The sequence below is a fragment of the Eublepharis macularius genome, chromosome 6 (genome assembly GCF_028583425.1).
Source record: "Eublepharis macularius isolate TG4126 chromosome 6, MPM_Emac_v1.0, whole genome shotgun sequence".
NCBI lineage: Eukaryota > Metazoa > Chordata > Lepidosauria > Squamata > Eublepharidae > Eublepharis > Eublepharis macularius.
In genome coordinates this window covers 8443429-8515517 of record NC_072795.1, presented here as the reverse complement: position 1 = coordinate 8515517, position 72089 = coordinate 8443429, and the positions used below count along the sequence as shown (strand labels likewise).

The 72089-nt window shown below is 44.1% G+C and overlaps 1 protein-coding gene across 1 annotated transcript; it reads right to left on the bottom strand.

Moving 5' to 3' along the window:
- Window positions 1-26861: 26861 nt before the first annotated feature.
- LOC129331986 (cytochrome P450 2J4-like) lies at window positions 26862-68378 on the bottom strand. The gene is made up of 9 exons (XM_054982713.1): window positions 68226-68378; window positions 50402-50564; window positions 45618-45761; window positions 40984-41144; window positions 40158-40334; window positions 38003-38144; window positions 34807-34991; window positions 30447-30588; window positions 26862-27317 (listed from the first exon to the last, which is right to left on the bottom strand). The coding sequence occupies exons 1-9, from the start codon at window positions 68376-68378 to the stop codon at window positions 27139-27141; spliced, it is 1446 nt and encodes a 481-aa protein (XP_054838688.1). The 3' UTR covers window positions 26862-27138.
- Between the last annotated feature and the right edge of the window lie 3711 nt (window positions 68379-72089).

Genomic DNA, 72089 nt, shown 5'->3' with positions numbered 1-72089 from the left:
GCTGGCTAAGCCCGTCAGGCTCTTTCCAGCAGCATTCTAACATTGACATGACCATCTAGATTGATATTGAAGAATCAACTTCTTTCAGCAAAGGTTCCACCTAAAGAGCTACAAAAAGAAATTACAAGAATTTAATTATTCATCTTGTGGATTCTTGTTACATCTCTTCACCAGTTGAACTTACGGACATTGTGCCTGTTATGTTGATCACTGTATATTTTCTGTATATACATTCATTGATGGAAAGGATTTTGGACAGAGTTTAGATGTGTATTCATATTTATTGTATTTATTATATTGTATTTATTACCTTGAGCACTTTTCAGCACATTGCACTTCCTTAAAAATTATAAAAAATACTCTAAAGTATTTAATAATATTGTGTATGTAATTTTTTTTTCAAATTGATAGATATTCTTGTTAGACCTCTGTTGGTTTTCCCTACTTGTTGTTAACCTCCAAGTGGGGCCTGGTGATCTCCCAGAATTACAACTGTTTATGTCTGATGAAGCCTATATCAAGAATGGTGTTAAGCAGCGTCTACTAGATTGGGAGCAAACGAAGTTATTTCCAGCCCAACCTTTTGTTTGCTCCTCAGATGTATTAGGATTGACTACGTATGTTGGCAGAATTTCGCTGTACTTTTATGATCTTGATACCCCAGGCTGTCGTAGGGCCTTTAAGTTGGCCAGACTAACAGTGCAATCCTATGCAGAGTTACACCAGTCTAAGCCCATTGAAGTCAATGGCCTTAGACTGGAGTAACTCTCCATAGGATTGCACTGTAAATGCCTTTCCCTCCAATGTCCTTCAGGGGAGATACCAGCGAGGCCCCTTTTCAGAAAGACATTGTTTGTGTGGAGCCAACTGCCCAGATACCATCCAGCATATAATTTTGGAATGCCATTTCTATGATAAGTTGCGGAGAATGCTATTTGAGAGGTTGCCAAAACGTATTGAACACCAGGACAATTTATCCTTTTGTCGTTTTCCGTTAAAGGATAATGATACAGTGATTTCTAAAGTGGTTGCAGAGTTTTTAGTGGGTGTGCTTAAGATTCATACAAGTTTTGTATAAATATATTGACTTCTGATATTTTATGTTATTTTATAGTGACTTGCTTGCTGTCTTAGATCTTTGTATGCCATTAAAGGTATTTGAATTGAATTGAATTGAATTGAATTGAATTGAATTGAATTGAATTGAATTGAATTGAATTGAATTGAATTGAATTGAATTGAATTGAATGACAACTGATTTCCAGACTACAAAAATCAGTTCCCGTGAAGAAAATGGCTGCTATGGAGGGTGGGCTATATGGCATTATACTCTGCTGAGGTCCCTCCCCCACAAACCCTGCCCTTGTGAGGGTCTGCCTGCAAATCTTCAGGAATTACTCAATCCAGAGTTGGCAATCCTATTACAGGAACAAATCCGGTTGGAGATATTATGAAGAGATTTCCAATGCTTGAAAAATTAATCACCAACATAATCTCATAACCACCAATTTGTTTTGTAGCATGATACAGATAAGGAGACAACGCAAGGCAGGCTTTCAAACACGTTTCTATTCTTGCGTCCTTCTTAGACCATTTCCCAATGGTCTAAAAATAGCACGATACTCACGGAAGGCTGCCTGCTTCCTCACGTGATTTTTGATGCCATCCGTTTACAAAACCACAAACGTAATTTGTGGCATTTTGTAAACGGATGGTGTCAAGAATCGCGCGAGGAAGCCAGCAGCCTTCTGTGAGTATCTCGCTATTTTTAGACCATGAGGAAACGGCCTTAGAATCCTTTGTCTATTTTCTCCTCTGTCATTTTTTTCTTCTGTATACTCCTGATTTCTCTTTCAAAGGTCTACTCAGCAACAAACTACGGACTCCTTCATGGGACAAATGTCTGAACACCCAACTCTAGCTATTAAAATACAACAAATATTTAACAGAGAGAGCAAGTATTTAACAGAGAGAAATGTTCAACAGAGGCATCTGTTTAAGAGAGACATTGGCTCGATGCCTTGGCTCTACAATTAACTCCATATCTGTTCAGGAAACATTACACCATCTAACCTATCATTAATAATGCCATGCGTACCATCACATGCATATTTACCCACTCATTCTATTTATCTATCTATTGATTTGCCACATTTTTATCCACCCTTTCTTCAAGGAAATCAATACAGTGTACACATTTCTCCTCTCCACCCCTTTTTCCTAACAACTCTGTGAAGTAGGTAGGCTTAGAATGACTGGCCCAGGGTTGCCCAACAATCTTCCATAGCTGAGTGGAGATTCAAACCTGGGTCTCCCAGAGTAGACCTGGGTATTACACCAAGCTGGGCTTAGAAAGACTATTATGGGCCAAACTACAAGTAACGCCTGACATAGGTTGGACACTTGTCAGCTTCCCTCAAGTTTTGATGGGAAATGTAGGCGTCCTGGTCTTGCAACTTGGCTCGTCTCCAACTGTTGTCCAATGGACTTTTCAACTGTCACTTGTCCAACATTCCGCCAAGCTGCCTACATTCCCCATCAAAACTTGAGGGATGCTGACAAGGGTCCAACCTGTGTCATTCGTCACTTGTAGTTTGGCCCTTAGGATTGCACTGAGCACTTCTAAACAGGTCTACTCAGAAATGTTCTGTTTTGTTCAGTGTGTCTTACTCCCAGGAAAGAGTTCTTAGTATTGCAGCCTTACAGCAAAATCCTAAGCAGAGTTACTCCAGTCTAAGCCCATTGAAATTGATCTTAAGGCACTCTTCTACTAATTTAAAAGTAAATAAACATGTTGATCACTTTCTTGGAACTTCAGGATACTCTGCAGTTGTTGGTTAAATTCACATAGAAAGATTGTGTTCTGACAATAATTTTTGTCCTGAATGGATTATTCCAAACTTGTGTATATTTGGACTCTTCATAGAAACCTCACAAACCTATTCCTACCTATTGTTTTTCTTAGCTAGAGATTGGCATGAACAGAAAAAAAACAAACATATGTTTGTTGTTCATTGCCACCCATGAACAGGGACTCACAAACAACCACAAACATGGCCCTGTTCATGAACATGTTCGTGGTTGGCTGTTCTTGGGGGCCAGCAGGCTCTCCTCCAGCCATCATCCAAGTCAAGATCCCTACTGCATCACTCCCAGAAACCTGACCTGAGCAGGCACCAGGAAAGGTACCAATAATAAATAATAGCTTGGCCCTGGAGCCTGGCAGCAGCCCTGGAACTTGAAGGGGTAGATCCCTATCCCATCACACACAAAGAAAATTCTAGCTCCAATGCACTCTCCCTGTCTCTCTATCAAAATGCCAACAGCTGCTGTCTCTCTCCCTCTCCACTGTCAGCAAAGACTAGCCAGAGCTGGGCGACCCCCTCTTCCCCCAGATCTTTGCTTTCTTGTAACAAATTTGGAGCGCCACACTTGAAAGGAAGACCTGCCTATCAAGAAAATTGGGCTTAGATTGGGATTTCCAGGGCAACAGTAGGAGTTCAGACAGAGTTCAGACAATCCCTTCCTAAGTTGCCAAGGGAATTGATTGCAGGTGCAGGTGATTGCAGGTGCCAAACTGTTTGGCTTAACGAACAGCAATGAACGAGGCTTGCAACGACCACCTGTTTGTTTAGAACAGCTTGTTCGCTAACAGCAGATTGGGCTGTTCGTGGAATTTTTTGGTTCGTATTGCTGTTCGTGCCCATCTCTATTCATGGCTCTTTGCCAAATGTTTCCAAAGTGCCAACTGAAGGGAACGCTTGCTAACCAAGTGAACTCTAGTCCACGAAAACTGGTGCCACAAAAAAATTCTCTTTGAGTTGCCACAGGACTCTAATTGCATCCATTAATCAATAGATATTATGATATCATTGCATTAGAAAAATAATTTGCAGATGGATGCTCCTCTAGCTGCAAATAGCCACAACAGCATAATATGGTAAGTGTCTCTCAGAAGGGTCCATCTACACTGGCTTTTAGTTTGGTTTCTAAGCCTAATTTAAGGCATTCAAGGAATGGGATTTGACTTTTAAAGCTGTACATGGTTCGGGAACATCATACCTTAAGGACTGCCTACTACCATCCACAGTGCATATGGGCAACATCAACAGATGCCCGTACTCGTGCACTCTCTGTAGTGGGATCTATTTAATGAGACAACCTATTTGAAGAGGTCAGGAAAGTTGCAACTCTCCCGGCTTTTCGCAAACGATGCAAAAGTGAATTATTCAAGGGGCCTTTTTAATCAGATGGGAGAGCTTTACTGTAAGGTAGTAGCCTCAAAGAGATGCATCAGTAAAGAGATAGAGAAAACAGACTTTACTGCTATACATTGCTATGTGGTTGGGGCTGAGAGAACTCTGGAAGAGCTGTGACTGACCCAAAGTCACCAGCTGGCTTCTAGTGGTGGAGTGGGGAATCGAACCCAGTTCTCCAGATGAGAGTTCTGCCTCTCCGAGCCCTAATCACACCAAACTGGTGTATGATCCTACTGGGAAGGATCCTACTGTTGTTTAATATGTTATTTAATATATCACTGTCTTAGAATTGCTGGTTTTTAAATCACTGCAAACATGCATTTATTGTGTATTGCAATGTCCTTGGAACTGAGAGCCAAGCTACAAGTGACGAATGACACTTGCCTGGCAAGTGAACAGACTGACGTGTATTCCTCCCTGTTCACTTGCCATTCACTTGTGCTCCACTTAATCAACTGGAGCGCAAGTGAATGGAAAGTGAACAGGGAGGAATACACTTGAATCTGTTCAGTTGCCAGGCAAGTGTCATTCGTCACTTGTAGCTTGGCTCTGACTGTACTAACTGACATTGTGTAATCTGCCTTGAGTCTCAGCAAGAAAGGCAGACTATAAATGATATAAATAAATAATAAATAAATAAACTGCTACTATCATCTTCTGAGGCCCTGCTTTGGGTGCCCACCATCTGAGACTAGACAGGTGGCAAAAAGTTGGACAAGGCACAATCTTTCCTGATGATAGTGTTATATCTTTCAGCAACCTTTGACACAGTTGACCACTCCATTCTTATCCTCTGGTTGAATATGGAATTGGTGGATCATCTGGTGGTTTGGGGTTGAGTGCCCTCAATACGCAGGTAACGCCCAGCTCTATATTCCATTATCCCAACCTCTAGATGATTCTGTCTTGGTTCTGAACAAAAAGCTTTGAGGCTGTGCTCAGGTGGTTTCGGAAAACAAGCTGAAGTGGGCAAAACAGAGGTAATGCTGGTTGGGAAGGCTGATATTCTAGTGGGACTGAATCCTCTAGTCCTAGATGGAGTTAAGTTGTTTTTTTCAGAGCAGGCTAAGAACTTGGAGGTGCTCACAGATACTGCCTTTCTCTTTGAAAAAACAGGTTGGTATGGTGGCCCTGAGTGCCTTTTATCAGACACATCTGGCTTCACTGATCCATATTTCTGTAAGCCCATAATCGGTTGCTGTGTTATTGAAACAAAAATGAGATGATGGTTGTTGTGGGTTTTCCGGGCTGTATTGCCATGGTCTTGGCATTGTAGTTCCTGATGTTTCGCCAGCAGCTGTGGCTTGCATCTTCAGAGGTGTAGCACCAAAAGACAGAGATCTCTCAGTGTCACAGTGTCTTTTGGTGCTACACCTCTGAAGATGCCAGCCACAGCTGCTGGTGAAACGTCAGGAACTACAATGCCAAGACCACGGCAATACAGCCTGGAAAACCCACAACAACCATCGTTCTCCAGCCGTGAAAGCCTTCGACAATACAAAAATGAGATGGCTTTGGAGAAACCAAAAGAGAAAAAGCTGTGCAAAGCACCAGAGGTTATTAAAAGGTTATAAAGCAATAATTAATTGCTACACATACGCGTGAAAGCAGAGTGTTGTACAATGCACAAAAAACTGCAAAAGCAGTGCACAAAAAACAGTGAACAAAGTACAAGAATGTATTGTCGAAGGCTTTCACGGCCGGAGAACGATGGTTGTTGGGGGTTTTCCGGGCTGTATTGCCGTGGTCTTGGCATTGTAGTTCCTGACGTTTCGCCAGCAGCTGTGGCTGGCATCTTCAGAGGTGTAGCACCAAAAGACAAAGTACAAGAATATTGACAGTAATGCTCAGAAAACACAGTAATCTATGCACAAAAACTACAGCAATAACGTTTACAGTGATGCATAAACAGCTTGAGTGGGCCACAGGGTGGTAGACAGGAATACAGTAGAGGATTGCCAGGCCAGGCCTGGTAGGGGATCAGTGGGCAGGTACATGGAGAGCGCCATCAGCAAAGGTGTGACATCCCTTCAGCAGAAAATCTGGACACGGTGTCACACCTCCCTATGAATCACTACATTCGTAAACTATAGAGCTTCCGGCAATTCATAAAAAAGACTGACATCACTTCTGGGTCTTCCCTAGAAGTAATGTTATGCCATCGGCCTAACAGCCATTTTTTGTTTGTTTAGTTTTTCTCCTCCTGCTGCTCCAAGAGGTGGTGGGAACCAGGAGCCAGGGTTGGGGAATGCCCATTCCTAGTGGGGGTTGCTCTGGTCCTAGCTAGTGCTCGGCTGCTCTATACCACACAGTCCCCTTAGCCACTCAAGCCTTCTCCCTTCAGAAAAGATAACAGCGAAACAGCCATTATTTACCATTTAAGTGATGCAAACATGCTGTCAAAAGGTTTTTGCTAGCTTTTTAAAAAGACAGTTATGACGGGAAATGCCCCCCCCCCCTTCACTTCCCCACACTGAGGCGGATTATCCTGCCAAAATCCAAGTTGGCTTACTTTGGCTATGCAGCCCCAAGTAGTGTGTCTCTGTTTACAGTTGTAAAGTTCTTTTTGTTCCACCCTGATAAGCAGTTATATTTTTGGCCTTTTAGCCCAGCCCAGAAGAAGAAGAAGAAGAAGAAGAAGAAGAAGAAGAAGAAGAACAACAACAACAACAACAACAACAACAACAACAACAACAACAACAACATTCGATTTATATACTGCCCTTCAGGACAACTTAATGCCCACTCCATATGTGCCCCTTTGCTCAGCCAGTGCGAAGCTTTGGTCTTGGGTGTAACCAGCATGCCGATGACACTCAATTATATCTGTTGATGTACTACCAGCCTGGCTCAGCCCCAGATGTCCTGGAGTGGGCTTTTGAATCCGTGGCTGGATGGTTGAGGCAGAGTTGGCTGAAATTAAACCCCACGAAGTCGGAAATCCTGTACTTGAGTTGCAACGAGTGGATTTAGGACCCCAGCTTCCTGCCCTTGATGGGTCGGTACTTGTACTGGCCCTGAGAGTCAGGAGCCTGGGAGTGATCCTGGATGCCTCCTTGAATATAGAGGCTCAGGTCGCTGCAGTTGCCAGGCCTTCCTTTTCCCATCTACGATAGACTAGGCAGCTTGCCCCCTATCTCTCAACCTACAACTTAACTCCAGGCAATGGTCACCTCGAGGCTAGACTACTGTAACATGCTCTACACAGGGCTTCCCTTGAATCTGGTCCAGTGGTTGCAACTGATCCAAAATGCAGCGGCGCATGTCATCACTGGAGTCCCGAGAAGTGCACATATTACACCGGTACTGCACCAGCTGCGCTGGTTACCAGTGGAGCACCGAATCAAATTCAAGGTTTTGGTATTATCCTATAAAACCCTATGCAGATTGGGACCTGTGTATCTTCAGGTCCGCCTCTCCCCGTATGTGCCCCAGAGGATGCTTCAATCAAGTGAAAACCAACTATTAATGGTCCCTGGCCCCAGGGAGGCCCACCTGGCTTCGACCAGAGCCAGAGTCTTTTCAGTCCTGGCTCCAACCTGGTGGAACGCTCTGTCTAATGAGACCAGGGGCCCAGCAGGATTTGTTATTCTTCTGCCAGGCCTGTGAGATGGAGCTATTCCACCAGGCATATGGTTGATGCTGGGTTAGGCCCCTGCCAGCCGAATAGGGTAGAACGGAGCTCTCCCTCAGAACATCTACCTCCAAAGACATTTTTAAACACTTAATTATCTTTAGTGATGGTGAAAGTGGTTCAACTGAATTAATTTAGTGCTGCGCTGTATTTGTATTTTTGAATATTTATATTGTATTTATTGTGTTTTAACTGTAAATTTTAATGTGCATAAATGTAATCTGCCCTGAGCCTGCTGATGTGGGGAGGGCAGAATAGAAATTGAAATAAATAAATAAACAAACAGTATTTAGATTTCTATCGCAATTATAATAGCAATTACCATCTTTGTTTTGTTTTTTAAAAGACGGCAAAAATTCCTATGGTGGCATGACTGAGGAAATGGTGGGTGTATGGGGATGGTGATAAAATGGCACTAATTTGAGCAGGCATTTTGAAAATGCACATGACTTCCATCCCCAAAGCATGCACACTCCCTTGGACTGTAATTTTTCAAGAAATCAGGTTTGAGGGGAAACTGGAGCAAAGCAGGGGGAAATGTTGGATAGTAGATATTTGGAGGAAAATGCTATGCCGATCCACTTTGAGATCCAAAGCAGAGTAAAACTTCTGTGTGGATGCAACGGTAGAGAACTCTTCTACTACATATTTCACATATGACAGCAAAGGAGAAGAAAATATTTTAAGTGTGTGGAGAGTTTTATCTGCTGCCGAGGTTAACTTGTCTTGTAGGCCTTAAGCTACTCATCTGGAGAAAGTCAGACTATTGGGGTACATAACTATAACTTTCTTTCTGGTTATTGAGAGTCTTGGCCTTGCCTTGAGAGGCACTAAATATCCAACTATGACCATAGGTCCTCATTGGTAACTTTCAGTGTTTTTACCAAGACAATACCACGGTATTATGTCCTGCAATGTATTTTGAGACAATGTAGGTAAAACTAATGTTACATCAATAATGGACTCCTGCTGCAGGGAAATAATGTTTTCAACAATAGTATATGATGTCCCCTATTGCTTAGATGCCAATTTTGAGCTTTGGCTGTTTGCTGCTTGATTGTTTGACTGTTTGACACGATGTCTTTATGAATAGCACTTTATGAATGATGGGTAGAATGTGCATCCACCCCTGAGGAGATTTCTTAGGAAACATCAGGTATTCAAGCTGGCCCTGATTGTCGGGCAGGTGGTCACCCTTTGGGTGACCCAGCTTCCTCAAAACCACCTGTTAAAAAGAAAAGGAAATATTAGCTTTTCATCCAACAACTTGACTTTACTTATATTCTAACCTACTGGCAGGGCTCATTTTGAGAGGGAACGCACAGGAACGCAGTTCTGGTGGTTCTCCCAAGAGGTCATGTTTCAGGTGGTCCCATCCACCTGATTTTCAGCCATTTTGGGCCCATTTCCACCTGAATTGGGGCCGAAACGGCCATAATCGGGTTGGTGCCAGGTGAGGGAACCCTCCCCTGCCTGGTATCAACCTGGTCTGTGCTGTTTTGGCCCTGATACGGGCCCAAATGGGCCCCAAATGGCCATTTTTGGCCTTTTGGGGCCCATTTTGGCCGGGATCAGGGCCAAAACCAACAGGATTGAGTCGGTGCCTGGTGGGGGACCCCTCCCCTGCCTGGCACTGACCTGATCTGGGCCATTTTGGGCCCGATCCAGGCCAAAACTTGCCCCAAATGGCCATTTTGGTCCCATTTCAGACTGGATTGGGGGGTTTCATCCTGAATTGGGGCCAAAACAGCCCAGATTGGGCCACTGTCAGGTGGGGGAACACTCCCCCATCTGTCAGCAGCTGAACCTCAGCCATTTCAGGCCCAAGCAAATCAATTACGCTAATGACAAACTTCCAGTGATGTCAAGGGGTGTGGCATATGCTAATGAGTTATGCTAATGAGTTCCTGCAACTCTTTTTCTAAGAAATGACCCCTGCCTACTGGACATTTACTTACCTGGATTGTTCATTGGACTGCACCTGTTGAACAATACAACCATAAGGACTGAAAATATTGCAACAGTGACTTTGACTTATAAATTAAAGGACTGAAAATATTGTAGCAGTGGCTTGGACTTATTACTTAGGATACATTTGCTTATTGGATTTCTTATATAACTATAATATATAATTGATATTTTACTTTGGATTATATATCAGTGTTTCATTGGATATTAGTCAATTGCAGTACATTTATATCCTTCACATGCAGATAATACTGCTAATAATATTAGTATCCAATTTCAGACTTTGGGACTGAACACATCTGTCCAAGGGCACAGCTGGAGGTCCCTATTCAACATACTGTAATGTGTACTGAGTCAGTCAGTCAAGCAAGCCTTTATTGGCATATATATAACATAAAATTTTTAAATACAGAGACTCAATACAAAATGAGATTAAAATACAGATAGGAGCAGGGCAACAGTGCAGGATGTGTATCGAATAATATGCAGTTAATGATAGGAACTCATTCTTATGAAAGTGTCCTCTACTTAAGTCCCTGCCCTCTCTCAGAACACAATGCACCTCAGCAGCCTTCCTTAGCAGCAACACCTCATTGTTTTCTTTTTTTAATCTTGGATTGTGTTATCTCAAGCTTTGCAATGCAAAAGAAAATGACAGTACACCAATGTAGGCTTCTCGATGGACAATGTTGAAGAAAAAATTCTATTTGTATCTTCATATGTGGAGGTCTAGGCTATGCAAAAGTCAAAAGAAGCATGCTTGGACTGTAAACCTAGGACTGCCAGCTTCCCGGTGGTGGCTGGAGATCTCCCAGAATTACAACCGACGTCCAGGCCAAAGAGTTCAGTTCCCCCAGAGAAAATGGCTGTTTTGGAGGGTGGACTCTATGGCATTATACCCTGCTGAGGACCCTCCCCTCTCTAAACACCACCCTCTCCAGGCTCCAACTTCCAAATATCCAGGAATTCCTCAGTCCGGCACTGGCAACTCTATGTATACCTGATATGTCAACTGAATTCTTCAAAATGAATTTATTCAGCAGCTGGATTTCTTAAATGAACTCTTCCATATTTAGCATGATTATTTAGCATCACGGTATGTTGAACGAGACATTAATCGAGCCAACAATGTTTTTGAAGATTGTATTGTCGAAGGCTGACAGACACTGAGAGATCTCTGTCTTTTGGTGCTACACCTCTGAAGATGCCAGTCACAGCTGCTGGTGAAACGTCAGGAACTACAATGCAAAGACCATGGCGATACAGCCCGGAAAAATCCACAACAACCATCATTTTGAAGATTGTTCTTGGACTTACTGAGAGGATTTTCAAAGTTAAATTCCCTGTTCAGTGACAGTGCACCGCATGTTCTGGATGCAGGGTGATAGGTGTGGTGAGCTGCATATTGTAGACCTTTTCCGATGTTACACTGTAGACCTTTTCCAATGTTACAGTCCCTGCTGTAATAATATCCTCCAGATATGCCTGATCGCCTGCTATGCGAAGAGTGATAATTTACATACTTACTGTGGGTCTTGTGTTCAGTATTGGGCACCACCATGGCTTTTTTTCTGGTGAAAGAGGTGGCGGAACTCAGTGGGTTGCCCTCAGAGAAAATGGTCACATGGCCGGTGGCCCCGCCCCCTGATCTCCAGACAGAGGGGAGTTGAGATTGCCCTCCGCGCCGCTCGGCGGCATGGAGGGCAATCTCAACTCCCCTCTGTCTGGAGATCAAGGGGTGGGGCCACCAGCCATGTGACCATTTTCAAGAGGTTCTGGAACTCTGTTCCCCAGCGTTCCCCCTGAAAAAAAGCCCTGGGCACCACAATTTAATAAGGATATAGAAAAGCTGGAATGTGTCCAGAGGAGGGTAACGAAGATGGTGAGGGGTCTGGAGACCAAGTCTTATGAAGAGAGGTTGAAGGAGCTCGGTAAGTTTAGCCTGCAGAGGAGATGACTGAGAGGTGATATGATAACCATCTTCAAGTTCTTGGAGGGCTGCCATATAGAGGATGGTGTGGAGTTGTTTTCCACTGACCCGGAAGGTCGGACCGGAACCAACGGGTTGAAATTTATATCAGCTATTTCAGATAAACATTAGGAAGAACTTCCTAATAGTTAGAGCGGTCCCTCAGTGGGACAGGCTTCCTCGGGAGGTGGTGGGCTCTCCTTCTTTGGAGGTTTTTAAGCAGAGGCTAGATGGCCATCTGACAGCAATGTTGATTCTATGAACCTAGGCAGATCATGAGAGGGAGAGCAGGAAGGGTTACATCAGTGCTTAAGTCTTGTGGCCAATCGTCACCTTGGAGTCAGGTAGCAATTTCCCCCAGGACAGTTTGGATAGGGATCCTGACAGTGTTTTGCCATCTTCTGGCCATGGAGCAAGGGTCACTGGGTGTGGGGGGAGAGGTAGTTGTGAATTTCCTGCACTGTACAGGGGGTTGGACTAAATTACCTTGGTGGTCCCTTCCAACCTTATGATTTTAAGATTCTATGAAACTGATATCTGGACTTTTCAAGGTTCACTAGCTGTCTGCATGGTAAATATATGTGTTTTGCCCATGTTCACACAATATGGCAATTGTATGTACTGGTTAGAGACGGTTGATCAATAACATCTTAAAGTCTGCTGAGCATGGAAAATGGTGAGGAGATGTAAAGCATGGTCGTTGTCACACGGGCCCTTATTTCGTCAGTTTTGGACTAGAAATCGTTTCTTCTGTTATCATTATTAGAATGGATTCTCCCATATTTTGATGACTGCTTGCGCTTCCAGTCAGTCACATTAAAAGGGAAAAATGCAATTCGACAGTCAGTCAAAGTGCATCCAGAAATGGGGCCCTAAAAATCACGCCCCTTTTAAAAAAAATTTTTTTTGCATATTTGCGCTATATCACTCTTCTATTATACCAATGTTGTGCTGGGCCAACCCAAAAGCCAACCATGATAGGTAGCAGAGGTATCCCGCCCATGGCAGAATAGTGCTATCGTGCTATAAGGCTGACATTTTTTTAAAAAAAATTACTTTGAGACTTAATTGCAGGATGCACTGGGGCTTGTGGGAGTGTAGGGCAAGAGAATCAGTGTTAGGTTAGACAGATGATCAGGGAGAGTGAGCGTTTTGGTGTTGGAAAGCGTTCATAGTCGATCCAGGACATTCACATTGAAGTGGATAAAGATGACAAAGAGTCACAAAGAGTGAATTGGGGAGAATGGCGAAATCGCAAGAGAGACGGAATAAGGTGAGCATTCAGTGGGAGATGGCGCTAGTTTGGCGCTAAATTTATGGCCGTGTGATGACGGCTCATGTGTCCGTTAAAAAGTACAAATAAACATTGTCTACATTTGTACATCCAACTGTCACACACACAGAATCCCATTTTTCCTGTTGATTTGCCATTTGTCTATGATGCGCCTTTCCTTTTATAAACAAATCTTCCTGGTTTTTTTTCTTGAAAGAAAAAAAGTTGGACTATAGAACTGCACATTTTACTTACATTAAAAAGCAGGAAACTCCATTTATTCATATAAGCTACTTATTGAATGTGTGTTATATGTTGTCGCTTCTAACTTACGGTGACCCTATGAATTAACAACTTCCAAAACATCCTATCATTGACAGCCTGGCTCAGATAGTACAAACTGAAGGCCATGGCTTCCTTTTTTGAGTCAATCCATCTCATGTTGGCACTTCCTCTTTTTCTACTGCCTTCCAGTTTTCGTAGCATTATTGTTCTTTTGAGTGAGTCTTATCTTCTCATGATGTGACCAAAGTACAATAGCCTCAGTTGTCGTTATTTTCACTTCTAGGGAGAATTCTAGCTTGATTTAATCTAGAACCCATTTGTTTGTCTTTTGTCCATCCATGGTATCCACAAAACTCTCCTCCAGCACCACACTTCAAATGATCAAAAGAGATCATGTTAGATTTCCTTATTTAGTGGATATCACATCCCAAAATCTCAGAAAATCATTTACCTCCCTGCGCTTCCAAACAATGCCGACAGCTTTACTTACAGGAAGATACCATCAAACCCCAATGGCTCTCCGTCTCTGCATATGCGGTGCCTCAGTTCCTGAGGATCTTCTACATCACACCTTATTTTGTCCCATGTATACAGAGGTTAGAGCTAAATTTCTTGCTAACTTGTTAGCGGGGTATAACTTTACTTCTGATATTGATAAATTAGTTTTTTTTGTTATCTGATACTGATTCATTTGTCACTAGCAGAGTATCCCTGTTTGCCTTAGCTGCAAAAAAGATTAGGGCCAAGATGGTTTCCTCAGAAGCCTAACTTTTTCATAACTATCTGGTATTTATTAAGGTCCCATTTTAATTGTATTTTATTTTTATTGTTTTAATAACTTTATTTTATGCTTGTAAGATAGATTTCTATTTTTACTGTGCTTAACATTGTATTGTGATGGCCTTTGCCCATATACATTTAAACCTACTACTACTATAACATGGGATATGTATGCTTTATTCAAAAGATGCCTAACAAATAACAAAGGGAGGTGCCTACTCACAACTGACAGCTAGAAAGTGAAACACACAAGTAGAAAGCAATAGCCAATTAACAAATTTAAGAAGTCAAAGGCATATATTAAATATAAAATGTACCTTCATATATAGTCAAAATTTCTTACACGGTCAACATAATATTGCAAGGTAAATGTCAAACAATTACAGTATCATGATGGTGCAATACAAATACAGATTATAGGGTAAGTAGTTAAAAAGCCCTTTTTATAATAAAGTGCAATGTTTATTTTCAGGTGGAGCTGGTGAAAGCCAAAGGCATGTCAGATCGCCCTATACTCAACACCGGCTTGACTCAAAAGATGTACACATCCTACAAAAAAGCTTCCATGCGGTGGTGATACTTTCAGGCAAATGTTTCGTGTAGTTTTGCTCTGCTAAATAATAACAACAACAACATTCATTTATATACCGCCCATCAGGATGACTGCAAGATGATTCTGTCAAACAATCAATCAAGACCTTTAATAGCATAAAAGATAGGCTAGTACAAATTGCAGGATGGTTACAATAAGAAGATAAAAAATGGTATGGATAAAATTTAAATATAGCATCAGATCATCATCGAGTCTTATCTTGATGAATTTTAATGGCATATAGGAGAAACAATTCAACCTTCTTGGTTGTACCAGGAAAGACGTCCTTCAAGATATATTGGGCTTTAATGTAATCAGACAGACCAATCTTATTTCCAAGAATAGGGTCAAGATACTTAAAACGAATCTTTGCATAAAAGGGGCAATAAAAGAGAATGTGTGGGACCGTTTCAGTACATTTTAACTTACACAGACAGTCTAGCAGAGTTGGCTACCTTTTGGAATCTGCCATATAAGACTGCTGATGGCATGACATTGAATTGAGCCAGAGAAAAGGCTCTACGCAGTGGGGGGGGGGGTGGTTTAGCAAAGAGTAAAAGTAAGGAGCCACGTGTCCTATTTCAAATGAAATCCCTAACCTGAAGGGACAGCAGGTTTTGTTAACAGCGCTATAAAGGTTTTGCTGTCAATCATATAAAAAAATTCAGCAAGATACAAAGCTGGATTCCTACACACAGGGCTTTTTTCTGGGAAAAGAGGTGGCGGAACTCAGTGGGTTGCTCTGGGAGAAAATGGTCACATGACCAGTGGCCCCGCCCCCGATCTCCAGAGAGAGGGGAGTTTAGATTGCCCTCCGTGCCACATGGCACGGAGGGCAATCTAAACTCCCCTCTGTCTGGAGATCAGGGGGCGGGGCCACCAGCCATATGACCATTTTCAAGAGGTGCCGGAACTCCGTTCCACCATGTTCCAGCTGAAAAAAAGCCCTGCCTACACATATTGTATTGCAGGGGTCAGCAACCTTTTATAATTAAAGAGCCAAACTACATCAAAATTGAGGTCAAGAGATCAACAAAGAACCAGTATAAGAAAACCCATCTGCATAACTAAAAACATGAAATGTAACATTACTGACAATGCGCTGATTAATAATCTGTGAATTTCCCACAGGATGACACTGGTTGTTGCAAATCTTTTATTAGAAAGTGGCACAATCAGGTTTCATAATACGTAACATGTATACACATGAGCACCCTGTGTGATTGCATTAATGCACTGTCATAAATCTTTGCACAATTTGCACTTGGATTCCCAGCAGCTGTTCTCCTCTATTTTTATCTTTCCCTAAAGCATCTTTAAGAAGATCCATTCCTGTCATTCACTTCACAAACTGATTATTCTAGCCTTCCACCTACCCTTCCAATATAGCTTAATGCAAAGATTTCACTTAAAAAAAGAGAGAGAGTGGCTAGATACTGAATCATATTTGCCTCTAGAGCCATAGGTTGCAGACCCTTGTATTCTGTAACAAATGCACTAGTAAGTTTAAGTTAAATTTATTTGATTTTTAACCCGCCCTCCTTGCAAGCAGGCTCAGGGTGGATTACAACAGCAATAAAATACAAAAACAAGATAATAAAATCACAATCTCAAGATAACATAAGTTATACATAACTTTAAAGAGAACACAGAAAAACTAGCAGATACAGAAGAACAACAAATTCAGCATCACCAGCTACATACCTGGCTATGTTCAAACAATGGACACACTTTCCCACATCCATTTTACTCCAATAAGCAAGCATTGTACATTTTACAAATATATATGAATCTACCTGACCATTATCCTGACCTGGATAGCCCAGGCAAACCTGATCTCATCAGATCTCAGAAGCTAAGCAGGGTTGTCCTTGGTTAGTAATTGGATGGGAGATCTCCAAAGAAGACCAGGGTTGCAGAGGCAGGCAATGGCAAATCACCTCTGTTAGTCTTTTGCCTTGGCAACCCCTCCAGGAGTTGCCATAAGTCAGCTATGATTTGACAGCACTCCCCCACCAACACCTGACCGCTTCGGTCTTCTTTGGAGGCCCTGCATCAGGTGCCCCCACTTTCTGAGATTAGGCAGGTGGTGACACAGGAAACGTCTTTCTTGGTCATGGTGCCAAAATTCTGGAACTCTGTCCCCAGGGAAAGTTGCCTATTCCCTGTTGCCATCTTCAACCAGCAGGTAAAGACTCCTTTGTTTCATTTGGTGTTCCCTCAGTCCAATGTTTTAATTGCTTTAAATGTTTTAATTGTTGTTTTTATGTCTGTAGGTTTTAACTCTAATTTAACTCTTTTAATGATGTGTTGATGTTCTTACTGGTTTTAACCATTTTAAAATGTGATTTTACTACATCTATTTTGCCAATTCGGTGGTCGTTATGAGGGCAGAAAGACAAGATATAAATTTGTATTCCATAAATAAATAAAAATAAAAAAACCCACAAAACAAACAAAACCAGCAGCAAACAATGGAGAACCACAACTATTATTTGTCATTATTTTTATTTAGTTTATTTATTATTGTAGTTAATAATAATGATAATAATTTATTTTGTGGTTTTGGCAACCATAGCCATAGTCAGAAAAAGAACAAATACAGAAAAAAAACAACATAGGGAGCTTTCGTGCACCCCTAAAGTACAATACCTTCTTTACTGAGTTAAGATTTTGCCTTCTCTAGTGAGCTGCCAATCTGTGAGCGTGCGTAAGATTCTCAGTGGTGGCAGAAAGTGCCCTCAAGTCATAGCTGACTTACGGTGACCCCTGGCGGGGTTTTCATGGCAAGAGACTAACAGAGGTGGTTTGCCATTGCCTGCCTCTGCAGCCCTGGTCTTCGTTGGAGGTCTCCCATCCAATTACTAACCAAGGCTGACCCTGCTTAGCTTCTGAGATCTGATGAGATCAGGTTCTCCTGGGCTATCCTGGTCAGGGCACATAGGATTCTTACTGAATCCCATTTCCATCTATGGCACAACTGTGAGGCCACCAATTTGTGGTCTTTGGGTTGGCTGTTTTCTTCCTGCGCAAGAGTTTCATGGTGATTACATACCACCCACTCAATAATGGCATGGTACCCGACATACATTCTCTGTGATGGTACGTTTGCAATATTGGTCAGGGCAGGGGGACTAAGGGGGACTTTCCAGTGCCAAGTAAAGGTAAACTGAGGTTAGGTTCATTCCATTTCCTATCAAGGAGCAGCTCATTATTCTCCGCAATTAATGAATCATATCCTTTGCCCATAAATTTATAAAAACCAGCCACTTAGTAGTGATTATCTGCTCAACCAAAATAAAAATCTGCTCATTAAATAGTCACGTTTTAAAAAAAATGAACTCACCCATTCATCCCAATCGATTTATCAATATCTGATGATGACTCAAGCTTCAGCTATAAAACAGAGTTCTCCAATGTGGAGATCCAACCGAGGCTAGTTCTTAATAGTTCAGGATGACTCCATTCCCGCTTCCGTAACTTGAAGCAAAGTTGGCAGAAGGTCAGACAGAATTCCACACACATACAGTGCTAAATTACTGTATGTCACTCTTTCGAACCTACGTGACCCCCATTTCCAAAGCAATTGCACCTTCCATGGCTAGCAGTCATTCCAGCCACACCCATGGCATATCTGTTTAATAGACATAAACAGAGATAGCTGATGCAAACCTGAAGCACATAGCACAGGTCTCGTTGCAGTCTTTGTTACTTGCAACATTCTAGAGCATTGTGGCCTAGATATTTCTGCACCCCAAACAAAAAATCATCCCAATGTTACGTGTCTCCTTGCAGCAGAAGACAGAAGAGGAAAACTCACCATGCAGGTAACTGAAGCAACTGTTGTGTAAAGGTAAATAGGTGGGGCAGCAAGAGGCAATCACCACAGACCTTGGGCCATTCATTCCCCCTCCCTCTCTGCTTAATTGCCAGCTCTTTGGGGAGATTTACCCCCAGATTTGCATAAAATCAGAAATAGGGGGCAGTCCTTCTTCACAAAGAGCCTTCCTAATAAACCTGGCGATTCTCTTTAGCACTTCCACAAACACACATTTTTGTACCCTTTATACTTTTTCGTTGTTTAAAGACCCACTCATACCTTCATCCATTTAAAAGTTCATCAGAAAGTGTATCTGTTTTTTAAAAGAGACATTTTTAAAGTAGGAAAATACTTTAGGGCTGTTGGGGTAACCCAACCATGATACCCCAGGAGCAACCTGGGCATGTACTTCTGTTGCCAGAGCAGTGTCAAACACAGAAGAGCAAACTGGCCATTAAGGTCCCTGGGGAAAGCGATAGCTTGGGGGCAGGTGCCTCCTGTCTGCCAGGGCAACCATGGCCCCAAACAAGAGGCAGCCTGTCAGGTGTCAGAACAGGGCAGCACAGGCCGTGTTCCCAGAGCGTGGAGGGCTCAGGCAAGGGATTAATTCCAGCATCATAGTCAAGATCCATACCTAGGTGAAAAGGACAGAATCCAAAGGCCAGTGGTAGCCTGGTCCAAAATGCAAAGTCAGGAGTTCCAAGAGTCGTCCATAGGCAAGTTCCAGGGCTAGGCAAAGACAGTCAGGGCCAGTCCAAGGCATTGCAAGGAACAAGGCAGGCTCCAATGCAAGAGTCAGAGGGGTAGCAACTTGTTGCTTCCATACCTCATGGTCTTCCTTGGCTGGGTTTTATAGTTAGGTACTGGAGGGCTGGGCTTGCAGCCAGCTGCTTGGGAGTTATCCTGTGGCTACTCCTCATCGCTATCCACAAGCAGTTGGTGTCGGGCCAGGAGGCGCGCGCTTTGCCGTCTCTCCTGCAGTCTTGTCCTTAGCCGACATCTGCGGCGCTCCAAGGGCGTGGGCAATGCTGGAGGACTGGGAACGATCAACCGAGTTTCACCTGTTGTTGCTTCTGGGCTGGATGGCATTGGTGGTTCTGCTTCACCTGTTGGCTCTTGTTTCTGACAAGCCTACAGCTCATCAATCTTCTTGCTGGTTCCTGGTTCAGAATAATACAATAATTGTGAAATCCGAACAAAATAAAGACTTTAAACAATTGCAAAATTATTCTTGCTATTATTCTTTTTTAAAAAATTATTCTTGCCATTCCATACGTATCAGTGCACACAGTCTTCATACACAGGCCTATACATAAAGTGCTAGTGACAATTAACGGTGGTATCTCCTATGAACAAGTGCTACATCTCAAATAAGTCAGTATTCCTGAGGTTTACTCAAAAAGTTCATAGATTCAAATTTCAAGTATAGGTCCAGGTACATGCGGGTTAGAGTAGACCATCTGACGGGCAGACCGGTTCATTTTAAGAGGGGGTGGTCCCGTTTCCGAGTCTTTTTCAAAGATGGGCTTTTTTTCAGCAGGAACGCGGGGGAACAGAGTTCCGGAACCTCTTGAAAATGGTCACGTGGCTGGTGGCCCCGCCCCCTGATCTCCAGACAGAGGGAAGTTTAGATTTCCCTCCTCAGAAGCTCGGAGGGCAATCTAAACTCCCCTGTCTGGAGATCAGGGGGCGGGGCCACCAGCCATGTGACCATTTACTCCGAGGGCAACCCACTGAGTTCCACCACCTTTTCCCAGAAAAAAAGCCCTGTCTCTCCGACGTAATGTTCAGTATTCAAAAGCTCCCATTCAGACTTCACTCAAGACAACGTCGGATACTGCTCCTGACGAAGGCTGTGTGTCATCAAAGCCTCAAACCAACTCTTATCTTATGGGTACTTATCTTATGGGTAGTTGGCGTTCAAAGGGAGAGTAGTTTGCCGCAGCATCTGGCAGCTTCCATGACCAGAAGCTTAAAGGCACATGCTTCCCTCCTTGCCCTTTCTGCCACAAACTCCATACAGCCACCTCTTGGTTGGCAGACACCTGTAGCTCAAATGGGATCCCTTTTACTAAAGGACCTAGGGGCATTGCAGTTTCTACTGCAGCCTTTGCCTCTTCCAGAGCCACCTGCTGGCGCTCCCCCCCCCCCCCTTCAAACTGAGCTTTTTTCCTCGTTACCAGGTAAATGGGGTGCAGAATCTGGGCAAGATGGTGTATGTGCTGCCTCCAAAATCCCGTAAGGCCCACAATACATTGGGCCTCCCTCTTAGAGGTCAGGGCTGGCAAGGCTGCTATTCCGTGTAGCACCTTTTCCAGTATATGTCTGACCGGTCCAGCCCATACCACCCCTAGGAACTGTACCTGTTGAGCTGGGCCCTGTATTTTCTTTGGGTTGATTTCCCATCCTCGAGATCGCATATGATCCACTACAGTGGTCAGTCCTTGCTGTACCTCCTGCTCTGTGGAGCCTGAAATCATAATCAAAAAGAGTCCAGTAGCACCTTTAAGACTAACCAACTTTATTGTAGCATAAGCTTTCAAGAATCACAGTTCTCTTCGTCAGATGCATTCTCTTCGTCATGCATCTGACGAAGAGAACTGTGATTCTCAAAAGCTTATGCTACAATAAAGTCGGTTAGTCTTAAAGGTGCTACTGAACTCTTTTTAATTTTGCTACTACCGACTAACACGGCTAACTCCTCTGGATCTGAAATCATAATATCATGAATAAAATGTGCCATAAACAAGGCAGGACTTAAAGGTACCTGAATCAGATCCCTTGCCAACAGTCCATGGCATAGGGTGCGGCTATGCAAGTACTCTTGTGGTAGGACTTGAAATGTGTATTGCTGCCCCTCCCATGTGAAAGCAAATTGATCCTGAGAGGCCTTGTCAATCCCACTATTAAGAATGCGTTAGCCAAGTCAATCACAGCATGCCATACCCCAGCATCCTTTTTTATGCTCTCTAGTAAGGTCACCATATCTGGTACGGCTATTGCCAAAGGTGGAGCCTTCTTGTCTAGCTGATGATAATCCACAGTCATTCTCCAGCTTCCATCAGGCTTTTTCACTGGCCAAACAGGAGAATTAAAGGGAGACACTGCTGGTCTCCAAATTCCCACTTCCAACAGTCCCTTTATGGTCTCTGAAATTTCCTTATGCCCACCTGGCAAACGATATTGCTTCACATTTACTGGCTGCTTTGGCGGGGGAATATGCAAAGGGGTCCACTTCGCTCTTCCCACTATGATGGAGCACATTCCAAATGCAAATCTACCCACAGGGGTCTGAAACTCTTTTCCCCTTAGTAAATCAATGCCGATAATATATTGTGGAACTTGAGAAACCAATACAGTAGCCCAAAAAGGTGCAGACTTTCCCAGAGCTAAACATACTCGCACCTGCCTTGTGCGCTCTTGCCCATCCCCATAAGCATTAATATATACTATGGGCCCTTTGTGCTTATCTGGGTTCCCATGAATGAGGGTAGCCTCTGCTCCTGTGTCCATAAAGACCATTACACGTTGTGAGTTGCCCTTAGACCAATATATAGTCAAAGGTAGATGTGGGCATGGGTCTCCAGGAATAGGTGTCTTTATTAGCCTTCTCACTGGAGCCTTACCACACCCCTAATCTAAAGGTATAGGCATTTCCCATCCCTTGGATGGCTTGGATAAGTGTGGATACCATGAGTCCTCTCCCTCCTCAGGAGGAGCAGTCGGAGTTATTCCTCTCACCTGAGCACCTTTGGCCTCTGTTACCTTCCCCTCCTGTTTTCCGGTAGCACATGTCTGTTTCCACATCCGGAACAAATCAGGCGTTGGGAAGCCGTCTATCCTTTCTCTTGACACTCCTTTCCTGAGAAGCTCAAAAAACATCTGCCTTCAGGTTACTTTCGGTTTCTTCACCCTACTCTCCTGCCACTCCTTTTCTTCTTTAGCCACCCGTGTTCTGGGTTTGTTCCCCCCCGGAACATCTCTCAGCTGTCCCAGAAGGATCACCCCATCCCCCACAACCTGTCCTTGGGCAGGTCCCAGCACAGCGAATAGAGCACCACACAGGCTAGGCGGGGCTCCTCTCATTAACCGTGCTCTCATGCCAGCTGTGAGGGGCATTTGGTCAGGACCTGGAAAAGCAGGGATGTAAATCCCAGTCTGCATTGCCATCCCCCTGAGCTGTACTGCTGCCTCAGAAATGGCGTTCCAGGGTGGCAAGTGCTCTTCCCAATCCATGGGGGCAGGGTCTTACCCCCATACAGAACCAGTCAAAAGGGGGTTGTGCTTGACCATTAGCTCCCCTCAAGTAACCATTAATTAGTATGTCGTTGGACAGGGCACCCCATTTCAACCATTCCTGGGGGCTCATATGCACACCTGTGCAGCCTTGGTCCCAGAGTCGTACTAGCCACTGGCTCAAGAAGAGCTCTGCAGGCTGCTGCTTAACACTTTTGGAGATTTCAGATAGCTCCTGCTGACTAAAAGTAACTTGTGCTTGCCCTCCAGGTGGACCTTTTGCCTTGTTAGTAACCAAAGGTCTCACCTGCACTTCATTATCTCTACCTCCTTCCCCCTCAGTCCACTCTTCCTCACTGGAATCCCATGAATCTGCAGAATCCCAGTCTCTAGAAGCCTTGAGTGCTCTGTCTATGTGGGGGTGTTTCTTCTCCTTTCTGTTTCATTTAACTCGGGCAATGCGAACAACTATGATCCCAGCCTGTTCCTCTGCCTCGTTCCTGCCCTCTCTTGCCTTCTTTGGAGCCTCTTGCAAAATCATCTGCTCCTTTAAGGCACTTATTTCCTCTGCCTGCTCTTGCGCTTGCTTCCAGGCAGATTCTAACATCTCCCACACCCCTTTAAGTGCAGTTAAAAGGAGCCAGCCTATTTTACCACATTCTTCTGTATCTCCTTCATCATCTCCTCTCCCCACGCCTATTTTCTTCAAGCACTTGGCTATAGCCCTAGGAGTGGGGCCTCCTGCCTTCTCGAACTCAGAGTCCCATTTTGTTGGTGGGGCTACCTCTGCATTCCTCTGTCCCCATATTGCTTCTGGAATCCTGCCAAATGTTGCCCCATCCAAGTACTGATTTACTTAGCTTCCAAGGTCTGGCAGACTATATCATACTATTATCCCATTTATATTCTATTAAAGGCATGGGACAATTTTTGTCTCCAGGCAGGTGGAAATAACAGTGCTAACCTCTACGTTTTCTCGTCTAGGCACTTCTAGGCACCTAGTCTAGGCATCCCATCTCTGACTGCTGCAATAATCTGAACAGGGAAAGGTGAAATAGAGTAAGAGGAATACACATCACTGTACCTCCATATCAAGAAAACTAGAAACACACGTGTGGAAACTCTGGTGACATGAACTTTGGTGATACAACACTTAGCACATAAAGAATAAAGGGTAAATAGTGAGGAGAACAAAGCAGAATGATAATTAGTGTGAAGGTTAGAAGGGGACTCGAACTAACTGGTATCACTGGGTCTTCCACCACCACCCCTTGCCCAGGGAGTCTACTGTCATTATAAGTAGAGATGGGCATGAACAGCAATATGAACCAAAAAAAGCCATGAACAGCCCAATCTGCTGATTGCGAACAAGCTGTTCGTGAGGCCCCATTCTAAACGAACAGGTGGTCGTTGCAAGCCTTGTTCGTTGCTGTTCGTCAAGCCAGACAGTCTGGCACCTGCAATCAATTCCCTTGGCAACTTAGGCAGGGACTGCCTGAACTCTGTCTGAACTCCTGCTGTTGCCCTGGAAACCCCAATCTAAGTCCAATTTAGCTTGATAGGCAGGTCTTCCTTCCAAGTGTGGAGCTCCAAATTTGTTACAAGGAAGCAAAGAGCAGGGGGGAGGGCGGCTCCCAGCTCTGCTTTTGCAGACAGTGAGGGAGAGACGGTTGTTGCTGGCATTTTGAGAGAGAGACAGAGAGAGTGCATTGGAGCTTGAATTTTCTTTGTGTGTGGTCAGATACGGATCTACTTCAAGTTCCAGGGCTGCTGCCAGGCTCTGGGGCCAAGCTATTATTTATTATTGGTACATTTCCTGCTGCCTGCTCAGGTACGGTTTCTGGGAGTGGTGTAGTAGGGATCTTGATGGCTGGAGGAGAGCCTGCTGGCCCCCACGAACAACAAACAACAAACATGTTCGTGAACAGGTCATGTTCATCAATGTTTGTTGTTCATTGATCGTGGATGGCAATGAACAACGAACACCATGTTTGATTTTTTTTTCTGTTCATGCCCATGTCTAATTATAAGCTGGTACTTTGGTCTGTTGGTTAAGCAATCCCTACCACGGTCAATAGGTGGCAGCAAAGTTCTTTCCCACTTGTGTTTTGTGCCTTCTGTAGCCTCTTCAGCTACAGGAGAGGGTGGGATATCTTTGCTTGGGGTAGTGCTGGGAGAGAAGGCACAACTGGAAGGGATTTGCAGTTCCTGGCCCTACCACTGCCCAGCATGGGATGCCTTCATTCTGGCACATCTAACCCATTGACCGATCTATCAATGAATGTGCCAGGCCCTTTTTCAAAGCCTTCACATGTTCTCTGTGGCAATCAATTCCCTACCTCAATTGTGCACTGTGTGAATTACAGCATTGTTAACCCTCTCTAAGAGGCTAACCCAGAAGGTGTGAGTGCAAGCAGGAGAGTAGGAGGGGCACAATTTCACTTCCCTGCTAGGAAGCCGCAGGAGTGCAGGGCGTACAGAATCAGGCCAGGACAATCCTGGATGGGTAGCTATGTTGGTCTTAAGGCTGCCGGTTCCCTCTCCCCTTGTGCCACTCGTGTGTCCCTCTTCACACACGCTCGGAGCGCATGCGCAGTGACATCACTTTTAGAAGTGACATCAACATGCCAACCATGTGAACACTCCTGTACTCTGCGCCAAAATCAGCCCCAAACGAAGAGTGGGAGCACTCACATAGCCGGTGCAATGACATCATTCCTGGAAATGATGTTGTTGTGCCTCACCCCAGAGTGCACACACTGTGCATATTCACAGAATGCCTGTCAGTGGCAGGTGACCTTCCGGGGACTTGCGGATTGGCGGGCAAGGAGGCAAACCCCTGGGAACCCTCGTTGATCTGCAGTACAACAGCAAGATCTAAGTCCAGTGGTACCTTAGAGACCAACAAAATTTTCAGAGTGTAAGCTTTTGAGAGTCAGAGCTACCTGGAGCTCTGAATCCTGAACGCTTAAGATCTGAAAATCTTGTTGGTCTCTAAGGTGCCACTGGACTCAAATCCAGCTTTTAGTTAAGTACCATTATCTCTTCTTTTCAAATGAAGTTTCCTGTCCTGAAGTTTCACTGTAAATAAATCATTACGTTAAAGGAAACAGTGTTTGTTGTGGCTTCACTATGCAATAGTGTCTGACCCAAACCTATTGTCCATTATCTTCTCTGGGTGACCCCTCCCCAAGTGGCGTAACATTAGGGAGACAAAGTTTCCTTTGTGGATTTCCCAGAAATCTGATTGACCAATATGGAAAACAGGATGGCCAGACTAGATGGGCCTTTGGACTGTTTCCACATGATCTACTGTGCTCAACCTTTGTCCTACTCTGACTCTTTAACTGGGGCAGGCATTTTTCATAGCAGCCACAAGATGTCAGCCTCCTCCTTCCATGGTTCACCCCCATGTTTCCAAAGCCTGCTTTGCTCCAATCTTTCTGGAAAGATCAGAGTCAGAGTGGGACTTGCTATATGGATTTCTGAGTCTCCCCATTCCCATTGGCGCCATTTTCCCTCTATGTCCCCCGGGCCCACCTGCAACTGCCCAAGGATATTCTGCCAGCTTTTTAGAAAAATGGTAGCTGCTATATCACTATAGCACTATAACACTATAGTGATAAAACTACTTCCATTTTTTTAAAGAACCAGCAAAAAACCTTCCACTGACCATAGAGGGAATGCTGCAGACCACTCAGAGAATACCCGCCATGTGGATTCTCTGTTTCCTCCCTCCACAAATGTCTCTGCATCCACAGCTGCTATGAGCACGGTGGGTTTTCCTGTCGGCCATGCCCGACAACCACTTGTCTGCTGTGGTGCTGCCACCCACTCATCTGTGGTTAAATGCAGTTCGTCACAGCTGGTCTCCAAGAAACTCCGCTACAAATTCCTAGCAGCGAGCACATTTGTTTTTAGGCACAGTCTTTTGACTCCCTCCTTTATTCCATCAGATTCACCACTTCTAAGACCACACAGAATGCAGAGTCAGTCAGTAAATGTTACTACATATTTTATTTAAAAAATGGGCTCCCCCTTTATCTTGGAAAGAAAAGTCGATGCACCACCAGATTTCCTTCTTGTGCAGCAACAGAAACTAGGAAGAAGGATACATGTCAGGAGATGGTGATGGATTTAGCAGCCAACACCACCATCGAACGAGCTGCATTTCCTCTCGAGACAAGGCATCAACAAAGTTCTCTGGGCAGGAGAAGCTCCAGGAGACGACAAATTAATCACGGCACAGCTCAAATGTAAAAGCACGAGGGAGAAAACGACTGTATAAATAAATCAATTGTTTTAGTAGCCTATGATGTGCTCTAGCGGGGAACAGCACAGATCTTAAACGGACGGGGAAGTGTGGTCAGTCCTATTATAGGCTTCCTGTTGATTTCTGTCACTCCTTCTGGAAGCTGGAATGAGAATGCTCTCAGCAGGTTGGTGAAGAAGACGAAGAGCTCAATCCGTGCCAACTGCTCCCCAACACAGGCTCGGGCTCCTGCAAAGAAAACAAGGGAAAGCGGGTATTGCTTCCTTCTTTTCTGGAGCACATTTCCTCCTGGCCAACCGCTAGGGTGGATTCTAAAGAAGGTATTTGAGTGGTGGGTTGGAGAATCTAGAACCCCCCTCCCAACGTGGCCCAGCAGCAGTTCCTGTCCCTGCAACCACTGTTCCCTCAAGACTAGGGATGCCGTGCCTCCTACTCTCCCAGCATCCCATCTCATTGCCCACCAGAGCCTACGAACTCACAACAGCATCGCCCCAGCGCACTTATGTCACTTCCAGTGGAAACCGGAACTAACCTAGCAGATGCTGTAGTATTTTGCGAAAACACTGGTTTTATCATGGAGTTTTGCAAAATGCTAAAAGGGTCCACCAGCAGAAACTGGAAGTGACGTCAAGTGACCTCACCCCCATTTCCTCCCAAGGGTTACCAGCTGTGGCCCGACAACCCTACTCTGTACTGATTTTTGAATCTCTGGGCCAAGCTACACATGACGAATGACACTTGAACGGCAAGTGGATTGAGTGAAGGGCAAGTGAACAGGGAGAAATACACTTGCTGTTCAAGTGTCATTCGTCATGTGTAGCTTGGCCCTCTGTGTTGACATGCCTCCTGAGGCTGAGTTTGGCTCAAGGGCCATGTTGAAAATGTACTAGAAAGAACCCTAGTATATATGGTTTCAAAAGCAAAACTATACCACCCAGGGGCAGTCTAAACTACATTAGTTTATTAGATAGGCAGCCCCATTCATACTACTTTAGAGATGTGAGTTCTAGAGATGGGCACGAACCAGGAAAATGGTGGTTCGTTGTGGTTTGTGGTTCGTCGCATTTCACAAACCATGAACCGGCATGAAATCGTCCGGTTCATGAACCGGTTCATTTGGTTCATGAATATGTCACTTCCAGGGCAGCAGAATTTATGCAGAAAGCCCAACCCTCCCCGTTGCCTAGGAAACTGATTGATCAATGCCAAGCTCTCTGCAGTGACGAACTGAAAAATGAACCCAATGGACCGGCTTAAAAATCATCACGATTCACCATGGTTCGTCAGAAATGCCCTCTGATGAACCACCAGTTCATGAACCAAAAAACAGCCTGGTTCGTAACAAACTGGTTTGTATTTCGGTTTGTGCCCATCTCTAGTGGGTACAACTCTCAGATGCAATTAAGATAGAATAATACTCCTTGTGGCATTTCAGCCCAATTTCCCTGCCTGTAAAGCACCAGTTTCTCTTTTCTAACACTCCCAGAGTTAGGTCCTGTCCTTACTCGTACTGCATACCTGGACCATGTTATTTTCATTACGGAAATGGTGGGAAGCTGGGGGGAAATGGCTGTTCTAGGCTCCCACTCCCTTTTCACAATGATTCTAGGGGAAGATTTCCTTGTTGGACTCAATTGTGACATTGAAACATGGCTTTTCATTCTCAGACACTCTTTCGTGGTGCGCACGTATCTCAAGACTCAATCTAAAGAGCTGCAGTCATCTCTCCGGGAGCATCCAGTCCCATTACAGGGGAGCACAGAGCTGGGCTGCTTCCCAACAGCATAGCCTGTGCACATATGCTCTGCAAACAGCTCAAGTCACTATTGCTGATTTGTTTTCTTAAGCAGAAACATTTGCAATGCTATCCTGCATTGCAAACGAGATACATGGGACGAAACAGAGCTCCAGGGTACAGTATGTGGTTTGATGCAGGAATCCTGCTTTCTGTTTTACAGGCGAGCAGGTTATAAGGCTATGTGAGAGCTGCTATTATATTGTTCACTCCTGTATATTTTACATTATTGTAACCTGCCCTGAGCCATGGGGATGGCAGGCTATCAACTAACTGACTGACTGACTAATCAATCAATCAATCAATCAATCAATCAATCAATTTATTAATAAGGAGAGCTGGCAGTCAAAGTGAGGAACACATGAAGAGTGGTCTGAATCAGTATAATAGCAAAGAACAAAATTAGTTTCTCATTCTATCCACTTGATTTTTTTAAAAATTCACTTGAATTAGAATCTCTGCAAAACAGGCAGAGTATGCATGTGTTACGTGCCATTAAGTCACTTCCAACTTATGGAGACCCTATGAATTACTGACCCCTCCTGCCCCCAAGCATCCTATCATTGACATCCTTGCTTACGTCTTGCAAACTGAAGGCTGTGGCTTAGGCAGACTAGAAATGAAGTGAAAAAATGAAATAGTTACTTCATCTACAAGTGTCAGGCAATATTGAGAGATTTCAAACTTTCTGTAAAGGTAATTCTGGGAGCCATCCTAAAAAGCAGAAGTAAGTCTCATTTTATTCAGCGGAACGTACTTCTAGGACAGTAAGATTTGAGTCCAGTGGCATCTTAAAGACCAACAAGATTTTCAGGGTGTAAGCTTTTGAGACTATGGTATTCCCCATTACAATGGTATTCCCCCATTACTATGTATGGATGTGAAAGCTGACAGTGAAGAAAGCTGACAGGAAGAAAATTGATTCATTTGAAATGTGGTGCTGGAGGAGTTTTGTGGATACCACAGACAGCCAAAAATAACTGGGTACTAGATCAAATCAAGCCTGAATTCTCCCTAGAAGCTAAAATGACAAAACTGAGGCTACCGTACTTTGGTCACTTCATGAGAAGACCAGATTCTCTGGAAAAGTCAATAATGCTAGGAAACGTGGAAGGCGGTAGGAAAAGAGGAAGACCTAAAGCGAGATGGCTTGACTCAATAAAAGAAGCCACATCCTCCAGCTTGTAGGATCTGAGTAAATTTCTTAATGATAGGATGTTTTGGAGGTCTTTCATTCTTAGGGTCGCCATAGGTCAGAGATGACTTGACAGCACATCACACACACACACACTTTTGAAAGTCAGTCTCCCTTCATTAGATATCTTGTTGTCTTTAAGGTGCTACTGGACCCAAATCTTGCTCTTCTACTGCAGACCAACATGGCTACCCACCTGAAACGATCTCCCAGGAACATGTTTTCCAGAATTGCAGCCTCTGCCATTTAATTCTCATTATGTAAAGCTTCGCACTAAAGGAGCAGGCCTGGTTTTGTTCTTCCTCCATTGCTCAACCTGGCACCCTTGACCTTCAATCAGAAGCTAGTCTGGAACGTCTCTATTTACCTGCACCAAATGGCAGAAATTCCTCTCTAGCCACAAAATTGCCATCCTTGTCCAAAAAATGATTTGGGTTGAATGCCTCAGGTGTCTCCCAGCGTTCAGGATCCAGAAGAACAGAACGAAGGTCCGGAACAACAATGGCCCCCTGCAAAGAAGAAACTGTTGACTCAGGATGCGTCCAGTTCAGAACATTTCATTCTTGTTCCTCCTCACTGTCCATGAACTAATTTCTGCATGATTTCAGTCCGGTAGCACCTTAAAGACTAACTACATTTCCAGGGTATGAGCTTTGGATAGTCGAAGCTCCTTTTGTGAGATACTTTGACTCTCAAAAGCTCACACCCTGGAAATCTTGTTGGTCTTTAAGGTGCTACTGAACCCGAATCTTGCTCTTCTTCTACAGCCCAACACAGCTATCCTCCTGAAACAAATCTCTTCATGACTCCCATATTTCATCCTCCTGGAACTCAAGATGCATGTTTTCTTTCTTTAATAAATGCTGAATTTCAGGGCTTTTTTTCTGGGAAAAGAGGTGGTGGAACTCAGTGGTGGAACTCAAGACTGCACAATGACATCACTTTGGGTCAGCTGGAACAAGGGGGGAGTTTTTAAAAGTTTAAATTGCCCTCAGCGAAAATGGTCTCATGGCCGGTGGCCCTGCCCCCTAATCTCCAGACAAAGGGGAGTTTAGATTGCCCTCCGCACCGCTCGGCAGCATGGAAGACAATCTAAACTCCCCTCTGTCTGGAGATCAGGGGGCAGGGCCACCGGCCATGTGACTATTTTTAAGAGGTGCCAGAACTCCGTTCCACCACATTCCTGCTGAAAAAAAGCCCTGTTGAATTTTATGTTCGGGGCAGGGGAGATAATTTGTACTCTTCTGAGAAACTTCTATAACATTATTTTTGGCTTCAGAGGATAACTGCCTCTGAACATGGTAATCCCCTTTAGTCAGTGTGCCAAATTGCTATACGTGGTTCTATTCTTCCTGAATCTGTCAAATTCTCTTTTAAACTAATGGTCATCACTACATCTAGTGAGAGAAAAACTACTTTCTTTTATCCATCTTGAATCTATTGTCCACCAACACCACTGGGTGCCTGTGAGTTCTAGTATTATGGGGAAAGCAGGAAAAACTTCTTTATATCCACTTTATCCATCTCATGCATAATTTCCACCCAGTTGACCACCACAGCCCTGAGATCTTTGCCCTGGTCAGTCATTATCACTTAAAGCCCAATTAGCATGTACTTTGTACTTTCTTCTCCCCAAAGTGCATCACTTTACGCTTACTCATATTGAACCTCTACATCAGTGATGGCGAAACTTTTTGAGCCCGAGTGCCCAAACTTCAATACAAAACCAACTTATTTATTTCAAAGTGCCAGCACTGCAATTAAACCTGAATACTGAGGTTTTAGTTAAGAAAAAACAACTCAAACAGTTGTCCCCTAATTAACATCTCTCTCACACACACACTCACTCAAGAGCCACGACTGAAAGTAAAGCAAGTTAAATCAAAGCAGTTTGCCCTTCTTTAGACCAGCAGCCCTGCTTGCAAGCACTCTCTCTCTCTCACTCACTCAAGAGCCATGACTGAAAGTAAAGCAAGTTAAATCAAAGCAGCTTACTCTTCTTTAGAAAGCCAGCCCCAGCAGCCTCGCTGCTGCCTCCGCTTCCTGCTGCTAAAGAGACGGGCAGCAGGGAGGCAGCCTTGAGGAAAAGGAATCACGTGGGCAGGGCCAAAACCCATGTGATCTCTGCTCAGAGCTACTGGCTCCAAATGAGCCCTGGACCTAGCGATCGGCAACTTGGCTCGTGTGCTCACAGAGAGGGCTCTGCGTTCCAGCTGTGGCACACGTGCCATAGGTTCGCCATTGCTGCTCTATGTCAGTTATTTTTTCCTGCAGTACCTCCAAGGACCTGTAAGTGGTGTACGTGGCTTTCCCCTCCTCTAACAACAACAACAACAACAACAACAACTGAGCTTATATACTGCTCTTCTAGGCATATTAGTGCCTCACCCTCAGCAGTGAATAAAATCCGTGTTATCGTTATCCCCACAATACAGCTGGGGAGCTGGGGCTGAGAAGAGTGACTTACCCAGGGCCACCTACTGAGCTCATGGAAGTAGTGGGATTCAGACCAGTAGAGTGTTGATTCACAGCCAAACCTCTTAACCACTATCTACAGCTAAGCTTACAATGGCATAGGTTAGGAAGGATTAGAGTAACTGGACCAAGATCTCCCAGCCGTCTTCTTGCATTTCATGGCTCCTTAATCCTGCTGTTTGTTTTTCAAACCCTCTATATAAAATGATTTGCCTCATGAGAATTCATTCATTGCACAAGAAGAAGTAGGCAGCTCTCCATGAAGCTGAGGCTAGAATAAAACTTTGTTACATTTTTAGGGCTCCATAACAACAACAACAACAACAACAACAACATTCGATTTATATACTGCCCTTCAGGACAACTTAATGCCCACTCAGAGCGGTTTACAAAGTATGTTATTATTATCATCATGACAATCACCCTGTGAGGTGGGTGGGGCTGAGAGAGCTCTGAGAGAGCCATGACTAGCCCAAGGTCACCTAGCTGGCTTCAAGTGGAGGAGTGGGGAATCAAACCCAGTTCTCCAGATTAGAGTCCTGCAGCTCTTAATCACTACATCAAACCAGTTCTAGAAGCATCCACATTATTTTTGTTCCCAGTGAAAGCAGCAACCACTAATGTCCTGAGCACCATTCAGGATCAGCTCCCTTTTAGTCAGCTCATGACCAAGCGCTCCAAGGTTCTGTTTTTTATTACATTGAAGAATTTGATCATTTTCTCACAACCTGAATGCACATTAATCCGATAAACGTGAGAGTAGTTGAAGTCACCCAGTATCACATGACGTACTCCTCTGGTTACCTTCCTTATTACTTCTCTGCTTCAAGATAACCCACAGTTTTGGGTCAGGAGGGAATAGGGTTGCCAGGGAATTCCTGGAGATTTGGGGGCAGAGCCTGGGGAGAGGAGAGACGTGATGCCGTAGCGTCCACCCACCAAAGCTGCTATTTTCTCCAAGGGAACTGATCTCTGTAGTCTGGAGATCAGCTATAATTCCAGGAGAACTCCAGGCCAACCTGGAAGTTGGCAACTCTAGGTGGGAAATTGTACGTCCCTCATATTAACCTGTTGGGCCTGGTATTTCCAGCCCTGGTGATTCTGTGGAGGAATTGCTACCTCTAAAGTTTTCTTGGTTTGGGTACTCTATGGGTTGGATCCGGTGCAAATTCTCGGTCAACAGAAGGAATTTCCGTCAGAGGAATGGTATTTCTCTACCTCCCCTCCCTCACTGCAACCCCAAACCCAACCCAAATGCTGCTGCTGCAGGACAGGGGAACTCTAGGAATAGTTTGAGAAAGGTGGGGTATAAATAAATAAATGAGGAAGAGTCAGAAGTCCTTCATGGGGATGGGGAACTGGGGGAAATCCCCCCACCCTACCATCAAAAGAAATTTTTCACTGGATCCGACACTCTGCCCTTTGTGACCTAAGCCTTCACACACACGTGTATGCAGCCCCTGTCCATCCTAGATAGTTTATATCCAAGGACAGGGAAAATCAGTGGAAGTTTGCTGTCCTACTAAGTTCCTAAAATGTATACTATGGATGGAAATACACGTTGCCAATTACCTGGGGATGCTCAAGTGCCGGGTTTTATGTGTGGTCCTCAATTCACATGCAGGCTGTTCTTGCTTGGAGCACATGCATGTCACTTTCACGGGACCTCCCTTTGTGTGATTGTATCTGCAAGTGAGTCCTTGTGAGAACAAGTCCTGTAGGCTCCTTTGACTTGCCAATTTGCATTTCTTTAAGGTGTGAGAAAGTGTCAAGATCTGCATTTCAATTAATGGATTTGGGGGAAACTGGGATACTTTTAGGAGATGAGGAAGAACTGATATCAAATGTGTGAATGTATTCACACGGAGCAAATTGAAGTGTGACTGTGTAAGCAAGTGCATGGAAAGTTGAGGGGGGACTCATGAAATGAGGTTCAGTTGAGTGTCCCTAGGTACTTAGTAACATGTATTTCCACCCTATATATATGTTCTCATTTACCACCGAGCTCTCCCATCTTAGCTCAGAGGCTTTATGTACCCTCCTATGCAGAGCCGCACAAGGTGTATGTAAAGGCTGAATGGAGAGATAACACACCAAATCCTACAAAATGTAGTACTTTTGCTTTTGTCAAGAGGGTGGGGAGGGATTGAACTCTCATAATAAATCATGCAGAGATACATCTCTTAAATTGCTATGATCTAATGGCTGCTGCTCTTGGGATACATAGGTGCAGCGGTCACAGTGGTTTATACCTTTGGAATGAAAAAACCAAGAATATTCACATCCTTCACACATTGTCTGGGGACTCCAAATAGCAGCATATATTCAGCACGCTGTGTCTCGTGAATGACAGCATTGGTGTACGGCAGCTTCTTCCGATCTTGATAGCAGATAGATTGAGCTGAGCCAAAAACTTCCATCTCCTTGTAGACTTTCTCTGGAGAAAACAGTGAGAAAAGAAGCTTTATTCTAGACAGTGCATGTTCCTAAGGCATCCCGGAGAGAAATGTAGTGCAAACGAAATTATTCCATACGATTCCATAAAAGGCGTTCGACTATCAATTGGCTTTGAGAGGTGCCAGGCACCCTGGCGGGCTTGTGCACCTGGCATTACCCCATCCCCAGTGCCCGTTTGTGCCATATCAGGCCGCCAAAGGCGGTGAATGCTGCCGGGAGTGACTCCCCTCTTATACCTGCTAGGGGCACGCTAATGCGCTTGCGCTCTGGAATAAAGGGTGCGTTGTCTTGAATACGCTTACCCAATGATGTAGTAAGATAATATCATCATAAACAAAGTAAAATGATATGATGAGGTCTCAGTTTAGCCCATGTTGCTCTTGGTAGATACTTGCTGCTGTAAGAATAAATCCTAATCTCAATTCAGATTCCATTTCAGGCTACTGATATGAGGAGCATCTCTAGTTTTGCACATTTCATTATCTGCTAATTTATCTACCAAAACAATATTTGCCATCAGAACTCTGTGGGAGCAACATTTCCAATAGTCTTCAGTTTTTCTCTAGCTGTTAGACAGGTTTCAGACGTTGAATTACTCCATGTAAACATATTTTATTCATTTTTATAATTTATAACATTAATTTTTAACTGCAGGATTTGAGTCTAGTGGCACCTTTAATATAATTTAATTCTAGCTGCGTACTTCCCAGTTGCCCATATAAATATCTGTATTATTTTAAATCATTAGGCTGTTAATACTGACAGGAGCCGTAATACATATAAGAGGAAAATGTGTATAGAAATTACTTCTCTCTCTCTTCTCTGATGTAAATCACAGAATCATAGAGTGGGAAGGGGTCTTACGGACCATCTAGTCCAACCCCCTGCACAATACAGGAACAGCCTAAAGTATCCCTGACAAATCAAGTATCTTCATTTTAATTCAAGTATGTAATCCACCTTGGATGGCAGTGAGAAAGACAGACTGTAAATAAACAATGATAATAAAAATGGGCTAACCGGTCATGATATTTGATGCCTCTACACTTATAAGTGGATCTCATCAGATCTCAGAAGCTAAGCAGGGTCAGTACTTGGGTGGGAGATCACCTGGGAAGACTCTCTAGAGGAAGTCAACGGCAAATCACCTCTCATTTGCCTTGAAAGGCCCAGCAGAGGTCACTATAAGTCAGCTGTGAATTGACAGTACTTTTTACACAAACACAAACACAGAGTTATAATAATAATAACATTTGATTTATATACCGCCCTTCGGGACAACTTAACACCCACACAGAGCGGTTTACAAAGTATGTCATTATTATCCCCACAACAACAATCCCCCTGTGAGGTGGGTGGGGCTGAGAGAGCTCCTAGAAGCTGTGACTAACCCAAGGTCACTCAGCTGGCTTCAAGTGGAGGCATGAGGAATCAAACCTGGCTCTCCAGATTAGAGTCCTGCCACTGTTAACCACTACACCAAGCTGACTCTCTAAGTACTCGCATGTGAACCTGTACCTATTGCTACCTTTGAAGTTAACATACAAGAAGGTGGAGCCCCAACCAACCAACCACTGTCTTTACCAAGAGCATTCTCTTCTCTTTCTCCCCTCAGTGCAGTACCATGATTCATTGTGTTGGGAAGTGTGGAGAAAGTGGGAAGTGGAAGGGAGGACAGAATAAATGGTGCTTTGATGGTTTTCCCCCAAGACTGCCTCATAGCACAGTGAGGGGACATGGAAGAAGTGTGTTGTCCTCTGCACACCCCCTATGATGGTATGAGGCAGCCATGTTGGAGGAAAGGAAGAGAAGTAAAGGCTATAGCAAGGCAGAATATCAGTAAAGGCTATAGCAAGGCAGAATGTCGCCCTCTTGGCAGCAATGCAGCTAGCAGACATGTATATAGGTCACCATAACTGTACACTTCCCAAGGCTGTACTCTCTTGGTAAATATGCACATTGCCCCTGTTCACATGACATGACAACTGCACAGATTTGGAGGATTCTGGTTACCCTGAGCTACCGTTACATGTGGTTGCCCAGACTCCTGGTATGTGTGATTCTAGTGTCTGAAAAGACACTCAGAAGTCAGAAGGTTTTTTAAAATTTTATTTTGAAGGAAATCACATGTAGTCGATGAAACTTAGAGCTAAGCTAGAAGTGACACCTGACACAGGTTGGACCTGTGTTAGCTTCCCTCAAGTTTTGATGGAAAATGTAGGCATCCTGGTCTTGCAGCTGCAATGGAGAGCCAAGCTGTAAAACCAGGACACCTACATTTCCCATAAAAACTTGAGGTAAGCTGACAAGCGTCCAACCTGTGTAAGGCATCTCTTGTAGCTTGGCTCTGAGTTTTAGGAAGCACAATTAACATCAAAGGGGCATCTAATAGCTCTGGGTCTCTAATTTTACTGTCCCTTTAGGCATATGTCTGTTGTTCATATATGCCTGTCTGTCGGTACATATGTGCTATATATGGATGTGAAAGCTGGACAATGAAGAAAACTGACAAGAAGAAAACTGAATCATTTGAAACATGGTGCTGGAGGAGAGTTTTACAGATACCATGGATGGCCAAAAAGATAAATAAGTGGGTTCTAGATCAAATCAATCCTGAATTCTCCATAGAAGTTAAAGTAACAAAACTGAGGCTATAGTACTTTGATCACATCATGAGAAGACAAGATTCTGTGGAAATCTCAATAATACTAGGAAAAGATGAAGGCAGTAGGAAAAGCGGGAACACCAAAATGAGATAGCTTGACTCAGTAAAAGAAGCCACATCCTCGAGTTTGCAGGATCTGAGCAAGTCTGTTAATGATAGGACATTTTGGAGGTCTTTCACTCATAGGGTCGCCATAGGTCGGAGGCGACTTGACGGTACATAACACATATATTAATCAGCCGTCTAGTATGAAATCTTTAAAGAATTGCAACCCATTACTAGAAGAACCAAAGATAACTTCTTTGCACTAGAGAAAATCTTCTCACCTTGGACATCTGGATAATTCGCCATGAGGAGCAGTGCCCATTGCAGAGAAGTGGCAGTCGTCTCTGATCCTGCGATGAACAGGTCAAAAATACACTGAGCCAGGTTGTCTTCATTGTAGGTTGTGTCAGGGTCATCTTTGCTCTGTTTTGACAAGTTAGAAGCTGAAATGTCATTAATGGCATAGCATTTTGTTGTTTTTAACCAAAGCACCACCCAAAATCCCAGAAAACATATTTTTAAAAACTGGGGAGGTATGCCAAGGGACGACACAATCAAAGCAGTGAAAGATTTATTTACAACTTTTTTTCCTGCCTTTCCTATGTTATGGTGCTTAATTGTTGGAGGTCTTCTATCTAAGAACTGACAACACACACACCTGCTTAGTTTCTGTCATGTACGTCTGTACCCATCCATCCATGTCATTGTTCTAGGGGATGCTAATTGCTAATACTGTAGCCCCTACATACATGTCATTGTTCCAGGGGATGCTGATTGCTAATACTGTGTTTTGATTTCATATTGTAAATGCTGTGTGCATCACTTTCGTTTCTCCTTCTCCCAGCCTGAGGACACAGCTGGGTAATCTATTTCTTTGAAGCTCACTGAAATGACCTTGGGGGTCTGGAATGTTACCGTTTCTTTCTGCCTTGTCTAGCTGATGTATAAACTCCAGCAAAAGTTTCCCAAACTTCTTCCCACACAAAACTGGTGGGTTAGGGAGGTGGGAAATGTTTGAGTCTTTAAACCTGTACTTGCTTCAAGCCTCTATTCTTCTCAAGGAAGCTGTACTGCTTAGATGCTTCCTTGCCTCTAAGTAAACTTATGGCCCTGTGCATATGGAAAAGATATGATTTCTGAATTTAACCAAGGACCTGTGTCTTGCTGCAATGATCCAGGGATCTGTCTGCCATATCCTGTCATCCATAGCCTGACAGTTTCATCAAAGTTGTGGTATACTCTAGCTCAGAGGTCCCCAACCTTGCTGAGCCTGTGGTTACCTTTGCAATTTTGAGAGGGGGTGGTGAGCGCCATCCTAAAATGGCTTCCATAGAAGGCAGAGCCAAACCCCAAATGGCTTCTGCAAAAGGGGAGCCAAGCACAATACCTCCCTTTAGTCTTTGAAAACATTACAAAAGGAGACCCCCAAAAAAGGAAGGAAAGCCCAGAGATGGACGGTGAAAGAGATTGATGAATTAAAAGCAGTGAAGGTAATCCCAAAAGAGGGGAGGAAGAAAGAAAAGAGGAAATAAAAAGAAGGAAAGGGGGGAATAGAATCACAAGCCAGGGTGCTTACTATTTCTCCTGTTATTCCAATGGCTGCAGCTGCTGTTGCATCCATGGGAAACCCTTTTAATTTGAGTGAGGACAGCCAAAAATTGAACTTGACCTCCAATGGCTGCACCCACTTTCTGAAAAGCTTATCGGGCACCAGGGGAAGTACTAGAAGGTACCATGGTATCCATGGTCACCATGTTGGGAAGCTCGGTGGCTCAGCGGTAGAGCATCTTCTTGGCATGCAGTAGGTCCCAGGTTCAAGCCTCAGCATCTCCAGTTAAAAGCTGATGTGAAAGACCTCTGCCTGAGAACCTGGAGAGCGGCTGCCAGTCTGAGTGGACAATGGTCTGAGTTAGCACAAGGCAGGTTCACATGTTCTTCGAGCTCTAAACTTTCCCTGCAGCCACAGACTTAAGGCTGTTTGTTAAGAACAGAAGATGTAGAAGACTAGTTGCAAATTAGGCTAAGCAGGAAATGAGGAAGTGAGAGGAGAGTAATAATGCTTATAATAATAACAACAACAACATTCGATTTATATACCACTCTTCCAGACAACTTAACACCCACACAGAGTGGTTTACAAAGTATGTTATTATTATCCCCACAACAATAATCATCCTGTGAGGTGCGTAGGGTTGAGCGAGTTCCTAGAAGCTGTGACTGAAAGCGGAGGAGTGGGGCATCTGGTCTTCCAGATTAGAGTCCCGCCACTCTTATCCACTACACCAAACCACTACACCCGAGCAGGAGTTGCCATATGACATCTGCAACTTGACAATACTCTGCCACCAATAAACACCCAGAGGAGCTGAATTCACATATTTATTGCTTATTTTTTTTAGAAAATTTGTATACCACCTTTGCAGATCCAGCATTTACCTTCTCCATCTGATTCAAATAGAAATCAATGTAATCTTGTGGCTCATACATTGTCTGCTGTTCCTTGTGGATTTCTATCTCCTTCCTTGCAAAGGTAAGTATAGTCTCTGTGCAGGCCAGTATGGTCTGGTGAGGCCCTGGGAGATGTTTCATGACCCAGGGGAGAATTTCATACAGCTGCAGAAAAGATGAAAGCTAATTTCAATCCCTGCCATGAGGGGTTTAGTCCTCCTTGTTTCCTATTTCAGCATTTTATACAAGAGGTCTAACTTATTCATTCCAATGGCAGGCATCAGTTGCCTTGGAGAAAACAGCAGTTCCAGAGGGTTGACCAGGGCTTTTTTTCAGCAGGAATGCACTGGAATGGAGTTCCGGAATCTCTGGAAAATGGTCACATGGCTGGTGGCCCCGCCCCCTGATCTCCAGACAGAGGGGAGTTTAGATTGTCCTCCGCACCACCAAGTGGCATGGAGGGAAATCTAAACTCCCTTCTGTCTGGAGATCAAGGGGCGGGGCCACCAGCCATGTGACTATTTTCTCCGAAGACAACCCACTGAGTTCCACCACCTCTTTTCCCAGAAAAAAAGCCCTGGGGTTGATTATATGACATCAAATCCCTACTGAGTTCCTTCCCTTCCCCAAACTCTGCCCTCCCCAAGCTCCACCTTCAAATGTCCAGGAATTTCCCAACCAAGAATTGGCAACCTTAATAGTTTCCTTTTTTAATAGACCCATGGATACTAAGATCCATGACGGTTGGGGGCGTATAGTGTAGGGTGAAGGGGAAAGGGATTATAGTCACCCTTTCTCCTTGCAAATTACTTACACCGTGGAAAAAGCTGGCTGCAAATCTTAAACTGTAGTCCACAGATTTTATCAGATTGAGGAATTCTTCATCATCCATGGAAAACCGGTGCCCGAAAGCCACAGCACAGATCACATTGGAGACGGAATTTTTGATGAGCAACGAAGGGTCAAACGGGTGGCCTGCAAATAAAGTTTTCACGGTCCCGTTTAGATTCTTCGGGATTTCATTAGGGAAGGGAAAACAAGGCTGTTGAGAACTCTAATGACTTCTTTTACTATTAGAAGACACATTAAAACATACTTTCTGATCCAGAATGTACAAAGTACTCAGTCAAAAACCTGCCAGTCTCCACTAGGGCTACAAACTTCCTAGTGGGGCCCAATGCTGTCCTGGAATTAGAAATGATCTCCAGACTAAAGAGATCAGTTCTTAGGGATCCCATTCCCCCAGTGGGGGCAGGGGATACCCCGCTTTCACCCACCCCCGCCACCACTCACCTGGCAGGCAGGGGAGAAGGATGCGGGAATGGACCTCCCAGGCACGCTCCCGGGGGTGGCACGAAAAACGTCATTTCCAGGACTGACATCATTACGCTGCCCCAAGAGTGCTCGCGCACCCCAAATTGGCCCGCTGCAAAGTGCGTGCAAGCTCCTGCACCCGTGCAATGACATCACCCAAAAGTGACATCACAAGAAGTGATGTCATCGCACAGGCAAGGAGCCATGCACACTTCGTGTACAAAAGAAAAGTAAGCTGTGGCCACAAAACAGGTAAGCACCTGGTCTCCAGCCTCCCACCGAGATGGTCGGGGTACTTGGCAATCCTATCAGTTCCCCAGGAGGAGATGGCAACTTCAGGGAGCAGACTCTCTATGGCATCCAATACCTGCTGAGTCAACAACATCTTCCCCAAGCAGTGCGGACAATGATGACATTTAAACAAAAAGGCAGCATCCTAGGCTTGCCAGGTCCAGGTTGGGAAATTTCTTGAGATTTGGAAGCAGAGCCTGGGGAGGGTAGAATTTGGAGCTCAACAGAGGTGTAATACAATGGAGTCCACCCTCCAAAGCTGCCATTTCCTCCAAAGGAAGTGGTACCTGTAGGTGGAATAAACCTCCATCAGTGTGTGCAGACCCTCCTTCCTGGATCGTGGCCAGCAATCCAATTACTGTTTCCATTAGGGAATTTGGGGTAAAGTCACCTTCTTGTTTACTGGTAGCAATGAGGAAAAATTGGAAAGTTCAGAAACTTCTCCCCATTACAATCCAGTGCCAGACCTCCCCCAGTTAAGACTGCGATGGGATTCACCTCCAGCACTAACTAGTCTCCCTAGACGTCCCCCGCTTCCCAAGAAAAATCAAAACTGTTGAAAAGAAGAAGGGAGTCACAGCAGGGCAGGCAAGACACTCTAGCTTGTAGACCTCATCGTTCACATTTTTAGCACAATGCCCTCTGCCTTTGCAAACCTCTCATTTCATTATGGTATGTCGTACCTCAAACAGCTTTTGTGGCCTTTCTGTTTGCATTTTTTTTCTTGCATGTATTGGGCCAGCTTCAGGTAAAACCGAGCTCCTCAGGTCTGAAATCCTACTGGGTACTAGGGGTAGCAGCAGCCAATCGACACTCATGGATATGGGCCAATTGCGGCCTTGTAAATACGTTATGTTGTATTCAGTGCATGCAAATGAAGGATCCTAGTTGTATGTGTTCTTACTGAGGGGCTACTGAAAAGGGGTGTAATTTGGCTGCATATATCTGGCTCCTTCGGGCGCGCAAGCCCCCGTTGTATTTGCAATAAAGATTTGCAAGCCCTAACGTCGAGAAGCGGATGTAACATGTCCGGTTGAAATGAGCTGATGGATTTCTCTCTTTGCCCTTGAGAAAGCTAGCGCGTATATGTGTGTGCGAAACAAATTTTTTAGCTAGCGGTTTGTCGGGCTTAAAGAGAGCTGAAAGACGACACTGTGAAATACTCCATTTTGCTTGGAGCAGATGGAAACTGATACGGAGCTCAGATGTTGATTGATCATCAAAGTTGTGGTTATTTGAAGCTCATCAGAATACTTTTGAAGCATCTGAAAATTTACATGGACTATAGGAGAGTTCTATTTCACTATCACCATCCGGACCGATTGATTATTTTCATGGAAAAGTGTGTATAAGAAGAAGTTTGTAAAAAACGTTATATTCTAGATGTTCACATGCAGATGCCTTGTGATAAGTGTATTTGAAAATTTAACTATTTCGAACTATTTGGAACTTTTTGAATACATTGTATTAACTTTGGTAAGAGGGAGAGCTTTGGCATTGTTACTCTAACTGGGACGCTCTCCCTTTAAGAAGCCTCTTAGTTTGGTGAAATCACTATGGGCCAAATCGCAGGATTTAATAATTTTCCATTTCAGTAATCTGTACTGGAGCTCTCTGCTGTCTGATTGAATTGCTTCTCATAGTTTGTAATCCACCTTGAATCTCAGCGAGGAAAGGCGGGAGTAACGTTGCATGAGGTTTGCGCTGTGAAATGCTTAGAACCGACTGTTCTCCCAAATGGTATCTCTAGAAGACCATGACATTGTCCTTTTTTTCATGGGTGATTTTTGCCAGTTTTAAGGGGGAGGGGGTGTTCTTCCAAATTCCAGATGATTAACTGCCCCTTCAGATTTCAATGTGGCATTTCAAGGGTTTTCTTCCATGCTTTCCGCCTGTGCCTTTTCTGTGCAGGGAGAAAACTCAGATGAGAACCCTTGAAATCTGAAGGAGGAGTTAATTGTCCCGAATTCAGAAGAAAACCCGTAGAGGTATGTGGCCAAATGCAGCAAAAATCACCCATGCCAAAAAGGTCATTTTAACTCACTCAAACCTCAGAATATGCTTAAAAGCATCATTTCTTAGCAGGGGTGATGAGAGCTGCCATTTTCTCTGCTCCTGATTTCATTTAGGGGTCTGAAGGAACTACCGCCTTTCGCTCCCCAGCAAGAAACTACTTCTGATGAGCATACTTAGGAGTATAATTTCCTGCTCAGTAGTTATATCCCTGATTCTACACGGATTCTCTTCGCCCAGGGTCCTCTTCCTAGGATCAAGAGACTAGCCCGTGTTTGAACTGAGATGCCCCCAAGAGAGAAAGAAGAACAAGAACAAAGAGTGCTCTTGATGTGATAACTTTTCCCAGTCTTAAGCCCAGGTGATCACAGGCTTCTTTTCCTTCTCTTTTTGTTTTAGTTCCTGTTGACATACATTTACTGCACTGGGACCCTCATCTTTCAGAGTGAGGGCTATTGTCAATTTTACCCCAAAGTAAGTAACCACTTAATGTCTATCACTTATCTAATACAGGCCTTGAGATACACTCTGATCCCCTGCTGTTTTCCTTGGCCAGCTGGTCATCAGGGCTGCTGAGACTGGGGTGGAAGTACTTGGAAGAAAAATTCCCGGGGGCCCTGATCACTCTAGGGGCTCACGGAGCTGGAGTGGGGTCTGGGTGGAGAAGAAACCTTTGTTTGGGGGCCTATGGTAGCTCAGAGCAATACAATCTTGGCGTATCACACAATAAGGTGGTCTAGCCAAACCCATTGTTCAAACATACACACAGAGAAAAGTGTTTTTGGAGAGCTCTCGGCTGACTGATTTCTAGATCACTACAATCACCCACGTGGATTTTACAAGACCTTGATTTCATCACTGGACTTTCAACAGTCAGAGTGGAAATACACGTTACAAAGTACCTAGGGACACTCAAGTGAACCTCATTTTACTTGTCCCCCCTCCAGCTTCCTGTGCACTTGCTCACACAGTCACACTTCAATTTGCTCCATGTGAGTACATTCACGTGTTCGATATCAGTTCCTCCTCTACTGCTACAAGTATCCCAGGCTGTTTACAACTGCCAATTTCCCAGTTTTCCCCACCTCCCACATCCATTCATTGAATACAGATCTTGACACTTTCTCACACCTTAAAGAAATGTAAATTGACAAGTCATTGGAGCCTAAAGTACTTGCTCTACCTTGTCCATCCCTGAGAGTTCTCAGTGCAAAAACAGAGCTGAATTGGAGCTCTGCCCTCCCCACTCGGCTTTCATACTCACTTGCAAATGCAATCATACAAAGGGAGCTCCCATGAAAGCAGCATGCACATGTGCAGAGCAAAACACAGCCTGCATGTGAATTGAGGACCACACATAAAATTCTGCATTTGAGTAGAGGTAAAGATAAAGGTAGTCCCGTGTGCAAGCACCGGGTCATTACTGACCCATGGCGGGGGGGGGGGGGGGCACATCGCATGCATCACGTTTTCTTGGCAGACTTTTTGTTACAGATTGGTTTGCTGTTGCCTTCCCCAGTCATCTACACTTTACCCCCAGGAAACTTCCACCAGGATCGAACTCAGGTCGTGAGCAGAGCTTGGGCTGCAGTACAGCAGCTTACCACTCTGCACCACAGGTACACTTGAGTGTCCCCGGGTAATTCACAACATGTATTTCCACTCTCAGTGTAGGGATGAGACCCTCTCTGACTTGAACGGAGTCATCTCAAAGATGCCTAAAAATGCTAGATTTATAGCTGTTGTGATGAATATAAAAGAAGACAGTCCACACAAAGATTTCTGCATTTCTGTGACTATGTGCTTGCATAATCTCCTAGTGTCACATACCCTTCGAATTTGCAAAAAACTCCACCAGTTGCTGGGCTTCCTCTGCAATTTGTTGTTCTTTCTTGCCCAGGCCCAGCTTCCGCATGGTAACCACCCCAAACTTCTTCTGTTGCTTCCAGGTGTGACCGTTGGAAAAGACGATGCCTGAGGCAATCAAGATGAAACGATAAATTGCTTGTAAAAATTTAAATGTTTAGATAAACAGCCTCCAAACTACCAAATCTGATCTTGCTTCTCCATTTAGGACCTAGTGGTTCCTTAAGGGCTATATTGCAGACAATTAACAGTACAGTACTATATCTCTGCTAATAGCTGGCCCTGTTTGCTTCAGAAAATGCATGTGTTGCAAAACACTATGTAAGCTTTTGAATTCTACAGAACTCTTCATAAGGCAAAGTGCTCATTTACTGCCACCTTCCACTATTCAGAAATTCAGAGCTGGTGTATGTAATGTCTTCCTACATTTATCAATTGTCATATAGATCCAGAGGAGTTAGCCGTGTTAGTCTGTAGTAGCAAAAATAGAAAGGAGTCCAGTAGCACCTTTAAGACAAACCAACTTTACTGTAGCATAAGCTTTCGAGAATCACACTTCTCTTCTTCAGATGCAAGAAGAGCATCTGAAGAAGAGAACTGTGATTCTCAAAAGCTTATGCTACAGTAAAGTTGGTTAGTCTTAAAGGTGCTACTGCACTCTTTTCTGTTTTTACATTTATCAATCAGTCTTGGCCATTTGGGTAAGATCGACCTGTACCCGGCATTTTCTACTGGGGTTCTCACTTGATGGAATGACCTGTCTGAATAGTCAGGAAGGCTCTCAACTCTTAACATTTCACTGAATGTATAAAATGGAATTGTTCGGAAGAGAATGTTTATAACGTGTATAGGGTTGCAGTTTTAATAACTGTGAATTTTTTAAGCAGTTTTATTCCTTTGCTTTTTATTTGTATTATATTTTCTATTGCATTGCTTTAAAATTTGCCACCTGCTTTAAGTCTCAGTAAGAAAGGTGACCTATACATGAAATAAATAAATAAAACAAACATGAAAAAAAGATTTCAGTAAGTGGATTAAAAATATAGAAATTAATAAAAGGGAATTTTGAAGGTATAAGGGGCGCTAATTACATATATAATGGCTTTTTATATAGAGATGGATGACTGTGTCTTGAATGAGAATCTTATAAATGTTATGGCCTGTTGTAACCCCTTCCCCATATATTATAAAAATACAATAAAAATTTAATAATAAAAAGAAAGATCTCAGAATTTACAGTGTCTGCAGCAGTTCCACACGATAGGTTGGATATAGTGCAAGAATTTCTGCTGGCGCTAGAGCTGTTGTGCAAGAAGAAACATTGCTCTGTGTCAAATATATTATATCCCCACTTGCATTTCCAGCCACTCAAGATCTTGTGCAATGAATCTCTGTGCACTATAAGATGTAGGAGGAAAGCATGAGGTGTTGCACAAGATCTTGTGCAAGCGGAAATACACTAAGTCCATTTATATTTCTTTTTGTGTGTCGCTGAATCGCATAATTGCTTTTGGCAAATATTCACATTACCTACAGAAAGCACATACTATGAAGTCATCACAAGTACAGATCAATACAACAACCTGCCTCCCTGCACCTTGTCGTTTCTTCTGTTCTGCTTCTAGTGGATCACCTGTCTTTGTGTCGCATTAAAGTATTTTTTATACTATAATGCATTTAAATAATCACATGGGGCCTGATTTCCACCTCTTGTAAGGAAAAAAATTGCTTCTTACGCTGAAAAACTACTTCAGTGACAACGTTTTCATGGCATATCAGGTATCCAGTCAATCCAGCTGCTGTAACATAGTGGTTAAGTGGCTGGGCTCTGAGCCAGTACTCTGCTGGTTGGACTCCCACAATTGCCATGTGGTCTTGGGTAAACCACTCCTCTCAGCCCAGGGCTGTTTTCACACTACTAACCTGCTTCTGCAACATTGTGCAAAAAATGCAGAAGATAGCGTCTTCTTGCGAGAGTTTTGCACAATGTTGCACAAAACTCTCGCAAGAAGATGCTATCTTCCGCATTTTTTGCACAACGTTGCACAATATTACAGAAGCAGGTTAGTAGTGTGAAAACGGCCCAGATCTCAAGTTGTATCATGGGGATTAAAATAACACTGGCTGTTTCCACACACGTTGGATAATCCACTTTCAATACACTTTAGTGAACATTTGAAACTGATTTTCCATGTGTGGAACAAAAAATCCACTTCAAAAGGATTGCGAAAGTGCATTGAAAGTGCATTATTCAACGTGTGTGGAAATGGCCACTGACTTTGTTAACTACTCAGAGTGGAGCATTTATCTGGCCAGGAAGGTGGTATATAAGCACCCTGTTGTTGTCACAATTATTATTATTATTAGCATTAGCATTCTGCACAGCCACTTCAACTTCTGATTGGTGGAAGTTGTTCCTTATTTATTTATTTATTTATTTATTTAATTACATTTTTAGACTGCCCTCCCCGTCAGATGGGCTCAGGGCGGTTTGACAACAAATTAAAAACAGTAAAAACATTATAAAAACATTAAAACATCGTATAAAAACCATTAAAATTGGCGGGTGTAGAATATTAAATATTAAAATGCAGCATTGTCCTGCATTGTCCTTCTGAACACTTCAGGAGAATGTTGTTCAGGTCCAAACTAGACATTACATTTTGGGGCTTGTTGAGTCTGGCCATTTCCATAAGTCTTTCCCTCATGGAAAATCACACAAAACTTATGAAACAGTGGTGTCTTCATGGCACGATTACCTGTCATGACTCCGTTTCATGGCACGATTTATGACATCATCGTTCCAGTCATGGAGTCATGATGGGTAATCGTGTTATGAAGATGCCGTTGTTCCATAAGTTTTGCATGATTTTCTCCAAGGGGGGAAAGACGTGTGGAAACAGCCTCCCTGACAGGGTTCTTTCCGCTTCTCAAAACAGAGTGGAAGGACTGGAAATGAGCTTGAGTTAAAAGTATGATAAACCCTTAGAGGAATGAAGGGCACTGAAAAGAGGAGATAAAGAGAGGAGATCTAGGAGAAAGAGGGAAGGCAGAAGACTGAATGGTGATGCAGGCAGAGACAGAGAAGCTGAGGTGGGAAGGAAGAGGCGGGATGGTGTACACAAGACACATAGCAATTGGGTTGTTCTTTTGGTTGATTGCGATGGTGAGAGCCCTCTGTCAGCTGTGGAGCGACCACAACTGATCTTGACTCTCCTTCATAGAATAAGACCCACAAATAGAAATTAAACGCACCCCCCCCCCAACCATTTCCACTTAAGAAAACAATGTGGGAAAGCAGAATTGCCTCATGCTTCCCCACAACATTCAGAACTGCACAGAAGGACAAGGAGGTTTGTAAGATGAATCCCCAGATGATATGTGTTACTGCAAGCCAAGTCAGGGGATGCCCGACCTAGCTCACATCACATCTGTCATGAGAAGAACCACAAGTGACAAAAAGCACAGATTGGACACTTGTCAGCTTCCCTCAAGTTTTGATGGGAAATGTAGGCAGCTTGGCGGAATGTTGGACAAGTGACAGTTGAAAAGTCCATTGGACAGCAGTCAGAGAGCGAAGCTGCGAGACCAGGATGCCTACATTTCCCATCAAAACTTGAGGGAAGCAGACAAGTGTCCAATCTGTGCCTTTTGTCACTTGTGGTTCTGCTCTATAGAGCTAGGCCCTTAGAATCACATCATCTTGCTTTGTGTAAAAGCCAATGTAACCAGGAGAGTTGCCAACAGGCCAGGGGAGGGAACGGTTTCCCACTTTAATAGAGATTTAATGTGTTGAGAGAACAGAATCCAGAAGAATTTTTTAATGACTGGGGGAAGTTAAAACAATATTTGGAAAAGAAGTGGGACGTAAAGGGAGAATTATGGTTGTTAGATAACTATTAAGCTTACAGAAAGGAAGAGATACTGATCTTTACAAAAGAAGAGGAGAGATAAGTTAGAAATATAATGTAATTGATAGTTTGATGTTCGGTTTTGCTGAATTCAATATATATTATCTATGTCAGTAGCATATTAAGACAGTTAAGAATAGAAAAGGAGATATAAGTAGTAGGTTTAGACAGCGGGTTGGAAAACTGTTGGAAGTCATAGATTAAGAGGGGGGAAGGGTGGGAGAATATGGAAATGAGGGTTTCAATTGAAAATCTGTAATATTAATCTTTACTCACCCAATAAAAATTTCTTTTAAAAAAAAGAGATTTAATGTGTGGAAACAGACAGCTGAACTTTTCATGACTGGAGATAAATAATATCACTTAGTAAATAACAGGCCATCAAGCCTCTATTAAAAAGACAGGGCATATTTTCCTCCGGGCATTTGGCATTTATGTGAGCCCAAGGCCACAGCTAGTAAACACAGAGCAGTTTCTATTACCAACTTGAGAAGCCAGTGTGGTGTAGAGGTCAGAGTGCCAGGCTAGGATCTTGGAGACGCAGGTTCAAATCCCAACTCTGCCATGAAATCTGGCTGGGTGACGTTGGGCCAGTCACATGTTCTCAGCCTAACCTACCTCACCGAGTTGTCGTGAGTATAAAATGGAAGAGAGAACAATGTGGACCACTTTGGGTCTCTAGTGGGGCAGAAGCCAGGGTATAATTTAAGTTAGTAAGTGAGTAAGTAAAAGTCACCAGCTTCCTGAAACATTTGTCTTATTTATAGCGTTGAACATTTTCCTGTATTATTTCTCTGGTGGGAAAGTCCTTTTCATCTTTCACTGTTCAGAACTTACCTTTTTCTCTCGTTATAGCTTTCAGGAGAGGGGTCATTGGTCGATCGGTGAAGAATTCTGAATAGTTTACCAGGCCTTCTTTCACTGCTTCGAATCCAGACAACACCACTGCAGGCACAGGCCCTATCCATATAGTGTAAATCTTTCCATATTGCTTTGCCAGCTGCCATTTGGACCAAAAGAGAGAAGAAGAGTGTTACAGTCCAGCAAGTGAGATCTTTTCAAATTATCCTATCCCTTAGCTTTCCTGGGGCATTCCCAGCCTTCCTTTTGCAGCCCCTCCTGCTTTTTTTAACCTTCTCATGATCAGGAAGGGCCATGGCTCAGTGGCAAAGTAGCTGCTTGGGACACAGAAGGTTCCATGTTCAATCCCTGGCACCTGCATTTAAATGGATCATGCAAAAACCTTGACCTTATACTGCGAAATTTAGAGCAACATTGATACACGTTGAATAGCTTAAGTGTTTGTGGGCACAGCTCACCACTGACAATTCTCACAGAGGAACACATACCCCATCATGGTTTGTATAAACATGAAATTAAATGTTTTAACAAATTCTTTATTGTGGTATTCCAGAGAGAGGCAGGTAGAGGGTTAAATCAACTGGCTGAAGAGAGGATGATTGACAGACTGCTCCCTCCTCTCTGTGATTGACCAATGACAAAGAGAAATGTGATTCTCGAAAGCTTAAGCTACAATCAAGTTGATTAGACTTTAAGGTACTACTGGACTCTTTACTATTTTGCTACTACAGTCTAATATGGCTAACTCCTCTGGATCTGAGAAAGTAACAAATTGGACCTGACAGGATTGTCAGGAGAGAGTTGAAGATTCGAATCTGACCAGAGAGGGTCCAACTGAGATTCCCCTGTGTAAGGAAAAGGAGAAAAGTTTGCCCTAACTGGAACAGCTTAAGGTTGACGAAAAGCTTTTAGTTGATGAACTAAAGTGGGAAAGCCAGCACTAATTTTACTCAGACAAGATAGAACTGGGAATGTGTGGTTGGCAAGGAAGTTGATAGTAAAGGAGACTCCCCTTCAGCCAAGAGATCAGGGTTGTGTCTTTAGTAGAAGAATAATTCCTGCCCAGTGTCTAGAAAGGGGTTGTAGCTCTGGGGAGTACCCTGGGTCTGGAGTAAAAGGAGAAGAGTGCTGTGTTAAAGTCTGAAAACCTAAGCTGTGAGGTGAAATCAATGAAGGAACTTTGTTTTAAGTAACTTAAGTCTGGAACAACGAATCATTGTAGGAACTGTATATATTTGAAACTAAGCATAAAGAAGACTATTCTGCCTCATACTTGTTAAGTATTCTGTTCATCAAAAAAAATTTATCTCAGTTTTCCTTTTCCTGCCTATTTACATACCAACCCTGCCTGTTGAATAAATCTGCTGTTAACTTTTTGAACTTTACTTAGCCTCTAGTGCCATTTCATTTTAAAGGAGATGTGAGCCTCTGCTTTTTCTCTACTTAATCTTGGGCTGAGTAATAAACTAACTATGTATACATTCAGAAAGTGTGGGACAAAAGGAATTCTAAGTTGCACGCAGATATACACTACCAAAGGCTTCCCAGCCTCAGCAAATCTCATCGGTTTGGGAGGGAAAATCTACTTCACAGTGGGGGAGGAGTGGGCTGGCATGATATATATGATTATTTTGAGTTCTAATTCGTAAATTATCTCCTGTTATTCTTCTGTCACAGTAGCAATAAATACTTGCTGTGAAAAATTAAATTAGAAAAAAGAGCAAATCAATTGTGTAGCATTTCTTTTCAACTATCTAGAATCTTTACTACATCTCCTCCTTATATTACATTAAACCTATACCTCAGGAAGGCCCTGGTCACAACCAACACCCATTTTTTACACCACCTCCCCCGAGCTATAGGTGTTCTCTACTTTAACAAGGCTTTTTACCTCAAGAACACCTTCCCTTTGCGGTTTGAATTCCACCTGTGGCATTTTGCCACCTTTATGTGACCTATATATTGTAACTCCTCACTATAAGGCTCTGAAATAGCCTATATTATGTTGCCTCCCTACTTTGTGTTTCAAAATGGTTCTCACTGCCATTGTGTTCAAAATCACTTTTGCCTTATATTTCATCAGTTTAACTGATATTATAGGAAGGCTTAGTTACAGATGATAGCATGACAGAATGGTCAACATGTGAGAGTGACTGTGAGGTACGGCTGCTAGTCCCCAGTGGCAGTGAGCGATCCCCTGCTCCCAGCCTCTACCCCCTGCCACCACTCATCTGGGAGATGGTGGGGGGAAGGCCCAAGGAACAGGCCCAGGAGGGGAAAAACTCCCAGACCAGTGTGCAGCAGGTGCACTCGTGCCAGGTGTGATGACATCACTTCCTCAAGCATTCTCTGGTGCTTCACAGGGGGCCAGATTGGCCCCCTGTGAAGCACAGAAGCATATCCACTGCTGGGCACAATGACGTCACTTGCAGAAATGATGTCATTGGCCCCTGTAAGTGCCAGTCCTCCTCCCACCATGAGGGTAAGGGGACTTGGCAACCCTACTGTGAGGTAAAAAAAGGGATCCTGTATTCCAGATGAAACAGACATTCGGCTTAACTGGAAGTAGAATTTATTTATAAATACACTAGCAACATAGCCCATTTTTTAAAAATGGGCTCTTGAAAACAGAGAGCAGGAATGCTGCCAATTCAGCCTCAAATGGGCTGAAATTGGGCTACTGTGGAGCACAGGAGCACTCCAGGGCTCATTGAGCTGCTCCGGCAGCACTCTAGCACTCTGCAGTGGCCTGATTGAGAACATTTGGACCCAGAGGGACAGCCCTTTTGACTGGGCTTCCCACCATGACAGTGGCCTGTGGAGGGACAGGCCCAACTCGCCTGGCCTTCCCCTCGCTGATCAAGGGCTTTGCAGGCCTCTGGAAGGCCTGAGCGGTACCAGGCCTTACTGCAGCCACGCTGGGCTTTTCCGGGCCTCTGGAGGCCCCAAGGAAGTGGCGGGGAGGCAAACAGTTTTGCCCCTGACTTGCTTCTTATCCCCACGTACTGCACCTGTGCAGGGATAAGAAGTGAGTTGTCAGCAACATGGCTTGCCTTTTATGTCTTAGGCTATGTATAATGGCTGCAGAGTATTGATAAGTCTATTGGATTCAGAATAAGATTTGGGTGCAGTAGCCTCTTAAAGAACAACTAGATTTCCAGGGAATGTGCTTTCAAAAGTCAAAGCTCCCTTCATCAGATACTCTGGAAATCTCATTGGTTTTTAAGATGCTGCTGCACTCAAATCTTGCTCTTCTACTACAAACCAACACGGCTACCCACCTGAAACCAGTTTAGTAATAATTAATAAGCCTTGGTGGTTTCAAATTAGGTATAGATCCTTAAATTAGTTGTTGTAGACAATGCCAAGACCACGGCCATACAGCCTGGAAAATCTACAACAACTAACATTCTCTGGCCGTGAAAGCCTTCGACAATAAATCCTTAAATGTTTACTCACCGACTCAGTCACAAAGACTAATTTTCCACACAAGTTGCCACTTAGCCTAGAAATAATAAACAGACTCAGACACCAAAACTTATTTCCCTCAGCTCTTCACTAATAGAACAAACACTCGTCTCATCTACATAGACACAAGTTCACTCACACTTTCACAGAGATTGCCTGACCTAGACAGAATGAACACTTTTCCCTCGACAATCAGCCCCAAAACTGCCATTTCCTCTGGCCCCAAGGTAAAGCTACCATCTATTCACAGAATATCTCACACACCCATCCAGCCTTCCCCTTTCTCACCTCAGAGGCCTGTATTTCAAACCACAGTAACAAATATCCAACCCCTCCATCTTCCACAGCAGAAACAAAACACAAATTATTCATATGGCAAAACATTACAAAGCGTTTTTTAAAAAATGTTCTACTGCAGCATATTAAAAGCTTCATGTAGAAATCATTTTGATAGGAATAATCCTTGTAAAAATTTAAAGACAATCGAGCATGTACTTCCTTTATGTTGTTTACATTTAAGAAAAATACCCAAGGACAGCAACAATTGTTGACGTGCTCGTATTAGCGCACTGAGAGCCAAACTACAAGTGACGCCTGACACTAGTTGGACACTTGTCAGCTTCCCTCAAGTTTTGATGGGAAATGTAGGCAGCTTGGCGGAATGTTGGACAAGTGACAGTTGAAAACTCCATTGGACAGCAGTCGGAGAGCCAAGCAGCAAGACCAGGATGCCTACATTTCCCATCAAAACTTGAGGGAAGCTGACAAGTGTCCAACCTGTGTCATTCGTCACTTGTAGTTTGGCTCTCAGAGAACTATGCCATTGAGGTGGACATGGACTCATATATTTCATAAGAACTTGACATTTTTTTCAATTGAGGTTACTGGAACACCTCCCTACTTGCTTTACTTCTTAGTTCCACCTCTGACTGGTGATTACAATGGGATGCACCAGGCGAGAAGAATTTTAGCTTTGGTTTTGAGTGACCTATGTAATCAGTCAGGCTATGAATTCTTCACTTGCTTGTTCATTTTGATTATTGTTTGTGTGGTTTTATTCCCTCTCCCCCCGCTTCTGTTTACAAATTAATTACATATCCACGTACTCCCTCACAAAATTCCAAAGAATTATAATCTGAAAAACACCAGTTACCATGTTGTAACTGCCAAGGTGGAGTGACGTTACACTGATGATGGCATCTATTTATCATTATTAAAGTTATGAAACAATGAATCTTTAAAAATGGAAGTTTTCTGTAGAAAAATAAAGCACTGGAAATTTTTCATCCCACATCTCTGAGTACTATCTAAAGTCCCAAATGTTTTTTGGAGGTTTCAGGGACCTACAAGAGGAAGGGAAAGGTAGGAAACATCTGCGTGGGATCTAATCCAATATTTGTAATTACCATTACTTGATCAAATTGAGTTAGCAACCTTGAGTAAGCCACCTCTCAGCTCCAGCTCCCCAGCTGCATTGTGGGGATAATAACAACAACATTGATTTTGCTCACTGCTCTGAGAAGGAAACAACACGTGACACTGGCACGTCAGGTCCTTCAAGGTTCCCTGGGTAGTGTAGTCTTACAAAGAACAGCTTCTCAATGTGATTCTCTGCTGGGGGGGGGGATTATGGGAGGGATTCTCTCTTTTTCAAAAGCCTCAGCTTGGGTTTTCCTCCAGGACCTCGGGGGGGGGGCATAACAGGAGACAGGAAATCCAGGGAGGCTTTTTTCAAGAGAGAGAGAATCCACAATGTGATTCTCAGCTGGGGAGAAGAGCGACAGGGGGAATTCTCTCTCTCTTGCAAAAAGACATCCTGGATTTCCTGCCTCCTGTTACGTTCTCCACCCCCCTTGCAAGTTCCTGGAGAAAACCCGATCCAAGACTTTTTTAAAAAGAGAGAGAGAGAATCCCTCCCATTGCTTCTTCCCCAGAGGAGAATTGCATTGAGTGGCTGTTCTTTGAAAGACTACACTACCCAGAGAACCTTGCGGGACCCATCACATGAGGAACATGTGCCTGGCATCTTGTGTAGTTTGGCTCTGAGTGGGGCATTAATCTGTCTAGAAGAGTGGTACATAACTACAGTTGTTGTTGTTAGTGAGTTGTGGGTATTGCATTATGACCCTGTTTTTCTGTGATTTCATAAAGACAAAGGGAGGGTTCTGTGCCTATGGCTGCTAACTTACAGGTGGAGCAGAGTTGTCACGTCCCCTTACCCTTCCGGTGGGTACTCACCTTTCTGAAGAAGCTTTAAGCCCCAAATCAGCCCCAAGCTAAGTGCAGGAACATTCCCGCGGCCAGCACAATGACATCACTCCTGGAAGTGATGTCGTTGCACCTCGCTGGGAGTGTACCTGCTGTGAAATTGCCTCAAGGTATTTTGTCTCCTGGGCCCAATCCCTGTGCTCCCCCCCCCCCCGCATTGGCCAGGTGAATGAGGGACGGAAGCTGGGACTGGGCGATCCTCCATCTACACCAAGGGACTGGCAGCCCTTAGGTGGGACCTGGATATCTCCCAAAATTACAACTGATTCTTCAGAACACAAGGATCCGTTCCTCTGGGGGAAATGGCTGCTTTATAGGGTGGAGTCTATGGCAGTATACCATGCTGAAATCCCTCCCCTCCCCAAACGCTGCCGTCCCCAGGCTCCACCACCCAAATCTCCAGGAATTTCCAGGAATTGTTAGCAACCCTAGAAACCATACAAGAATGTCTTGACCAGAGCAAAACAGAAAAAAGTCACATCTTGCCCCTGAGGCATCATAAATCTCCCTCCTGCCCCCATTCTCCTAAGAGTTGGTTACCCCTAAGAGTTGTGCTCTAGTTGAGACTATTTTCTCAAAGTACTCATTTTCTCCTTCATTAGGATGTTGAGTCATCCAGTTTTTCCTTGACGTAAAGGATGATAAGGCAGAACCCATAGTATTTATGTATTAATAGAGTTCTATTGTTTTACATTCAATGAGCTCAGGAGTTTAAAAAGAGATCCTCATCTTTTTGTTTGTTATGGTGGCTTTAGGATTGCCAATTCTGGGTTGGGAAATGCTTAGAGATTTGCTTCTGGTGCCTGGGGAGGGCAGGGTTTGGAGAGGGGAGGGACCCGAGCAGGATATAATGCCACAAATACCACTCTCCAAATCAGCCTTTTTCTCCAGGAGAAAACCTGGAAACACCGGATTACGGATATCCATTTCGGAGCTAGAGGAGAGAGTGCAGCTTTGCGGAACCGCACAACCACCAGCATATAGCGCTCTTGAAAAAGAAGATACGAAACAGGAGTTCAGCTTGCGCCCTGTTGAGCGCATGGTGGCTTTCCGTCCTCCCTGCAGGCTTGGCGTCCTTTCTGCAGAGTCTCCCAACTAGGGGCTGGTCACTGGAATGTGTTCATCGATTGACCACTTAAGAAGAAAGGAGTGATGCTTTCTCATTAAGAGACATTCTCGGGACGCCTTTCCCTTGGGGGAGTGTTGGTTCATTGTTGTGCATTGTTGTGCATTTTTTGAATTGAAAAGGAGTAGGCTATTGGCCTTTTGTGATAAATATTATTCATAAAAGTGTTTGGTAATTTCTACCATAATTGTGTGTTGTACCTTCCAGGACCTATGTCAAGTTGCTAGTCCCTACTGTTGTGGATTGCGATCTATTTTTCTCCAGGGGAGCTGATCACTTTCATTTGGATATCCACTGCAATCCCGGGAGTCCTCCACTTCCGCCAGGAGTTTTGCAAATCGCAACCCTAGGTAGCTCCCAGAAGGGACACAGGACTGGCAATCCCATCTGTTCTACATAGGCGTTTTTTTCTGATTTAAACTATGCCAGTATAGCAGGGATTAAGCATCACGTGTGGCCAAAATTAATCCCAGTTCGGGCATTGTAGGCTGAGCTCCTACTCTTGCAAAATTGCAGAGCTGAAACCTGGCTATTGGCATCAGCACTGAGGAAGCATGACTCCTTGGATTTGAATGCCAGACAATATACAGATGTGGGCAGAGCTGGGCGGTTGCTTTTCTTGACACTCTGATATCCGTTTTCCACTGGTAGATTATCGTGCTAATCTCCACATATGGGACAGCTCAGAGAGTGCAAAAATGCACCTGCTGTTACGTAACTGGTGTTTACCAAGTGGCCCTCCATGCAGTCTCACGTTCCTCTCATTTTTCCTCCAGCCATGGAGTCTGTGGGACTAGGGTTGCCAGCTTCCCGTTGGGGACAAGAAGAATACAGAAGTAACATCTTCATTCCAGGTAACATTCCAATATCTGACCAAAACTCAGGCTTTGCATGAATGCTAGGATGGCACCCCTGGTATGATGACGTTACTTCAAGGCGGACACGAAGTCAATGGGCTGGGTGTGTCTCTCCCATCTCGCCTCTCCTGCCAGTTGCTGGGCCCTGTCTGACGACCCTGTTGGAGAGTATAATCCTAACCCTCACAGGAACAGAAAGGAAGGAAGGAAAGACCCTTTTGCTATCCTGTCAGGGTGCAACAAAGTGAATAAAAAGGCAGGCGCAAGGCTTGGGTATTAAGGAGGGGCCACTCCCTATACATGCCGTGGAGGATGCTTTGATCACAGAAAAACAGCTATTGGTGGCCCCTGGCCTCCACTAGAGCCAGGGTCTTTTCGGTCCTGGCACCAACCTGGTGGAACTCTCTGTCCACTGAGACCAGGGACGAGCAGGACTTACTATCTTTTCACTGGGCCTGTAAGACAAGAGATGTTCCACCAGGCATATGGTTGAGGCTGGGCCAGGCCACTGCCGGCCCGGTAGGAGGAGGAGAAGAGGAGGTGAATGATCCAAACCTCCCCCACCAGTTTGTCTACCATCCCATTTTTAATTAGCTAAACATTGACTGTTGCCATCTTGAAAATTGTATCTTATATTTTTCTATGAAAATTGACTGAATTTTTGTTTCATATTGATTTTATGGAAAATGTGTGTAATTGCTTTATTATGATTTAAATGATGTTATCTGCCCTGAGCCCGCTCACAGGGAGGGCGGAATAGAAGTCCAATGAATGAATGAATGAATGAATGAATGAATGAATGAATGAATGAATGAAATATAACAAATTGTCAATACAGCAAGGGTCTAACAAGCAGTACAGGAGGTCACCCAGGACCTCCGCCTTGACCTGTCTGGGCAAGCCCCACTGTCCTGGGTGCAAGCCATCCAAACACATGGCTGGGAGTTGGCTGGCCAGGCAAAGAGTTCCCCCTTTAAGCTCCAAGCACCCCCAGCTGTGTAGCCCGAGTGAAGGACTTGTACAGGAGATCCCATCCAGCAGTCTGCCCTCACAGGTGGTAGGCACAAACCCTACCAGCCAATCCTGACAGACTCCAATTCCCCACCAATGAGGATGTGCCAAGGGGCTCACCAGCCCACTCACTTTTCCCAGCATGTCCTGCCAGTAGCTAAACTATTGACAGCTCCACCATAACCAATTACTATAACCCGTTCGCATAGTGCAAGGCAGGTTAAAAACACCTCTCCGTGTAAGCCAATTGGGAAAGGAGAAAAAAATTCCTACCTGGCCCTGGTAACCAGCAACAGGCAAATCTTGCACTGCTATAAGGAGGGTGGGTGCCAACTGCTGGCCAGCCCCCAGCCCCAGCAGTAGAGGTGGGCATGGACCAGAAAACACCACAATTTTGAATGGACCTCTTCGGTTCAGCATTTGTGAACCAGCGGGTCATGGAAAGCCAGTTTTCCACAGATCCATGGACTTTTTGCCAGTCCATGGGTCCATGGTCCATTGCTCCAGCTGACTGGCAGCCCACCTGTCAGCTGGAGCAAGGGGGGTTAGAGTGCTCCTAGCGCCGCTCCCGGTGCCGTGGGCCAGCTTGTGTGGTAGGGAAAGAGCCCTTTAAATGCCAGCTGGCCTGTAGGGAGATCCCCCTCCCCATGGGCTGGATGAAAGGGCCTTTTCCCTGCTGCTTGTGTGGCAGGGAAAGGGCCCTTTAAACACCAGCTGGTCTGCTGCAGGGATCCCCTGTGGGGGTTAGAGTGTTCCTGGCACCGCTGGAAAGTGGCACCAGGAGTGCTTTAACATTTAAATCCCACCTTGCTCCAGCTGACTGGTGGGCCACCAGACAGCAGGAGCAAGGGGGGTTAAAGTGCTCCCACACCAATCCAGCGCGTACCGGTGCTGGATTGGGAAAAGTTCATCGTCTGTGGTCTGTGAAACACCATGGCCCATGGACCCATGGCCCATGGGTTTTTCCCGGTCTGTGCCTACCTCTACTCAGCAGCCTTAGTCTGCTGGTCAGGAGGGCTGAACTTTCTTCACACAAATTAACAAAACCACTTTGGAGTGGGGTGGGTGCAGTAGAGGGAGAGGCCAATGAAGTGATTTCTAAAAGGGCAGTTCGCCTGTCAGCTGCCATCCACTCAAATAGAGATGGGCAAATGAGGCCCTTTTTGTTTTCCTATGCTGTCATTTCAGCCTGGAGTTCTTTTGCACTATTTTTATACAAAGTTGCATCATGTATATGCCATTTATACCATTTTTACACATATATTACATATACTTTTAGGTTGTCAGCCCTAAACTGGCAACCCCCAGAAACTCTGGGGCTGGGGACATTCCCCTCCCCCATTTTTGCTCCCGCTCCTCCATTATGCAAAAAATAATATTTTAAAATGCATACATTTAATAGGAAAAAGTCAACACGAATGGCATGAAAATAAGATGGTTCCCTGGGAAATCTGGAAAAACAAGGTGGCAGAATATGCCGTGATGGCAAAATTGACAAGTTATAATAATAGAAGACCAATAAGAGAATTTGAAGAGAAATTGGGAAATTATTTTGCTCATAAAGAATAGAATATACAATGGAATATACAATATCATATACAAGATGTAGTTTTACAAATCTGAATAAGATCATATTTATTGTATATCGTTCATAAGAGGTCACAGTTTGATAAGGGTGAAAATGTTTGAATACCTAATTGTTCAAATAGTTTGCAGGATATGGAAATATTGCTATAAAGTTAAGGATAAGTAGAGATGATTTCTATGCTAAAAGTTATGTTAATTAGTTACATGAAGAGATAAGATGAAATAATGTAGTAATAATGAAATAGATCCAGAGGAGTTAGCCGTGTTAGTCTGTAGTAGCAAAAATAGAAAAGAGTCCAGTAGCACCTTTAAGACTAACCAGTTTTACTGCAGCATAAGCTTTCGGGAATCACAGTTCTCTTCTTCAGATGCATCTTTCCTTTTTTATCACTAATTTTTACTATTGAATGGGGAGAAAGAGGAGGTATGCATTAAGTAAATGTAGTATAGAGGGACAATCAGAGCTCACTTCATCAGATGCATAAAGTGTTCATTCAGCAGATATATTTATACTAAAAGCTGCGAACAACATAGTGTCGGGCCTGACGTTACAAGAAGAGGGGCAATTTAAAAACAAAATCCAATCGAAAGAAAAATTAATCTATTTTGAGCGGATAAGGATCATTCGCAATGATTAATAAATAGGGGAAGTAGGATTAACACACCCTGTATTGGATAGCCCAGGCTAGCCCAATCTTATCAAATCTCAGTAGCTAAGCAGGATTGATTCTAGTTAGTACTTGGATGGGAGACCACCGAAGAGTCGCTACACAAAGAAAGGCAATGGCAAACCACCTCTGATCATGTCTTGCCTTGCCATCCAGGGTCACCATAAATTGGAAGCGATTTGATGGCACATAACAGATGCACACAAGCAGCGTCATCTCTTAGTAGTACTACCACCAAGGAAGTCCAAGCTTACTATGAAGAAACATGCAATGGCCAACCACCTCTATTCATCTCTTGCCTTGAAAACCATGTAAAGTTACCATAAATCGGCTGCAACCGGACGACACATTACACACAGAATCCAATCTAATCTAGGAAAGTGCAGGGTGACACACAACAAACGAATGCAATTATGAAAGTAAACAGCTGAATTAATTAACGTATGTTAATTAGGGTGATGAATCTATCCTCCTCCATTCATCCTCCTCAACCATCTGCCCAGAAAGAGCCACACTTACAACCCTGTACCAGCCCAGTGCCCCACGCCTTCTACATATGTAATCGCTGCTACCATCTCGAAAAAGGGAAGATCCCAATTATTTTTTACTGGGGGTTTTCTTTGTAGCTGCCTGTCTCTTGTCTTTCCCAACTATCTCCACTGGACCAGCTGTTCCTTCAGCTCCTTTCTGAAACAGGATTCCATGTTCTTTTTTCAGAAAGGCTTGTGAGCAAAATGCAACCAGAGCCCTTACTATGACAGCATCTGGTGGAAAGAGACAAGGGTAAGCAGGCTTGGTATTATTACAGTGCAGCTGCACCTAGGTAGGCGATATTGCACCATCCAGTAAAGTATGCCTTGAATAGCCACAAAGGGAGAACAGAGCGACATCTCTGGAGTTTATTTCTTGTTTTCTGCAATTACCTGCAGATGGGAGTGGACTGATAAGATCACTTAAAGGCGGTGAGTCAGATTAGGGAATGACAAAGCAATAATGTTTTCAAAGTAGGCGATGCAGCAGCATGAAGAGAAGTTTCCTTTTTTAAGATTCTGTCTTGCAGAACTCATGGGGAAGGGAAATTCCACTTATCCCCTGCTGGTGTCCTCCTCCACACCGGTTCTGCTTCTCCCTCCCTATTTTTTTATTTCAAAAATATATGTGTTGTCCTCTCTAGAGCCTTGTCCAGGGAGGCTCACAAGTAAAACTATACAATAAAATCCTTTTTAAAAAAGTAAATGATCAGTGTTAAAGCAAACCATTGCAAACAGCATGAAAAACAGCGAAAAATGAATCCTTCTGATAAAAATCTATGGTTCTCTAGGTCTCGCTTCTCCCTCACTGGTCCAGTTTTCTTTCTTCCCGTTTCATTTCCTCCCTTCCATCTCCCTTTCCTACTTTGCAAAATAGTAAAGAGTCCAGTAGCACCTTTAAGACTAACCAACTTTATTATAGCATAAACTTTCGAGAACCACAGCTCTCTTCATCAGATGCAGAACAGCATGTGGCAATGCCCACCCACCGCCTTCATCTGGCCGGGATACAGCGCGGAAGAGGAGGAGGCAATGCCCGCCTGCCCGCCCTCCCCTTTCTAGAGCTCATTGTATTTTTTTTTCCACAACGGGCTTCGTTGCTAGTGCTACAATAAAGTTGGTTAGACTTAAAGGGGCTACTGGACTCTTTACTATTTTGCAACTACAGACTAACACAGCTAAATCCTCTGGACCTTTCCTACTTTGTTTCCTTTCTCTCATCTGCTGCTTTTCCTCCCACTCCCTCACAGTCCCTTCAGCCCCTCATCTTGCCCCCTTTCCCAACTCTGGTCCCCTTCACCGCTTGGTAGGGGCCACTCAACATCAAGCAACATTATGGGTTTCTGCAACAAAGCAAAAGGCCACCTAAATATTTTTTTTCCTGACATGTTTGCACTTTTGCCATTGTGCAGACACCATTTCATGGGTTTTTAAATCCACAGTCCTTTTTTGTGTTTTCAGAGCTGTAGGCAACACCTGGACTTTCCCCCAGGTTTGTAGAAGCCGCTGTGCTTCCTCTGGAGATCTCATTGGCCATTTCCACACACGTTGAATAATGCACTTTCAATGCACTTTCGCAATCCTTTGGAAGTGGATTTTTTGTTCCACACATGGAAAATCAGTTTCAAATGTTCACTAAAGAGTATTGAAAGTGGATTATCCAACGTGTGTGGAAGCAGCCATTGTGTAGCGTTGATGCGCACAACAAAGAGATAGTTCAGAATTAGATATACAATGAATTGATCTGGATGGGTTTTATTGAAGAGAATGTTGTTGGTAGATGATCATTTACTGAGTAGATGTTGGAGTCTTTATTTTGCTGCAGAGCTGATAAAAATGTATCACAATTAACCACTAATTAAACTGTGATACATTTGTATCAACTCAAAACTGACCTGGATAGCCAGGCTAAGCCCAGTTTCACCAGATCTTAGAAGTTAAGCAGGGTCGACCCTGGTTAGTACTTGGATGGGAGATCACCAAGGAATTCCAGGATCATTACTCAGAGATAGGTAATGGCAAACCACCTCTGTTAGTTGCTTGCTTTGAAAACCCCATGGGGTCACCATAAGTTGGATGTGACTTAATGGCACTTTACATGATTATAGATTAATTGTATGCATTAATTAATAAGCTAATATACTGATGACGAGAAGAGAATTCCTGTCCACGATTTATGTCTGCTGTGAGGGATAATATCTCTCCACATTCCTCTTGCTTGCCAAGAGGCCAAAGTTAAGCCAGCACAGTGAATCAATGCCTGCCAACACTCTGGCACCATTGTTAACTACCCACTGTAGAATATGGCAGGACACTACCCAGCTCAGACAAATATATAACAATATACTAGCAAAAGAAGTGTGCAAGTCAACGCTCTCCTCTTGAAGTCAATACTGAACCACAAACTGAGCCCCTGCATATACACTGCCTCAGGGCTCCCAAAAGAAAGAAAGAAAGAAAGAAAGAAAGAAAGAAAGAAAGAAAGAAAGAAAGAAAGAAAGAAAGAAAGAAAGAAAGAAAGAAAGAAAGAAAGAAAGAAAGAAAGAAAAATTTGGCTCAAAGACAAATCAATCAACACAGGTGAGCAAAAGAGGGAGGGCTTTCCAAGCTATCTTCCGCAGTTTTTGCGCGAAGTTTCACAACGTTCTGGGAGCAGGTAAGTAGTGTGAAAGGGGCCTATGCCATTCCAATTTGTCCTGGTCCATACGATATTAAAGCTTTCATTTTGTTTGGATGAATGTTTATATGCCATCTTTCTGTGCTCAGGTGGCACCAAATGAAACCATCAATTAAAATATAGCATCTAAAAACCACAGAAACTATGCTCCCAAAAAATGCAACCACTGTTCCTCATGGATTGCACATCATAAAAAATAGCCTCATCGCTCAGAAGGCAAATGTTTTCTGCGACAGGGCGTTCTTGTATGGTACTGCCGGTGGGAGGATAGTCAATGCACCCACAGCTGTTCAGGAACCCACTCCACAAGACAGGCAATGACAGAAAATGCATTCAACCTAGCAGAGGACGTTCATACTTGGCAGCCAAAGCCCACAAGTAAACTAAGGTACTCTAAGGACCTAAGCAGGTGTGTGGCACTACTTCAAGCATGTGAGTTCCAGATGGTGAAAAACAGCACCTTGAAAAGAGTTTGGAAACAAGCAGATGACTGATTGTGTCATTTCAAAACAGGCGTCGTGCTCACAGCTGCCCGCACCAACCCAGGTGCTGTGTTTAGCATCAGCTGAAGTTTCGGAGTTACCTTCAAGTGCAGCACCATGTATTGTAATGCCAACAACAAACTCCAAAATACAGATGAGCTCCACCAAGCACTGGTGAAAACAATGGATTATGCAGCTATCTTTGTGGGTGAGCACTCAGCCATCTGCTCCACCTATTAGCACTCCTGGTCAAACGCACATGACTCATTATCCTCACAGGTATGAGCTCAGATGGCTGAAGCCGAACAAACAGAAACTGGAGAAAGCTGGGTGGGTGAGTATATGACCTTTCCCTCTGCCATAACTGCTTCCCCAGGTGTCTCCCTCAGGGGGCTGCCAATGGGGAAGTAGGAAGCTCCCTCTGTTCTTATTTTTCCAGCACTGGCTACCTAATTTGCAACATTCATTTCTATTTCTGCGCTCACTTTTCTCCACCGTTGAACATCGCCTTGCAGTGACCTGCAGATCGGCTGCTCCGATCACCTTTGCCAGATTTAGTCCCTAGATCAGGCACAGATTCTGAGACTCTGGTGTAAACAGCAATGCTTCAAGACCACTGTTGCTTGAAGTATGATCCTTCTAGGCAGTTCTGTTGTCTTAGAATTGCTTATGCTTTGCTGCCAGCATTCCGCTCTATATTGGGTTTCTGCTGGTTTTAAGCCTTTGCAAGTTTGCATTGGTTATACTCTATCACATTTTTTATTGAAATGCCCTTGAAATTGACTGTACTGACTAACACTATGCAATCCGCCTTGAGTCTCAGTGAGAAAGGGGGACTAGAAATAACATAAATAAATACACACGCACACCTGCAGTGGGGTTGAAGCCATTGGCTCACCCAAATGCATGTTTTACCCCATGTTTGTTGCTTCCGTACCACCAGGGCTTTTTTTCAGCAGGAACGCAGTGGAACAGAGTTCCAGCACCTCTTGAAAATGGTCACATGGCCGGTGGCCCCGCCTCCTGATCTCCAGACAAAGAGGGGTTTAGATTGCCCTGCATGCCACCAAGCGGCGTGGAGGGCAATCTAAACTCCCCTCTGTCTGGAGATCAGGGGGCGGAGCCACCAACCATGTGACCATTTTCTCCAAGGGCAACCCACTGAGTTCCACCACCTCTTTTCCCAGAAAAAAAGCCCTGCGTACCACCCTATCTTATCTATGGCTCCAGGCCTCACAATTACATTGAAACATGGGGAGGATGTCTTTGAACAAAACTGGACTTTTACCTTAGCTATACAACTGACTCTGCCTACTTTCCTCAGAGATGTATTATATTACTCATATTTCTTCAGTCCTTGACCATTTTCACATGCCCAAAGCCTCTGGAAGATCACATGAAACTCACAGCATGAAGCATCTTCCTAGCGCAATTTCCTGGCACGATCCCATTTAATGGTGCGATTTCTGATATCATCGTGCCATTAAGGGGGATGGTGCTGGAAAATCGCACTAGGAACACACTTCGTGCCATGAGTTCTACGCGCTCTTTCGGAGGCTTATGGGTGCATGTGAAAACGCCCCTTGAAAGTTGTAGCTGTTCTGCAGGAGAGCACTATAGAACCAATTTCAAGACTTTTGGCTGTTGCCAGGACTTCATACAGACCCCAAAGAGGAGGTGGCATTTACCCTATCTCAGTCTAGGGTTTCCATCCTCCAGGTGGGCCTGGAGTTCTCCTGGAATTACAACTGATCTCCAGACAACAGAGATCAGTTCCCCTGGAGGAAAGGGCTGCTTTGGAGGGTGGACTCTATGGCATTATACCCTGCTGAGATGCCTACCTTCCCCCAACACTGCCCTCCCCAGTCTCCATCCCCAAATCTCCACAAATTTCCCAACCTGGAGTTGGCAACACTATCTCGATCTCAGAGGTATTAATTTCTTCACAAAATCTAGAAGGTTTCAGATGGTGAAATTTGATTTAACTCAACCAGACTTAAGCAGTTTTAGAATGTCCTACCCTTCTCTGCCTTTGAAATAATGGCTCCTCAAAGCCCATTTTTCTAAGGTGGCCTATATCCCCTATCAGGTATGTAACAACATGCTGGACTACGTAGATGCTATGAAAAGAAGAACAGGTCATTTATCTATTTTGCCATTTTCTGGGCATGGAACAGGGGTGACTGGGAGTGGGGGAAGAAGTAGTTGTAAATTTTCTGCATTGTATAGGGGGATGGACTAGATGCCCCTGGATGCCCCTTCCAACTCTATGATTCTATAATTCTATCTGTTATTGATGGTCTTTGAATGGTCATTTGGTACAGTCAAATAATTCATCGCCCCTCCCCTGCTGTAAGCGTCCTTCCATCCTTTGCCAGCATGATCATAAAGAAACTAATCAGGGAGACAATCTCCCCTCCCTTTGGGGCATGCACAGATGTCTCCTTGAGATAAAGAATCAGAATACCTGCTCTAGAAACTCTAGAATGCTCCCAAATTCAGGGCCCCGTTGTTTCACTGCACGGGTGACTATTGGAAGAAATACCAAGTGAGCAACCTATTTTCACCATAGGAAGAAAATGATTGAAAATGCCCTTCGCTCCTCTCTCTCCTTGCCTGATCAACTATATATTTATTTTCACGTATTTATTTATTTATTTATTGAATTTGTAACCCACTCTCCCCACAAGCGGGCTCAGAGAGAATAACAACATCGTAATAAAACAACCGCAATATAAGCTAAAACAAAAATGGCAATTAAGGTAAAACGGTTCAAGGCACAGCACTCAATACTGGGTCACCCCCAAACGTTCAGATCCTGTGGGGCAGCATGGCATGCTTTTTAACTGGATAGCAGGGGGAGCAGTTTGCCGCCCCCCCCCCAAACAGGGCCAGCAGGAAAATTCGCCCTCCTTGACTATCATAGGCCTAGTAGAACATCTCTGTCTTACAGGCTTGGTGAAATGATAACAGGGTCCCACTGGGCTGTAGTTTCCACAGACAGACAGTTCTACCAAGCTGGTGCCAGAGCTGAAAGGGCGAATATATTTGGGGCTAGGGACCACCAGTAGATGTTTATTGTCTGTATAGAGCACCCTCCAGGGAACATTATTTAGGAAAACATACCTTAATGAAAGTATCTTTAGAAATCATGATTCCGAACCGCCACATGCCTCCAACGATAGGTAGACGAAGAGGTCCAGGGGGGTAGGACTTCCGTAACCGGAGCCATTTCCAAAAGCGTATAATCAGAAGGAACGTTGTTATAGAAATCAACATTGTCTGGCCTTCTCTTTCTCCGTTTTTGTACCTGCCTAATACACCGAGATGCAACAAGTATTCTTCCTCCAACGGCTTTGGCTTTCCTCATAGAGGCTGACACTGCCCTCTGTTCTTTCATTGACACCCTTTTATATATTCTGCTTATTAAAGATGAATAAACAAGTCTTCTGACATCATAACCGAGTGGTGTAGGAATGTGGTTCTCTGGACATAGTATCACAAGACATAATCAAGTTGGTTCATTCCAATACGTGTCATTCAAATAATTAATGGGAAGAGAGTTTAATATCAGAGGCCTGTATAACCCTGCCCTCGGCTAGTGCCGAGCCAATTTTGTGTGACATATATTCTGGAAATCTCTTCCCATCTGATTCTGGATTATGCATGGATTAGGGATTCACAAAATCAATCCCTTTATTTCTGCTGAGTTTTCCACTTTTCTGCCTTCTTCATGCTGTCATGAACCCATGGCAATTCCATAAGGATAACTTTGCATGCCTGAATTTCTGTGCAGTTGGGAGCTTTGCTCCTGCTATTGCAGTGAGAACTGTTCAGATTATAATATTTTACAGATTATTACACAGAAAGAACTCAACTCTGAATTAAAATTATTTATCCCACTGTGCCAGTTCTCTCTTCTTCTTCTTCTTCTTCTTCTTCTTCTTCTTCTTCTTCTTCTTCTTCTTCTTCTTCTTCACTGTATTACAGCTGTGGGTCAGTCCAAGCATGATGATATTTTCAGTGTGTAAATGCACGCTCCGTATTGCTATCTGTGCCTCAGCTTCTATTCTGTTTTAGTTCACTTTTTGTGATATATGTGTGCACATCAACATAATGTGAAAAGGAAACCAGAGCCAAGCTAAATCTGCACGCAGCACATGTCCAAACTATCTTGGAGCTACAGACTCTCTAGCACACACTAATTCAGCATGCTGGGTCTGGACAGGAACTGATCAAAATTCTGGCAATGAATGTGTGTGAATTTGGGGGGTGATTCATTTCCTCCAAATGGGATAATGTGACCCTAAGATATGTTTTTTTTATTTATATTACTTATAATCCGCCTTTCTCACTGACGCTCAAGGCGGATTACATAGTGTAAATCAATCCGATCAATGGTTGGGAGACATTCTATAAACATTGCAATAGGGTATGGATTGCAGAAACTTGAAAAAACGAGCAGAAATTCAATACAGAGCTGAAAGCAATGCTGGAACAAAATGTTAAAGAGTATCTTTTACCTGCATTTATAGTTTAAATGGAGTCTTTCAACCTTTAGGTTCAGGCAGACTTTGGCTCTCCTAAATCATGCTGGGATGAGTCTGAGCTGCCTCCCTTCCTTTATTTATTATTCATTTATTTGATTCGATTTATACCCCGCCCTCCCCACAGATGGGCTCAGGGCAGCTTCACCTACATATAATGGCCTTGCAGAATTAGCAATTCAGCGGGAGATAGTGGGAGAGAGGGATGACCTGGAGTGCTACGATTTATAAAAGGAGATGACTTCGAAACTGTGCAGATGTTGTGACTTTGATTCCCCAGTATTGTCTCTTGAATGTACCCCTGTTGGTTTGCAAAATGATAACAAGGGGTGCCGTAAGAGTGTCAAATGTAACATTTAACAGAGCCTTGCTTTCTGTCAGTCTTTTTAATTATTTTTGAATAGATGTGTTTACATTCCTATAGAAGTAACTTGAGAGTCCTATTTCTGATGATTTGTTTTTAAGAAGGGAGGTTCGGCTGGCCTCGATCAAGGCCAGGGCCTTTTCAGTCCAGGCCCCAACCTGGTGGAACTCTCTGTCGGAGGATACTTGGGCCCACCAAGACCTCATATCCTTCTGGCGGGCCCAGGGCCGGATCTACGGGGCGGCAGGGGGGGTAGTCTGCCCCCGGCGCCGCCAGGGAGGGGGCGCTGGGAGCAGCTCCCAGCTGCCAGAGCGCACAGGCGACAGTGCGGGCAGCCTCGCAACCCCCGTGCTGCCTTTTGCCTGCCCTGCAGGGCAGGGGGTGCGCGGCAAGCCAGCCACCCCCTGTCCTGAGGGGCAGGCAAAAGCAGTGTGGGGGGCTGTGAGGCCGCCTGCACCATTCACCTGCAGGGAGGCGAATAGCGCGGGCAGCCTTGCAGCCCCCTGGCTGCCCCCTGTACTGTGGCGCAGGCGAAAGCAGCGCGGGGAGCCGCACTGCCTCTTGCCTTGAAGGGCAGGGGATGCCCGGCAAGCCAGCCGCCCCCTGTCATGCGGGGAGGCGAATGGCGCGGGCGGCCTCGCAGCCCCTGCGCTGCTTTCACCTGCCCTGGAGGGCAGGGGGTGCGTGGCAAGCCGGCTGCCCCCTGTCCTGCGGAGCAGGCAAAAGCAGTGCGGGGGGCTGCAAGGCCACCCGCGCCATTCGCCTGCGGGGAGGCGAATGGGGCGGGCGGCTTCTCAGCCCCACACGCTGCCTCCGTCTGCCCTGCGTGATGACATCACCAAAGTGACGTCATCATGCAGCGCGAGGCAGTAAAAATCTGGATCTGGCGCTGGACAGGCCTGTAAAACAGAGATGTTTTGCCAGGCGTACAGCTGAGGCCAGTCTGAGGTTTCTAGAAATGCCTCCCTGCTGGTCTCCCATCAAGGAGGGCCTACATAATCATCTGCCCCCATATGCGTAGTCACCGTGGTGACACCAGTTTGTACCCTCTTTTCTCCACCTTGCTTACACTTTAATTGGGAAAGAGTGGAGGGGGCTGCCATCTTGGGACTTTGATTGTATATATGTACTGATGATTGTGGTTTTAATGTATCTGTTTATTATTATTATTAACAATAACAATAACAATAACAATAACAATAACAATAACAATAACAATAACAATAACAATAACAATTATTATTAATGATATTAATATCAATATTAATATGATGACCTTAATAATAATAATAATAATAATAATAATAATAATAATAATAAAGTATATAAGATAGTGAGCATGCCCTGCCTGGCCTGCACTATCAGAGACATCTGTGGTGCATCAGTTTATTTGGGCACTCTGCCCCAATAAACTCTTAATACCTTTGCCAATATTTCTTGCCTTGTTAAGTTCTTGGGGTGCTGATTCCAGATACCGGGGGTGTTCCAAAATTGGGATACAGGTAAATCCTCTTTCATAAAACATAGACAATTTGACATGAAATATTTAAATGACACAGAAACTACCCAGTAGGAGCATGCTTACAGCAACAGACAGTAGTAGTATAGTCTACAGTCCCTATCCTTTTACCAGCCCATCTCCTAATAGAATGGCCCTACAGCACAACCCTCTTGAATAATTCCATTTTGCATAGTTTGTGGAAATCCAGGAGAGTGGGAGCGCTCCTGACCTCTTCAGTTAGGCCATTCCATAAGGTAGGAGCCATTATAAACAATGCACCTGCATGGGCAGCCATTGACTTTGCCTATTTGGTATCTGTAGAAGGCCCTGTTCAGATGAGTTAAGCTGCTATGACAGAGCAGAAGTAGAGAGGTGATCTTATAAGGGATCAAGGCAATAAAGAGCTTTGCATGCAAGAGCCAAAAGTTTGAACTGAGTCCAGTATCTGATGGGCAGCCAATGGGGTGACTGTAGAGTAGGAGTGAAATGCATGCTCCATTTAGCTCCTGATCATAATCAAGCTGTAGCATTCTGCACCAACAAGGGAAACATTTTAAGACTATAGCAGTGTAGCCTCC

Coding starts and splice junctions, on each gene's coding strand:
- LOC129331986 (XM_054982713.1), bottom strand. CDS start 68,378: ATGTTGATTTCTATAACAACGTTCCTTCTGATTATACGCTTTTGGAAA. Junction 50,565..68,225: donor CTAAAGATACTTTCATTAAG/GTATGTTTTCCT, acceptor TCCAAATGGCAG/CTGGCAAAGCAATATGGAAA. Junction 34,992..38,002: donor GAATTATCCAGATGTCCAAG/GTGAGAAGATTT, acceptor TGTTTTCTCCAG/AGAAAGTCTACAAGGAGATG.